The sequence below is a fragment of the Anser cygnoides genome, chromosome 5 (assembly GCF_040182565.1).
Source record: "Anser cygnoides isolate HZ-2024a breed goose chromosome 5, Taihu_goose_T2T_genome, whole genome shotgun sequence".
In the NCBI taxonomy this organism is placed as follows: Eukaryota; Metazoa; Chordata; class Aves; order Anseriformes; family Anatidae; genus Anser; species Anser cygnoides.
In genome coordinates, this window is record NC_089877.1 from 5,718,822 (window position 1) to 5,775,583 (window position 56,762).

Genomic DNA, 56,762 nt, shown 5'->3' on the forward strand with positions numbered 1-56,762 from the left:
TGGCACATTATTCAAAGGGACTTATTGCTTGCATTTGTTATTTACTTTGTTATTTCATGAGTAGAAAGATACCCATGCATCTGAAGGACAGAACTGAATATTGTTTTAATAAAAGTGATCTCTGAGTTCAGTGGAAGACTTTTCAGATAAGACAGCAGTAGTCAGCACCCAGCAAAAAGAAGCTAACATCATTAATACATGTTGCAACTCACCTAAACAACTTGAGATAGAGTTCATGTGCGTGTGGGAGGAGAAAAGTAGCGTGTGTTCACATACACGCCTCCTGGGAAACTTCAAGGAGGAGGACTACTCATCAGCACACCACACAGTTCTGGCCTCATTACAAAAGCTGTCTTCATGGATACTCCTCGCCCACCAGAGTAATCCTACCAAATCTATCTGGAGTTCTATGGGAACCAGGTTTATGCACCCAAGCATGTGTGTGCAGAACACATTACGAACACCACTTATCTTCCAAAGTGTCAGAGGAATCGCCTGGTCAGCAAAGTTTCTCAAGATCCACAGTCATTCCTCTGCAATGAAGCAGTGACACATCAGGTCATAAAGAAATACAGCACTCACCCTAATTAAAAGCATCACTTGAGCAAGTATTGAAGCTTTTGCAAACCTAGTATTAGCATTAAGAAAATGACTTATTTTCTAAATATAAATGTAATATTAAGAAGTAGTAGGCCTTTGCTTGAGAAACACACTGTAGAGTAGCTGAAGGATATGGAAGACCATACGGGTGAGAGCATGGCGCTTCAATGGAGTGCCAAAGGCTAATTCTGCCTATGACACAATACCTTATTTGACACAGTGCAGCAAGTATTTAAGTTCATGCTTGCGTGTGGTGAAAGTACAGCGTGGTCTAGTGACTCCCTCAAGCTTTCTAGTGGAAAATTTTTTTGCTACCTATTTTAACTAAATCCCAAACATTTCAAGGAAAAAAAAAAAAGTTAATATAAATACTACTTTCATTAGCGTAGTGCATAGCCCTTTGGAAGAGCAGGAATGCCTCACCCAAGTCAGGCATCACATCACAGTAGCATTAAGCCTGATCTTCATTTTGTATATAATATTTTGGTATTTGATGTTTTTCTCTGCTTTCATTTAAAGCAGAGCCTAAGAACAAAATTACCTTTGCTTTGTTCAACTAAAATCAATGGATGATTCCACCTGAAACATTTTGGCAACCCCCAAAGATACCTAGCTGAATCTTTGACCTGTGGGAAACTACTTATTAAAATACCAAACTAATGTAAAGGTAGGTCCTCCAGCTATTCGTTCGTACTCTGTTAGCAAGGTCGTCCGGTCCTTCCTAGTCTCACATAATTAGAAACAAATCTGTCTCTAACTTGGTCATTAGATTTTGAAGTAAAATGCCTGTCTCCTATCTGATATTAAAAGCTTTTTAAAATCTGCAAGGTTTAAGTGAGAAAAGTATTTTTTTCTTAAAAAAAATCCTTTCTGAGATTCAAAACCTGAATAAAGATTAATACGCTAGTCTTATAAAATGGCCCAGCCATGCAGTGAAGTATTATAAATGTAGTTCCTGACTACTATACTTGCTAAAGCAGCAAAGAACATGCAGTACTGATCATCACTGATCTCTCTTTGGTTAAGAGACTTTAATAGCTTCTTCAAAAGGCAGACAGAAGTGGACTTCTTTCAAGCCCCCCAAATACAGGAAACAACAGCTATCATCTTCCAAGGCTTTTAGAAAATTCTCTGGATGGCTTTGAGTATGTATACAGTGAATTCTTACAGCTCTCACTAAAAGGCCAAGATTTTCTTTTTTTCCTTTCCTAAAGTTATTGCTATCACAAATTCCAGATTTTGGAATAGTCAGACTAAAATCCTAGTCTCAACTGTATAACTTAAAAAAATATTTTAAATACCACAGATTCATAAACTCTGCAGTCACCACACAATTTTCAAAGGAAAATGGCAAGGTAGCCTGACAGCTGCAGAGGGCTTTTGCTGAAAGCATTTAAAGAATTCTTCTTTAATCTGATCTTAATGGAAATTAAGCTTTACTCACTTTCTCTTTGCACCGAAATTAACAGGGTTGATCTCACAGATAACTAAAACATTCCCTGAAAGTTTGGAATCAGTTACATGCAGTCTCAGAAGTTATTATCACCTTGGATTCATAGAAAAAAAAAAAACAAAAAAGAAAAAAAAAAAAAAGAACCATAGCAAAAAGCTGAAACTCTGTAACAGCATGTATTGTAATGCAGTTTGACAAGACTCCATCTCACACCTCCGTACAGGCGAATTGCAGCAAAGCCTAGAGTACAACCAGCCTCTGAAAAGCACAGCACATGGTAGGTAGCACGTGGGTAAGACCAGAGCACAGGTATCCAACTTCCCAACAGCTCTTCCAGAAACTCCCCCTGAGCCCTAAATGACTTCAGAAATCCTCATCACTTTTGAATCTCATTTGAAGCGTCCTGCTTTTAAGAAGTCAGTATCCTTTATGAGCATAATCACCAAACCCATTTTTCCACTGTGGTATTTCTTTTCTTCCCCTTCTTACACAAGCATGCAGTTATTTCACCACATAGCATTGCAGTCAGTGACCTGGGCCAAGTCATTAAGAATCAAAATGCACTTTTGTGACAATGAAAACTCTGCAACTCATTAGGAACCATTAATTCATTAATAGAGAACAAATGCTGTATTATGCTCTCAACGAAGTGCACACAGAATGGACTGCCACGCATGGCAACTTGAGAGTACTAATAGAGCATGACTAGCACCTTTGCAAATAAAGGACTTGAAAGACAAACACTGCGCCTGCCTAATGGCAAAAGGCAGACAGATGCAATGACAGAGGTGGAGCTTATATTGAAAGCTTTTTTTTTTATTTTATGAAACCCATGCTTAAGCTGTATGCCGCTGTGTAATCGTTAAGCACTAGGAATAAAAGCTTTAGGCTATTGCTATGAAAGAGGATTTACAAAAATCTGGTGCCAGTATCTCTACTGGCTTTGAAAACCCTCAAACAATTAAATGATCTGATGGTAGTTACTACTAACCCTTAGCGACACAGAAGTCAAAACATTTTGATGCACGGAAAACATCAATTCTTGCCTAGAATTTGAGTCCTGTGACGGACCCTATGACCACAGTCATTAATTTAAGTAGTTTTGCCTTAGGATGATACAATAAGGCCTGAAGGCTGTATTCAAGTATCTTAAAAAAAAATCCAACACCTTTGTCTGGTCACTTCAATTGGTAAAGTTCCTTAAAGCCTCAGAAAATACTATTAATCTCAAAAGGATATAAGCAGCAATATTTGTTTCTATCTCTGCAAGGAGAGGAATTTCACTCAATATATGGAACCCACGTCCTTTGCAGTAGCCTGGGGAAGGATGTCTCCTGGGGGGGATTGGTGGGGGCTGCACATGTCCCTTTGCACAAGGATTTTTGAGGAAAGGCTCAGACAAGCTGGAAAAGAACAGATGAAAAGGAATTGTTGCTAGCTAAGGCTTGTCATCCTCTGCTAATGAGACAACTGAACCTGAACAATTTCCTAGATGAAGCTCCATGCTTGCAGTACCAGGCTTGTTGAAAGAGTTTGGTAACACTGTTACAACAAGCACAGTTTGCTTAGGCAAACCAGTTTACATTGGCTTCAGCTTACCAGCCTGCAAAATGGACATGATCTAACTGCGGCTTTGTGAGACAAGGAACGATTGCAGAGTGCGTTCAGATATGCCGATGAAAGCTCTTACATTGCATTTGACATTTGCGTTGGTGGAACGTTTGAATATGGAAGCGCAATGCTGGGAAAGTTAGGCCAGAAGAAATAACAGAAAATGAAATAAACCCAGAAGAAGTGTTGCTGTCCTGATCTATTTTTCCAGGTCAGCCTGTCTCACAAACATTCCCAGCTGCACCTTTCACAACTGTAAACATTTCCAGCAGCTGCAGCAAGTCCCACAAAGGTACGTGGCATTAGCTATCTATTATTCCAACATAAACACCAGAAAGGTAAGCAGCTTGTAGCTAAGCAATTCTAGGAAGCACATAGGCATTGGGTCACAGTGCAGTTTTTGCACTTTTAAGCTGTATCAACCATTTCAGAATGAAAGCTTCTGGTTTTCTTTTCCAGAATGGTGCTTGCTCCTAACATTTCTTGCTTCTCAAGAAATAGACCATTCAGGTCAAGTACAACTTCCCATCCAAATCTGATAGTCAATAAAATTAACAGATATCAAAGCACGTGTCTGTACAGATTGTCTTTTGAAATAAAGCTCAGGCTATGCAACAAAATATTATGCTGGTCTGTCCATTGGCCTGCTCCAGGATAGCTAACTTCTTTAGAACAGTCTTGAATTATGATTTATTTCTATTCCTCTGCAGTAGGTAGAAGTCTGCATTTTCATTTTTTAAACACCCACCTTGGCAGAGACAAGCAAATTACACGCAGTACTCTTTCAGATATTTTTACCCAGTCTGATTTTTGTGACATTTCTTTGCTTTTGAGGTAAGGAAAGATATTTGCAGTGCAGTATTAAAAAAGTAGGAATTGACAAAGAATAAAGAACAGTGGCTGATAAAGTGCAACCTGTGACAGACAGTGTGAAACTACTTCTAAGCTACTTGTACGTTTAGCTAGGGTTTATACAAAGCATGCAAGGTCCCTCTGACACCTCTTGCAGAAATCCCTTTTTAAAGCTTCAAAGAAAGGAAGAGTTGGGATGGTTTCCTTTTCTGTAATAAAGTCAGCCCTTGCTACAGAGTATTTACACCTCTTGCTCATACTACTACTAAAGAGTAAGTGTTTCATCTCTGATGTAGACAAAGTGTTTCCTGATGGCCAGGGTCCAAACCAATGCAGGATGGAACAAGCCATAGCCTCCCATTACTGTAACATTCAAATTTCCTCAGCAAGTTTTTCAGAAACAAGATAATATAGGAGCCAACAAAGACACCAGTAACACTTTTTTGCTAAATACTGTTCCTTTTTTCCCGTGTGAGGAAACACACACCTCCATCTAACTCATTGTTTTGATGAGCACACCAATGTATTCTTTTGTTTTATTTTCAACTTCCAAAACTGTAAATACTGTGGACATCTGTAGGGCAGTGCTGACAAATATGCATGTTTCACTTCAGCATAGCCAGAAGTAGCATGGACAAAAGGGTGATTGCTTCACACTGTGGAATGTCTAGAAAGATCAGGGAAATGGTCTCCAGACCAGAAATGCTCTTGTGATGGTTTCATGAGAAGACTCAGTCTCCAGCACATTCCCCATGGAATGGTAGCAGGGAAAAAACAGGCTGTAGACGCACAGAGGATTCAGGGGAGTGACAGCCACTTCTCCACGAGCATGGCTACAGAGCACAAAAAGGAAAGGTGGTAAATTCTTGTTTAAATCTTCAACTTCCTGAAAAATATTCTTAAAATACACACCCACCTGCATGTTGGCTCACACTCATGCATGCTTACACTCACAAGTACGCACTCATACTGGCAACTCTACACTCGCACACACCTCCCTCGTGGCCATTTGCTCATGCACACTTAGTCCTGCTGTCACACACACTCCCATGTACTCACACACCTACTTACACAGCCGCAACTCCTTGCACTAACAAGTGTCGTGTCCCCCCCCCCCATTCAAGATTTTCTTACCAGAACTGGTAACTCTTCAGCTATGCATTTTGTATTTTTAACACTAAGTTTTGCTAATAGTGCTAGTTATTTTGTCTGTAATTAAATTCATTGGGAACTAAGCACTGCTAATTAAAAAGCCTAAAAGAAATTGAAGACCTTTGGCTTGTACAATTCACGATGCAAGGTAATAGCACTTTTCACCCATAAGAGCAGACCTGTACTTTGCACAACACACAGGAAAGTGAAAAGCGTGTGCTGAACTTTACTCTCGGATACATCAGATCCTACCACATCTCTCCCCACAAAGCAGTTAAGCTTATATTTTAACTCTGATTTGCAACCCAGCCCATAAGGTGGGATAATTTCATAGAACAGACAGTTTAGAACACGCTAAACCAGCAAAACAGAGATAGCAGTGTTCAGCACATACTGTTGAATCTGCCAGCTGATTGTTTATCTGATGGCCTTTTTGCTTGTATTATGAGGGGCAGTGAACGTGTCTTTTTACCTACAGCATGCCACTCATCGTGTTACGGGAACAGATCTGCATGCCATATTGAAGATGCGGGCATACAATGGATTTATATAACATTTATATTTACATAACAATCCTTTGCATTTTGTACTCTCGTTTTCCTAGCAATTCCATCATTTCTGATACTTAACGTTTTGGCCTCCACTGAGCACTGATATTTTCACAGAACTTTCTTATTATGCATCCACAATTGGAGGAATAGAAGAGAGTCTGAAGCCTGCTATTTGGGATGAAACATTAAGATTACCTTTTCCTCAAGGCAAATCAGTTTACATATTAATGTATTATTTGCTGCTTTTTCACCCAGCTGAGTATCGCGATAGCCTCTGCTGCTCTGGAAGTAAAGGTCAGCTTCCAATTTTATTACTAAGTAATTCCCTTTCACCAGCAAGCTTTCTCACATCATTTTCTACCCTTTTTGGGATCGCCTATGATAACATTGAAGCAGAGCAGTCTGATAAAAGTTCCTGGGAAACACTACCACTGACTGCACTCCACTGGCCACAAGTTTATTAAAAATAAGTAAATACAACAAGAAACTTAAACACCACAAGCATAAAGCCCTCTGTTTAGCCCTGACTTTTCCTGCAATAACAACAATAATTAAAAGCATGTAATTATGACAGGAAAAAAAGTAGATACGATTTTAAAGAACAGGAATTTTTTAAAACGACTACCACAATCTTATAAATATCTGGAAGAATGTCAGCTTTTTCCTGATTTTCAGGAGTTACTCATATTCATTATGACCAGAAAGGCATTATATAAACCTCAGGTGACTTGAAAAATACATAATAAAATGCTGATTTACCTGGGAAATAAAATAAAAACTGTATCATGAATAAAGAAGTAGATTTTCTTTTATAGAGACATTTATGGTACTTCTTGCCCAACATGAAACTGTTATGAGATGCATACACTGTACATGCTTTACCACAAACCCTTTCTTCTACTTTTTAGTTTTTCCCTTAATGGAAATCAGAAACCCATAGAGTGGTGTAAGCAACACACTTGTTCCTGCAACCACAGTACCCTACCACTTACTTCTTGTTTCTCTTGCAGTTTATGTCATTTCCAAGCCCCCCCCCCCCCATTTCAGCTGGGAGTTTTTACAAGCTAAGAGGTCTTACCTCCTTCTTAAGCAAGATATCATTCCTCATCTTTTTGCAACATTTCCATGTTGATGCAAGTCTAAAGTTATCCTCATGTGCTGCACCAGTATTCATTTGATTTTCCCTCCACCTTAAAGAGTGAAACTTGTTTTTTGAAACTAAGCTATCTTCCTCAACTCACTCTGTCTTTTCCTCCAGAATACATTATAGCTCTTGCCTCAGCTATAACTATAAATATTTAGGCAGCAAGATCACACCTGTTTCTCTGACCACATTCCCTTCTTTGTTTCTAGAATACCCTGCATTTTTACCAGATTTTGTTAAACATGCACGTAAAGCTTCCTCTACATAGAGAAAACTGTCTTTGTCAACGTAAAGCTAAAATTGTCAAAGAAGCCTTCCTTCCCCTATTTCTAACTGTAAGCCCTCAGTCACTGGCTTGCTTCTTTTGAAAAATATATTTTAAGTTTCAGAGAAACAGAGATATTCAAAAAAAAGTAGTCCTAGCTCTAAACAAATGCTTAAATGTTTTGCTGCACTGTAACCTATATATTCCTGTTTTCAGATTATTTGGCTGCTAAGTTTAAGCGTTGTTGAATTTAAAAGCTGCATCTGGTTAAGCATGTTTACCTCCATAAAACACATCCAATTGCAACAGAATCCTCTTTGATCAGATCAAAATTTATTATTTTTATTCTAAAGGACCCGTCTTATTAAAATTCAGTAAATAAAACTTTACATTACGAAAGCATTTCTTTATCCTCACACTTTTCAACCCTAAGTTCACAGTATTTTGTTTTTCTTTTCACTTAGAATACACAGAAACATTTTTAACCTTAGATAATCAGTCTAATAATTAATGTGTCATACAACAAAATCTACAGCAGAAGGCCAACTAGATACATGCCCAAGAGAGGACAGGCAGAAGATGACAGGATAGCTTTAGAGTTACAACTTGCATAGACAGAGGTTTCTTGTTCTGTGTCTGAACTGTTCAGCACCTAATAGAAAGAGGTCCCAGAGTTCCTACTACTGCAAAATAGATAGCAGTAATAAGGATAACTCTTCTTTATTCTACGTTTTTTTTGTCAGTGTGAGAAGATAAATTTCATTTCTACCTCTCTAAATTAACTAGTGTAATGAAATTTTCCTCAAGCAATGCAATAAATACATTCTTGTTATATGTAATGTAATTATAACTAACACCAGAACAGGTTGAAGAGGTGTCTAATAGCTAACCAGAACAATCCACCTGTTTTTTTGTTCCAGTTAATCACAGGACATGACCAGAAGCAGATCCACCAAGAGACCAAACTGCAGGCACTCCCAGTCACGAGACAGGCACACATCCCACCCCACGGCTGTGGTTGTGCTGCCAGATGTGTGAGGGGGCATTGGTGCAGCCCCAGAAAACCAGGGATACACCCTACAGTTAAACCCCTCCACCCTTGAGTTAAAGCAGGTTCCAGCCTGAAATGAAATAGCCACAGCGTGTGAAGAAAAATAAGCAGCATAACTAAGCTAAAGTACTTGTCAGCTTGTCAAACTGAATGTGAAAACTATCCTGAAATAGTCAAACCTATGATGGACGTCTTCTCCACTCCAAGCAGCAGGATTTACAACAACACGGGACCTGCAAGAAGAAAAAAAAAAATCTTGTTGTTTCTAGAACCTCAAAACCGTTCTGCTTTTTTCCCTACTGAGAGCTGAGATCTCAAGCTTCGTGCAGAATAGCTGCCGTGATGTAAGAACATGTTGTGATTTCATTCATGGAAACTTATTCATGAATCCACACCTTTGTCTTACAAGGCAACAGATTAGAAATAGTCCCTCTGCTCAGCCAGGAAGGGGTTCTTAAAAGCGATAGCAGTTTTCAGCTGTGAATTGCAACTTTTGGGCTAGCTCTATCCAAAGTTTTTGCTCTAGATTTCATTAGGCTTGTAGTAGCCAAAAATAATATACAATGCTACTGCAGTTCTGCAGTAGAAAGAGGTATCTTACAACAGTAAGTTCACCTCAGTTGTACAGGGATTAATATATCAGACCCATATATCAACTACTAGAGTAAGACAACTTCCATATCTGCTAACAACAAAAGATCTGGCACACTTTGAGGCAAATATTTCCCCCTGACTAGAAGACAGAATGAGCAATTACAAACAAAAACCCACAACCCTGTAATTGCACCCTTTTAGATTTGTGAAGTACCATTAACAGCCTGAAGGTTACTGAATTTTCACCTAGGAATCGTGCTGAACTCCTCCGTAAATCCATAAGTCCTCTACACCCATATTAGTCAGAAACTCATACCACAGCTTAAATGTAAGGAAGTAATTTTGTTGAGAGAAAGTCTAGCCTTGTTACAACAGGGGCCAACACCCAACAAAATACGTAACTGGGACAAAACAAGCATCCAGAAAGCCAGGATATGGCCATAACTGATAAACTAATTAAGCCAATAACTACATTTGGATACAGACTCTCCAACTGCTTACACATATAAATAAACCTGGGTAGTATTAATCACTGAGAACATGAACTATACTTGTTCAAACTTGGGAAAGATTCCAGGCACAGGTTTAACACAGAAAGAAAATGCATGGGCCATACGCCAGGCTAACAGAAACCTCATACAATTCCTTGGAAACCAATGCCTCCTCAAGCAGACATGAACCACAGCAGAGTCTCACCAGTGAATTAAATGCATTCTTACCTGACACTTTCATACGAAATCTACAGCCCAGATACTCCCCCTGCCTTCCTCCCCCCCATTCTAGACAAATTAGGCATTTAACCATGACACTTAAATTTACCATCACTATTTCATTTCCATTTCAGGTCTGTGGTTATGTCTATTAACTCGCTGCTGTTGAGAAACAGAGAAAATTACTTCAGCAGCCTCAGTTCAGTGGCTAGCAGGTACTTGTACACGTCACAGGAAACCACATGCTGTGCTAGTTAAACATGGCTTTCTCAATAACACCACTACCACGGTCAGAAAGGCATGGAGAACAGACATTCCCCCACCCCTTCATTTCTAGGTGTTTTTTCCCCAATTCAATTGAGAAGTTACACGGCTTTAATACGGCTTCTGTCACTACTGCTGCTTGTGGTGGACAGAATTGTGTGGGGAAAAAAAAAAATACTTAGCACCAACAGTTACTCAGGACAGCCTTGAAGTTACCATCTGACTCTGTGGCTGAAACAGAAACTAGTGCTAATAAGTTAGCCTTTCTACACACTTTTACTCTGAAGCAGTAAAACTTTCTGCTGTTAATGGCAAAAGTAGCATCTGTCATTGCACTTCCCAGAGCAGAGAGACAGAAGAGCAAGGCTCAGGATGCAGAATTTAGGACTCCTGCATCAGAGACATTTCACTACCTAATGCTCTACCAGTGGGAGTTGTAGTATCAATAACCTTCCACAAAATAATAAAAGAATAACACCAAAAAAGTATCAAGGGCATTCTGGTATACAGAAGCCCTCTTCAAATTCTCCCTATTTTTACTACCATACTGGAACAGCATAACAAAATGGTAGCCAAAGACAGTCCTACTCTGCCATACTATGTCCAGCACAAAGAACAGTGTTTCTCAATTCCAGATTAAATCAACTACTTCCCTTGCAATACTGAAATCCTAAGTGGTTTTCAAACCTTGCAGCTTCCTGAATGTTTAAACTGAAGTAACGGTTAAACATCCAAAGACTATTTCTTAAACCACCTAAAACAGCAATCAAACAGCTTCAGAAGATATGTAGCCAACCCCAGTGGGGCTCAGATCTAAACAGACCCTCAAATCCCCCCCACAAACCCAAAGGAATTAAATAAAAAGAGAAAAGGTTAAAAAGCAAAAGCCTGAAAAAGTAGAATCAATCTTAAATGCATTGACATCTTGTAAATTGTAACAGAAGAAGAAACTGAATAGACATAAAGCAGGAAATCATAACAGAACAAACTTAGTCATTGCATTAAAGTGAACAAATGTATTTTAATCTCATAGAATACACCAAGATGCATTTTCCTGCATTCGGACATGCCAGGGCATGTCCCATATTGATAAAGCCAATAGTGATAGGATTATTGGCTGGGCACCCTGGCCACAGATATTTTTACTATCATGTATTCTAAATCAGCCCTCAAAGAGCTTGGCATTGTGCCTGACAGGGGAAAACAACATCGTATGTCCTATATTACCATAAGCATCAAGGGCACGCTTCCACCCAGCTTCTTTTTTCTCTGATGCCAATAGTGGTTCCACCTGTCCCCCATGCTCCCCTTCTTCACTGTTCATAGTAGTCGGGAAAAAAAGCACGCCTTTTAAATACAAGAAAACAAACTGATCTATCTTGCAACCTTGCAACTTCTTATTCAAATGCCAAAGACAAAGTAGCGTGGCAGAACAGCATGAGGATGGCAGTTGGAAGATGGTGGTGTCAGCTTCTTTGGCTGGCACAGCTGCTGGGGATAAAGGGGCACAGAATGGCATCCTCCCCTGTCACAGACTACTTCTTTCTCACAATTATATTTCACAGAAAACAAAAGGGCAAACTGTGCCCTTGTAGCCGTGTTATAAAAACCTAGCTGTGCTGTAACACCCAGCCAAGCTGCAAAAGGTGAGGACGACTGCATTCCCAGCAGCTCCACGTCACTCAGGGAAACGTCAGCCAGGGCACCAGGACACACAACACAAACGCTCCCGACAGCATGCAGGTGATGACACTGGGCCTGTGCCACGCAGTCAGGGCACCGTGTCCCTGCCGACAACCAGGTGTATATATATATATATGTGTATATATATATATATATGTAAATGTCAAAGGTCTGGTCCCAGACAGCCAGCTCTCCTCCTGCAGCATTGAGGTATTCCCAGACAGAACACGGAGCAGCAAGCTTGCAGGTTCTTTCTGTACAGATTTTTGGCACGTTTTCAACTGGACTTTAAGTATCATTGTGTGCTTGTTTCAGTTGTGCCATCAAAAAGGCTGCTTGCATTTTTACAGTAAGTTGCTCGTGATTACTGAACCGCTCACATGAATTCATGCACAATCGATTCCAGGGCTTCCAGGTCCCAAACGAATGGTCTGCAAGCTAGTAAGGGAGGTTAACTAGCCACAAAACTGTTTCTGAAGTGGAAAACGTTGTGGGAAAACATCATTTCGTAGTATCGAGCAGTAAGTATTTCCTGGAGAGAGGGGGAAGGTGCGAGCAGTGCCAGCCCCGTTGCTTCAGTCGCTCTCTGTCACCACAGGTGTCGTTATTTACAGCTCACACCCCCCTTCCCTCCCACACGCATAACCCAGTGGCTATCAAGAACCACTTGGGAACTCCTTGAATCCCTAAACAGTTGATTTTTCCTCATTTCTATGAAAAGCTGTGAGAAGTTATTAAAAAGAAAAGGAAAGAGCAGCCAGCTCACACCCCAACCCGCGCTGCCTGAGGCGGCCATCACCGCCCGCCCCCCCTCCAACTGCGTTCCCGCCTCCCGCTGCCAGCCCCGCCTCGCGCCAGCCGCCACGTTCCTGCTCCCGCTCCCCGCCCCCCCCCCGGATTGGGCGTCCGGCGTTGCCCAATCGGAGCTCTCCGCGACGGCCGCGCCGGGGTCAGGCCCGGCCAATCGCCGCGCCCCGAGGGGCGGGACCTGTGCCCATGGCAACGGGAGCCGGGGCCGCCGGAGCGCCGTTGGGCCGCCACACCGCGCCGTGCCGTGCCGTGCCGTACCGTACCGTACCGGGCCTCGCCGCGCCCCGCAGCCCCTGAGGAGCCCCCCGGGACCCCCCCCCCGCGCACTGCAGAAGCAGCGGCCGCTGTGCCGCCGCCGGGCCCCGCGAGGTACCGGGGGGTTGGAGCGGGCGGGGGCCTTGGCGCGGTGCGGCTCCTGTCAGGGGCAGCGGCGGGTAACGGCCGCGCCTCCCGTCGGGCCGGGCCGGGCCAGGCCGGGGGCTCCTGGCGCCTGGCGGGGCCGCTGAGGGGCCCCCGGCCGCCCTCGGCTCCGCCGGGCCGCGTGAGGTGAAGGGCTCCTTCCCCCGGCCTCCTGAAACAGCCCCCGGTGCCTGAGGGGCGGGTGTGCCGCGGGGAAACGACGCCCCGCGTTCCCGAGGTCAGCATCGCGGCCCCCGGAGCGGGGCAGCGGTACCCCCGGGAGCCAGCTCGGCCTGGGGCTTGTTGGGGGGCTGTTGGGCTTCGCGGGGCCTCAGGGTGCTGCAGCTGGGAGCAGCGCGAGTCTCGTTCGCCTCTAACCAGGTTAATTGACATTAAAATGGGAGGTAACGCGAAGTTTCAAACTAACACTGGCCATCGGTCTGCTTAAAACTTCACGGTCTATTAGATGAGAAGGCATTTGGCATAGACGCCCGATGTAAACTTGCTCGTGGCTTGATGCTCTAATGCAGGTTGGCAGGTGATTATTTTGGCGTATTCAGAAAAGCCCACTGAGGAAATAGAAACTCAGCAACAACAAAAAAAGATTGTTTTTGAATAAGAGTCAGAAAAAGTTTCCGTAACTTGGCTGTGTAGCAATGGCATTGTTGCTGAACATAAGCTTGCGATGCACTTTAAGCGTATTTAAAAGTTTTATTTCAAAAGCTGCCCCCAAGCGATGTGTATATAACTTAAACTGTAATCATGAAAGGGAGCGCGGTAGTTCTCTGAGGTAACAAAAAATGTAAAATATTATAATATTGACTCAAATATCAGAGGTGTGAAAATATTGACCCGTACTTATAGTGATATACTAACTAAACAAACATGCTTTAAAAAAGAAAGATAAAATCCTTTACTGTTAACTTGAAAGCCCGTATCAGCGTTGCCTTGATTTGAACGCCTGTGCAACAGTGGTGCTTATCTAGTAAATTATTGTGCTCTCATCTATTCATTTGCTCAGTAAGCAGAAGAGATCTCTGTGAAGCTCCTGTAAGATGCGTACCAGACACAAGCCTTCCAGATGGGGTTATGCTTATCTGTAGCTAAAACCACTGCCAGGTACTTAAGCCAAATCAAAGTAAATTACAGGCAAAATTCACGTTAATTTCAACAGGAACAGTTCTTGTTCTTCTTCAGCATGCATGGTTTGGCAGTTGGAAGAATGAAAGAAATTGCATCTTATTAGAACAGTTGTACAGTTGTAAATATTTGTCTTCATCATAGATAATTCAGGCAATGTATAGTCTATTTTTGTGATTCCATTTCTCATGCTTTATGTTCTTTATAAAACGAGAGAGATGTCTTTGCACATTTCTGTTTCTAAAAGTGTAGAAATCAATGTGAAGTAGATTATGGAAATAAATCTCATTAGGCAACTACCATTAAGTGCCCAAATATTTTTTAATCTGGCTCCATTTTGTTAGATGTAAATTTGTTCTTGTTGGCTATATTGGGTTTCCTTACCAAAGGGGAAAAAAAGGCTATTGAGGTCCTGATGCAATCAAGGTTTACCTTAGCATGGTCATTTCTTGCTGTCTAGAGCAAAATGTGTACTAGTGGATCATCACATAGAATAACTGAAATAATTTTTGATTTGAGGTTAGAGTAAAAGCAAACTTTTACAAGCAATATTACTGTTGCAGATGGTAGCATGTTTGAAATGAGGTTGGTTTTTGTGCCAGCTCTAACAAAATTGCTGCTTGCACTTATCCAAAATGATTTTGTGAGATTCCAGGTTTGCTGTTGTATTTGTTCTATATGTGAAGTTGTAGTATAGGAAGCTGCATTTTGTAGTGTTTTTTTTTTAATATGCCTTTTAAGTTGATCAGAATTTTTATCAGATATGCACTGAATTCAATACAAGTTTATGCTTGCATGTTAGTTTCAGAAGTCTTTTTTTCTGAGACAACTTTACTGTAAAGAATTGATAAAATCAACCACGTTTTAAAAACAAGACTAATACTAAGTATTCTTCAGTTTGTAAGATAGCTTTATAGACACTGATATTTATTTTTCTGAAACAATGATGTTAGTTTCTTGGAGACGAGTATTATATAAATATGCATGTGTATTTGCGTGCACACAGGTTTTTAAATATATTGCCCCAAGAATTAAAAACAGTTGTCCTCTCAGGCTTTGCTTCTGACAGATCTAAGCATGTGTAGGAGCAGTCTGTATATGTTTTGCTTCTGTGCCATCCTTATTTCTGGAGAGAAAACTATAGTTACATTGAAAACAGTATGTGGTTCTTTCTCACTTGAACATTCATATTTTGTTACTACATAGGATCTCCCAGCATTTCAGTGACTCATTTAATAAAACAGCTGAACAGTATTTTTAGTATTTTTTTTTAAAAAAAAAAAAGGTTCTGTCAGGAAATGTTGTACTACACACAGCTGAGGCATGCTGTCTTTTCTGAGAAGCTGAAAAAAGAAGCTGTTCTATCAGCCAACTTCTAAATGTAAAAAGGATGAAGCAGGAAAACTCTGTTGAAAAGTGAGAAAAATAAATACAAGAGTCAAAATAAAAGAACTTAAGTAAGCATGGTGAGAAGGAAGGATTCCAATGTCTTTATGTACTTAAATGATATTGTTTAAATAATGTCATATTTATACACAACCTTAAAAAGCTTCTTGAAAAAACAAGGAGCGCGTCCTGGTGCAGAGAACCAAGTGGGATGTACTCTAACAGAAGATTAGGACAGGACGTCCAGATTGAAACCTGTGGGATACTGCTGATGATGGCTAGAAAAAAGGAGGAACGTCTGAATCATGGGATTAATGGACAACTTTGACAGAACAGAAGTACGTGAAGGATAGTGAAAGGAAAACTGTTGCTGCCTTGTGTGGGTGGGACTTTTACTGAAAGAGGAGTGATGGAAAACGATGATTACATACTAATTTTTAAAAGGATTAAATGCATTTAGGAAGAAAGGTATGCAGCTGGTTTTGTATTTTGAAAGGTAACTTGGAAAATTACTGCAGATTGTAGACACTTCACTTTTCATGTTACTTTCTGCGCATGTTTTCAAGGAGAAATCTAGATCTAGAGTTCCGATAACCTAACAAAAGGACATCTGCACCGCAGCCAGTTTTAGCTTAGCCTCTTGAGCTGAAAGGAACTTTTCCACTTGCTTCTGAAAACTGTTTCCACATTTTATCTGTGCTAATACCAGTTTAACTTACGGAAAGACATTGTGGAAAAAGATGCATTATCTGTAGATTCATTAGCTTTTATCTTTGGCTGAGGTATGGTAGCTTACAGTACCTGCACAGCAAGCTTCCCAGAAAGAACATGATAACGTTGATGTTTCAGGTATCTCCAAACAGAAAATGTGGCAGAAGAATAATCACTTTATGCCTATTTCAAACATTTAAAGTACATTTTTTATATGATTTTATGAGCTAATCACTATATACATTTTCAAATAATTTTTTAAAGAAATAGAAAAAATACATGGAATTAAACATTCTGTAAGCTGTGAAATTGTATGTGCAGGTATATCACTCAGAGGTGACAGCTAGCTCAAACTGCTAGGAGTGCTTTGTCTCGTTCAGATATCATATTTGTAATATAATAATATTCTAGTATTGAGTTTAGAATATTCTTAGAAACACGAGGATCAGTGGATTGGATCAATGGATTATTGTATCCATTTCTTGTGTTTTTTTTAAAGCAGCACTTCCTATGAAGATTGTTGACATTTCCAACAATACAACATTAAAATAGGAAGCCATAGTACAGCTGTGACTGTAGAGAATGTTGCAGTCGTCTTTTATGTATGCGCCGTTTCTCACAGGTTTATTTACTTCCACATCAGATACAGCAGGCGTGCAGCAAATTTTGTGAATAGGTAGGCTTATTCTGCAGATCTGAATTTAAGATTACATTACCCATCACGGTGTATACACTGGTGTGGCAAATGCAAACATGCAATGTAACATTTACAGCGCTTATCATCTGCTTCTTATCATCTGCTGGGTTTCTAGATGTGCAGACGCTGTACGCTGCTAGCACTGTATGTGTTTGCCTATCTCAGGCGTTGGACATTGCTTCTTAAAACCTATTTGTTGCTTTGCTAGGAAAGCAACGGAGACATCGGTACCAGAACTATGCTGTTTTCTGGGCAAGAGTTGTTAGGTGAATTAAAAGTAAATTTTGTAAAAAAGTAAATGTATTATAATCACCCGACAGCTGTGTAAAATAGGTGTGCTAATGCCAAGCTTTGCTGCCTGTGTTAATGTTGCTGGAAGTAGTAAGTAAAGCTTTAGAAGCTGCATTTTGTACTTATCTTCAAAAGCTCATAGCCATTTATGATCCAAATGTCTGATTCTTTTCCACTGGAGTTGATAGGAATTTCTGATTGAATTTAGTGGGAGCAAGATCAAGGTTGCTGGCAGACATCCTACTTCTTGTCTTTTCCAGTTGTATTCTTCTGTTCAGACAAGTACATTGGTGGCTCTTTTTCCTGCTGACTACCTCATTCTTTTAGCTCTCACTAAGAGTTGTTTTTTTTTTTTTTAAATGCTTCCTACTCAGAGAAGTTTTTACTTGGTTTTCCTCCCAAATATTGGCTTTGTTTATAAACTACAGTATTTGTCAGTTCTGGAGCACTACATTTATTGTTACTTCTCTCTATTTGTTACGAGTATAAATGTTTGTCTTTATCATTGTAGAACTTAGTTAATTTGGAAAGATGAGTTTTCTTGTTTGTGATGCAAGCAGACTAGAGTTTTGCTACCTTTTAATCTTGGTAGGCTACGTGTCTGTTACTAGAATCACTTAATTTCCAATGAAAATCGTAACAATAGCTCTGTCTATTTACCTTTAAGATAGTAACCATTGAATTATTAAAGTCAGCTGGTAGAATTTAAATTTCTCTTAAACTACGAAATAGCAGCAGGAAGAATAGCAGTAACGATAGGCTAAAGCGAGGCCCCCATGGCCGGGCAGGAACATCTTTGCTGTGCTTCATGTAGCACTGATGGCAGGGCCCAAATTGACATTGCTCCCCTTCTGCAGCACTGCGATTGGCTGTTGACTTGGTGGCTTCTGGTCCTTACAGAGGAAACCCCATCGTTGAGTCAGCATCAGTCATCTTTAGATCTACTCTAAAATGCCTGGAAAGGGATGGGCATCTTGGAATGGGTTTCTCAAAAGTCAGGAGCTGCTGAAGGTAGCTGATAACAGGCTGGGCCTCGGATGAACTGTTAATAACAAAGTACTTACTGGAACAAAAAACCAAACCCCATTTTTCTCTCATCCTGCCTCTCATCACTTCTCTCTAGTAGCTGAATTTGAGAATCATGCAGTTTTCTCCTACAGCTGACTTTGCAAGAGGCCTGGTTTCTCTTTTTCTAATACACATCAGAGTAGCGTGTTCAGTGAGTCAGTTTGGACTGTCACTGTGACTGTCTAAAGGTTGACTTGTCTTAGTCACCTGCTTTTATAGAGGTAAGTTTTGATATTTTTTTATAGTCTTGGAGTATGACATACCTAAATACAGTAACTCTGTCTTAACTAGGTAATTATTTTTTATTTTAATAAATGTATTGCCAATTTACTCATTAAAGCATAGGTGGTATAAACAAGTGGGTTCCTCAAAGTGCTACTGGAAATCCTGTGTTAGGCAAAGTAGTCTGTAAAGTCAGCTGTGATGATAGAGATGTTTTTGTTTACCTACTTTGCCTTCTCTGCTTTTAATTCTTTATGGTACATGTGGATTTTTATTTATTTATTTTTGCCTGTTGTATCAACATGGCGACAATACAAACATCCAGTGCACAACCTGAAACAAAATTGCTTGATGGGCAGTAGATAGCCTTTTTTTTCCAGAGCAGTGTATCACTTCAAATAGATGTCAGAAACAATTTGTGGTACCATCCAATCTCTCCAATTACGTATAACAGCATGAAATTACGAAGACTGGTATTTTCAAAGTAACCCAAATTGCCCGTGAGCACGAATCCCACTGAAAGCCAGCAGATCCAGTGGCATTCAGTCTGATTAGGGCTTTTGTTGCGTAAGCTCTGTGACTACTGTAGTTTAAGATGATACAGTTCCAGTTGCCCATCCTAAATCTCTGCTAGAGGTTACTGATCCCTCATACGAGGGTTGTCAGACCAACGTATTTGCTTATTCGTTAGTTTCAGTTCAGTTTGACCACGTTATATAGCAGTTTTCTTGAGCAGCAAGGGGAAGAATTCCTCAGAACTTAAGCGTGCTCCCCTCATCTTGAACTGGTGATCCCCATCTCTACAATTTACATGTCCCTAGAAAGCCCTAGGAACGACCTATGCCCAGTTAATCTGACTTTCTAGTGGGGATCTGACAAGCGCTGACATTGAATCCAATACACTCAATGGGGCAGCAACAATAGCTCCTGCCATCCCATCTGGTAGTGATCAGATGTTAGTTGTTTTTTTAAAATCGAAAGTAACAGGTATTTGCTATAACTGAACAGAATCCATTAACATTCTTTTTGCTGAGGATGTGATTAATAAAAGAGAGTTTCAGAGAATCCTTGTCATTCTCAAGCCTATAAAACAAAAGATGGATAAGTACGTGTATTTTTACCTTCAACTATTGCCTAGTCTCCAATAAAAGAGAGAATATCATCTCTGTATTTCCCTTTTCTTAATTTTTTTCTTTCATGTACTACTTTTTATGAATAAAGCATATCAACAATTAACACTCTATTTAATTCTTTGAGTTCCAGTGTTCCCTGAGAGCAGTAGAACACGAGGTGTTATAATAACTATACGTTATTATATATTATACTATATATATTATACTATATATAATAACTACAGGTTATTATAGGTGTCTATGTAGGAATGTCAAAGAATTCTAATCAGTACAGTATGATAACGTCACTTATGTTATTTTTGTGACTTGGTCTCGTTTCAGATGAAGAGGCGATCTCTCCTGCCCCAGCAATGTATTTTGCTGATGACGTGTCTCTTAGTGGCTTTGGAAGCTGTACCTATAGACATAGATAAGACAAAAGTCAAAGGAGAAGGCCATGTAGAAGGCGAGAAGATAGAAAATCCAGTAAGTATAATGAAATTAATCTAATTAAGTAGTCTGTACTAATAGTAATCTGGTCATAGCAGCCCTCTGTCCTGAAATTTAGATGTTTTATACTGGAGCTATATGCAGGAAAGAAATGAATATTAGCTGATATTTTCAGTCTACCATCTGCTGTAGTGGGGCTCCATTTAAATTTGTTCTCTTTTCTTAGTTATTTTCTGTGAGCTGCTAAAGGTGAGGTAGCAAAGTGAATGAATTCCCCAGTTTACAACAGGAAGCACTGCTTATTTTTCCACAGAGACTTCTTTCAAAGTGGTGGCTTAGGAAATTCCATTCAATGTTTCCAGTTCAGTGCTTCAAATAGAACAGGAAAATGTTTGATCAGGGGAATACAGTTAGCTTTTACAAGTATGAAGTTTTTTCAACAACAGACATACTGTGTTTGTAAGTGCTACAAGCATGTTGAATGAAAACACATTGGAGATCTTGTACTTGCTAAAATACTTTGTAATGTACTTGCAGATTTTTTTTTTTCAAGAAACAAATCTCCAGTATCAGCTTTTAATAGCTGAACAATAACGTTGTTCCATGAAAGCCAAATAAACTCTTGAAGCAGATTTTTTTTCCAAAATGGAATTATTGAGTCTAGCAGTTGTATTTCCACTGGATTGGCCTTATTGAGAGTGTTTCATTTGCACCACAGCATCGCAGGAAAACGCATAAAGAGAATATAGCATATGCCACAGGAACATGAACTGACCTAGTGTAAACTTTACCTAATAGGTTAAGTCCTGGTTGTAGCTCTGGTTCATCTGCCCTCAGCTGTGCAGTTTCAGTAATCTCATATTTCCGTTAAATGTTTCCCAGACATAATATCTGCTTATTTTTTTGAAAGATACGCTGATTAAAGCCAAGTAAAACTTCTGGTTGTTGCTTCTGGCAGACTGGGGGTGGCTGTCTTTGTAGAAAGATTTCTAGGAAATGCAGCAAATAGTCTCTACTTTCTTTTGCATCTGAGGGGAAAGAATAGGCACTATTCTGAACTGCTACTGAAATCATGTAACGAATTAATTGCACGGTTTAAAAAAACAAAACAACACTATGTTAACATGACAGATGCTTGCATATGACATGGATTCTTAAATACCTTCCTCCTCTTTGTTGTCAGTTACTGACAAATGAATCGTAAGAGTAAGTTGCTATAGGGCAATAATGCAGATCAGAAAAATGGAAGATATTTAAGACAGCGTAATCCCTGTGTTGCTGAGAATTGGATTTCAGTTTAATAATTGTATTTAAATGAAGTAAAATACGTGGTAGCGTATTCTTTTCTAAATGTAACATTCTTTTTTGAAGGATACAGGGCTTTATTATGATGAATATCTCAGGCAAGTAATAGATGTCTTGGAAACAGATAAGCATTTCAGGGAAAAACTCCAGACTGCTGACATAGAAGAAATAAAGGTAGGTACATAATGTTAAGTGAGTCTAATTAAATCCATAATCATGAACTGTGGAAGACAGATGTTGTAATCTTTCTTCATTTTTTCCTTCACACTCCTCTTAGTTTTTGTGAGCTTAAATTTCCTCTCATTTTTCATTTACCTAGGTATTCAACTCTTGCTAGAGCTTTCCCTTTAGTAAAGGGACAGCAGGTCTTCTATTCCTTCAAGAAGATCCCGTAGCATAAAACAAAATCTATACTTGAATGCATAGTTTCTGCTTTCTGACAATCCACTAAAAATCCAGTTTCAGACTCCATCCATGATCTATGTTCATGTACCTCAAAACAGCTGCAAGCCTAGCTCTCATTTGCTTTTTCCTGCTGAGCAGCTTGGAACATTAATTCAGACATAGGGATTTATGTGTCTTCTGAGATTAAGATAGTGTATCACTAATATGAAAACATAGAAGAGAATTACAAGAAAGTCTGATTTTGAAGTCTGGGGAAGCTGAGGAATTGTACTAGAGCTAAAGTCATTGTGTGTAAAGTCCAGAATAACAGGCTTCTGGCATTCTCCACTGCTGTCCTTTCTTCTGTGCCAATCCAAGTAGCACTCTCTCCAAAACCCCATTTCATTTTTGTCTTCTATGTTTCAGTTTCTGGCTCTAGGTAGTGGTTGTTCTACTTTCCCCTTTCTGAGCTAGCAATTCTGCAAGGGACAGGTAGGAAACAGTCTGAAGTGATAGACAGAGAGGACTGCTTTCTGCATTTCTTTTAATTTCTCATGGTGCCGTTGGCAGTACTTGACTCCTCTTTCTTCTGTGCTACATCTAGTGTAACTCTTGAAGGTTACTAACCATTTGCAGAGACTGATAAATATTCTTGCAGTACATGCTGTCATTGTGCTTGTATCTTCTCCCAAGTCTTTCAGCTGTCATCAAATGTATGGGGAACACAGCATTGTGTGTTTATCTCACAGCCCTTTTGAACCAATTTGAGAACATTTGATCAAGCAATTTGTCACTTCTGCAACTTCATGAGGTATTGCTGCTGCAAGGTCACACTTATGCTCTTTAGGGGAGCAAGATGTTTAGAAATTCTCTTCTCAGAAAGCTTCTGGGATTCTCTGTTTCTACAACTATAAGCTTAAAAAAATTGAATGTGCTCTTTGAAAAGAATTTGAGATTCTAATAGCATGGGCTACAGTATTGGCAAAGACTGACAGTAGTCTGCTGTCTTGTAGCTTGTCTCTAATGGGAATTGTAAAGGCTACTTTCTCCTAGTTTTTATAGATAACTTTTTTTTTTGACAGAGTGGAAAACTAAGTAGAGAACTTGATTTAGTAAGCCACCATGTGAGAACACGGCTGGATGAACTAAAACGACAAGAGGTGGCAAGATTAAGAATGTTAATTAAAGCTAAAATGGATTCTGTTCAAGGTAAGAATACAAAATTTAACTAGGTGAGTTAACAGATGGGGTTGCATTGGACAGGTGCCCAGAATGTAACAGCTATGCTTTCTTTGTTGGCAACGTACAACCGTAATCTGAAAGTAAGTGTCCTTTCTGACCAGGCCAAGGGACAGTAAATATACATCTTTATAGGAAACTGGAGAAAAAAGCCATCTATTTTATAAATATCCACTGCCAGAATCAAGTTTTTTCAGATACTTCTAATCCTTTCTCAATCTTTTTTTTTTGTTTTTGTAGCACATCAATTTATAGATTACTCACTGAGAACTAGCAACATATACTAACTAGGCTGTTTCAGAATACAAGACTGTTTCATGTTTTTGCAGGGTGGAAAATGATTTTTTTTTTATAGTCAGTTAACACTAAGTTTTCATTTTCTCTTTAAATCCCCTTTCCACCAATAAGAACTATATTACAGGTTTATAACAGACATTAAACATTTAAATTCAGAAGATGATTTTTCTTGTTTTTGAGGAAACTTTAAGGTTTTGGATGAAAGAAGAACATTTGGGGTGAAAAAATTATGATTTTTTTTACTTGCTAATGAAATTGCTTAAACATATGCAATGTCTCTAAAAGAATAAAGTATACAGATTTCTGAAGAATCTGGTGTATGTTTGTTTGGGAAATGGTGCTATCCCTTTTCATTTATTGCTGAAGAATTTTTAAAATATTTATTTAGAACTAAATCTAAGATTCTTGTTAGGTGTTACTTTTTGAAGATAATTAGTTGCCCTTAAATAAAGGTCATAATAATGGGTTGCATGATCTTGTATCCGAAACTGTTTTTCACAACAAAGCTTGAATAAATAGAACTTAATTTGCCTGGGCAGATTATTTTCTTGCTCATTAAAAACATTGTCACGTTGGAGGAAGGGATCCCACTAAATGGAATAGGTAATATATCAATTTAAAGTACTCCAAGAAAAAGGATCTGTCTTCTAGGCTAATTCCATTAAGTCAAATGTAGAGGTGGTAAATAGGCCGAAGAAGTATGTGTATACAAATTTGTGTGTATGGGGATGTCAGGAAAAAAATCAGATTAATTTGGGAAAGAAAGCATTTTTAGTATACTGCTACCTTTCCAATGAATTTTTTTTGGTGCAGCTGTAGTACAATTAATGAATAATGATACAGAGATTGGTGAGAGCTTCAAGATCACCTTTCTGTCCTTTGTTTTCTCTTCCTGGAAGTTCTAGTCCAGAGAGTGCAGTCCACCAGTAGCTAGACAGTGCAGACCAGACCTCCACAGGAGTCAGTGCATTGCCTCACGTACCTGTCAGACCCCGTGCGTTGTCATTCTCAGGTGGTCTTTTAGCTGCCGAGAGCTTGGTCTCGTACTCCTATTGCAAGCAAGCAGTCCAGCAACATCATGTTGACACGGTGAGCTAGTTGACAGCGGCTCATGATACCTAGTTGTATTGGTAATAACTATATACTTTGATTTATTTTTTAGTGATTTAATCAACTAAAAAGTTCTAGCCCTCTCTATTTCCATAAATCAAGAGTGACTAGCAGAGCATGCTTTAGAGAAGTAGTTGTTTTTTCCTACAGTAGATCAAGCATATAAATACATTCTGTTGCCGTGAGAGAGCTTACATTCAGAAAGAGTAAGAACAGATTATACCAGTTCAGAATATTCAGATGACTACTAGTGTGAAAGAACGGGAATGGGAAAATATTTCATGAAGTTTGTAGTGGGCCCTGCCAGCAACTGCTTCACATCACGTATAACTGTATGTTCAGATTATTTATAAAATACAGCTGTATCTGTATACATATGCAAAATCTTCTCCATATAATACCATGTAATATCTTAGCCTTCTATCTGTTAAAATACAAAAAACTACTTTCTTCTCAGATGGATCAGGTTAAAAAAAACACAAGACTTGAACGTATGTTCTGTCTATGTTGTGTCTTGATCCAGATGTATTTTAAAACACTTGCACCAAGATTCTACTGAACTGACCAGTACAGGACGCAAGAATGTTAGGGGTTGGGTGACTTTATCCAAGGTCAACTCTTAGATATTACAGTAATGTGGCAAGTAAATGCTGTCAAACAGAATGAGTTTTCTCCGTCTTTGTAAGGAATGAAGGAAAACAGGTTTGGGGGCTTTTTTTTTAGTTAAAAAAAAAGCTTAAAATTACACTTCCAAAAAGTGTTTCATAAACAGGCTAAGTTGCATATATTTCAGAAAAAATATGATCTCACCAGGGAGGAATGATGTTTGAAATATGCCCCAGCCAGTGTTTGCTGTTTTATGATAATACAAATACAGCACTGAGTGTGAGAGAAATAGTTTACCAAGGGATAACAAGTTCAAAATGATATTTTCCATTTTTTAAAAAACAAATATTCTTTACTAAGACATCTGGCTTGTCAACATTGTTGCCCAGATCAAAATATATGCTGCTTAAGATAGCATTATTATCTAGCTTTACCAGTTAGAAACCATGGTAGCAGCTAGAGAAGCCTGTCATTATAGAAGTGTATTTTGTTGTTAGTGCATTGTAGTATTTACATTATTGGGTATAGTCCCTCTCATAAGGAAGGAGAAAATGTTTGCAGCTTTTAGACACAGAACCTGACTCTCCACCATCTTGCACTTCTTCTTTTGCGCAAATTAAATTAGAATCTCTGCCTATCAGATTTAATATAATTTTAAATCATATATCTGGCCAACAATGTACATACAATAAGTCATTTGCAAAATGCGCAGGGCAATAGAAGAGTCAGAATTTTCCCAGTTCAGGAGAAAGATGCAAGTTGTTAGCTGTGATGCTGCATGTAACTTCAACTATCATTTATACAAAGAGAAGAATAGGATGTCTGTCTCTATGAAGCGCATATTGATTGCACATTTTCTTGCTGGAATTTTAGTGGTATGGTTCAGTGGAGGACTTGGTAGCGTTAGGTCAGAGGTTGGACTGGGTGATCTTGGAGGTCTCTTCCAACCTAGATGATTCTGTGAACACAAACCATTATGTTAAATTATTGTGTGGAAGGCAACACCTGACACACTAGAATGAATACAGTGCAAATTGCTGTCAAGTGTGCTGATCTCCTTCAGGTAAAGCTGCTTTGTAAGTGTTACTATAGTTTCCTTTGATAATGAAAAAATTATTCAGTCCTCAGGGAGCCTGAGGTACTCACAAGGCACAAGCTCCTGCGTGAATGTATTTAACTTCCTGATCTTCTTTGCTTTCAACCTTGTTTTAACATTTTACTTTTGTACTGTGTTCTTTCAGACACTGGCATAGACCATCAGGCTCTCCTTAAACAATTTGAGCACCTGAACCATCAGAATCCTGACACATTTGAGCCTAAAGACTTAGATATGCTGATCAAAGCAGTAAGTGCTAGATATCAACTACTCTGGGCTATTTTTTATTGGTATTATATGTTTTTTCATCTGGTAAAGGCAAACCCTTCTTTATCTACCACCTTTTTTTTTGGTAAAGGTGATTGATACGCAGTTTTTGGTTTCAGAGAAAAGCCAGTTGTCTCCATTGCACTCTTGAAAACTATTGTCAGTGTACATTACACTAAAAAGAACCTAAATTTTGGGGTGGCATCTTAACAGGATTTGCATTCACGTGCCTGTACAAACAACTTTGGGAATAAAACATGACATTCTGGGAGCAGTTGAATTAGCACAGTTTTGGTAGGGGCATATTTTTCTCAAGTGTATTTTCTGATTTCTATTTCTAAATGATATAGATGTCTCACGGAATGACATAGTCATCCCTAAATTAGCCATTTGAATTTGGGGATCTGTTATGCCAATGTCAAAGACTACAGGAGAACAGAATTTCAAATACCAATATTAAAAGTTGCATATACCGGGCGTGGAATTTGATGTCCAATTAGCAGATTCAGTATCAATAACAGGCACTTCTTTTTTTGCTGTCCATGTTTATTAAGGAGGTGCAGTTAAGCTAAGCATAGCATAGCTTTTTTCAACTGCTGGAAAAAATGTTTCCCAAGGGGAAAAAAAGACACACATGCTTTAGAGAACAATACGTGTCTAAGATGGAAACCAGCATTTTTATATTTTCGAAGTAAACTTGATTTTTTTAAAAAATGAGGTATATTTTAAACTTTCCACACTTTTTGTGGATTTCTTGTCCTTGGAGAACTTCATCTCAGTTTTCTGGAAAATGATTTTTATGTATGTATTTCTAAATATATTTCTTACCATTTCTGAGCATCACTTCTGGAGAAATCCTAGTTGGTTAGGAGAAGCATATGCTCCGCAGGACAGTTATTTCACTTATATCATTTTTCTTGTCTTCTCTCATCAGCTAAGATACTGACAGAGTGTAAAGAGTATTTGCAGGGGAGGTGTTCTTTGTTTTAGAATTGTTTTTGAAAAGGTACAGTGAATCTGAAAATTGAAATGTAAATAGTGGACAGACAATATCAGGTATGAACATAACTTTGAAAAGCACCGGAATACCACAACATCCTTTAATACCTTGACCTATCTGAAAATAGTGCAACTCTAAATCCCATACAAGTACTTGTCAGAAGTTCTCCCCTCACACCTTTCTCTCTATATAAATGGCTTTGTTGATTTAATCTGTAATAAACTACTGCATAGTAACTCCCGTTATTAATGGAGGCACTGTTTTCATTAAGCTCTAGGGTAAGCTACAAATGTTCTTATGCTGCAGTAAACAAGGACTTAATGATACTATTTGAAGTCGTGCTTAATTAGCACCTACTTAACTTAATTTATTATTAATTGATGAGAAAAGAGACCTTGGTGCCTTATGCAAAAGTTTTCTAAGCAGCTGAACCTTTGCTCCCTCTAAACGCTTCAAAGTAATAGAGGGAGCGAAGAGAGATGTTTATGTATCACTGTTGTGTGAAAGGGGACCACAGACTAGTCTACCTTGTGTTTAAAAGGGAAACAGCAATATTACCAGCCTTGTCCCTAGACCTGAACAAAGCAGGGTTTTTACATAATCATGTATAATGTGTTAATGTAATTATGTGGCATAATCATGTGTACGTATCTATATTTTTAGGCTACAAGTGACCTGGAGAATTATGATAAAACCCGCCATGAAGAATTTAAGAAATATGAGATGATGAAAGAACACGAGAGGAGAGAGTATTTAAAAACACTGGATGAAGAAAAGAGGCAGCGAGAAGAATCCAAATTTGAAGAGATGAAAAAAAAACATGGAGATCACCCTAAAGTTCACCATCCTGTAAGGCTACAGTCTGTCCTTACGTATTTGTAAGGAAACTTTCCTTTCCAGTAAGAAAAAACTAATAAAGGGAAGGGTATATCCTGTTTATTCTCAGGATTTGCTTCTTATTGATGTGGGAGCAGAATGTGGGAAGAGCGCTGAGAACATTAGAAAACACTATATATACTCGTCTTTTTCTCCTGTATAGGTAGTCTGTGTGCTGGCAGAATTATTACTTACAAAGAAGCTAAAATTTACAAGAAAGAGGCAAGAAGGGTATTCAAAACAGTAGGAATGCCTTCATGATATACTTGGCCTGCAAGGAACTAACTCAGTGCACCATTTTCTCTAGAAATGGCAAACCGATTGAACTCCCTTGAGCTGTTGTTTGCAGATAAGTCTGTGTGGCCATGGCTGATTATACAGGCATTCCTTTCCACAGAATAGGCGTTTTCTTGACACTCCCTCTTTCCCTGGGCCTTTTTGTCTAAAGGAAGTATGTGACCTGTGTAAAAAGAAACTGAAGTAAGTTCCATTGATTCTATTTGGAACATGACTAGTCGGGGAAAAAAAGGCCTTTCAGAGAAACTGTAATGCAAAATTAAGGCAGTAAAATTACACTTAATCATCTTTTGAATAGTTTTCTTTGTAACTAATCTACAGGGAAGCAAAGATCAACTGAAAGAGGTATGGGAAGAAGCAGATGGACTAGATCCTAATGAATTTGACCCCAAAACATTTTTCAAATTACATGGTAAGAGGTTTAGTTTAATTTAATTAGCAAATGTTGTCACTGTTATATTCTGCTGAAGACACTTATCCAGCATGTTTGTATTATGCTAAGAAGTCTTAAAGCTCAAGCAATTTGAAAGAGTCCAAAATGCATAGAGAAGACAGCTATGTTACTGTTTGAAAGTTTACTGTGGAGTCAAGTGGGGTCTAAACACTGAAAATGAAATTTTGTTGAAGTACTCAAAAGCAGAGAGCAAATAACCAGAAGTAGTTGCTCAGGGAATTCTGGGTATTCACAGGTCTCTCCATAACTATAACGTTGTTCACACACCATGCGCAAGGAATAAGTCTTCAGAGGTGTTTGGGAAAACCCTGCTTTCTCAACACCTCAGCAGATGAGTGCCAGACACCCCTTATCTTTGGAATGATCATAGAAGCGCCAAGCCTCTTAAGAAGTTTCAAGACTTCCTTAAAAACACAACTCCAAACTCTACCTTGATACTCCCTTGCTCTACGTTTCTGAGCAGTCTGCAATTAGAACAATGAAATAATAGGAGAGACAAGTATGCATCTCAATAGGCGTTTTGCTTTAAATATGATTATATAAATACGTAACCTTATTATGAAGCATTTAGCAATGTCAGAATATAAAGTATCCTTAAGCAGAACCCACCTGGCACTGGACTCAAGGGTTGAACAGTACAACGAATTTGACTAATGCCAATGATAAATTAATTGAAGGAATGTCCTAGCTTGAGTCTAACCTTTTATCTTGTTTTATTTATGTATTTATTATATTTAGATATTAAACATTATTCCTTCTCTCTAGGAAGGGATCTTGAAATGTAGATTTTTTAAAAATTTTGGTAACTATTTTATGCAAGTCTTACTAAAACAGCAGTAACCAAAATAATCTTTTGCCTTAAAGCTGAGTGTATCAAAAACTTCAGAGCAATTACACAAAAATATTGCATAATAGCACTTATTTGAAGTAGACATTCCCTTTCAATTTCAGATAGCAGTAACAATATAGCTATTCAGAGTAGAACATAGCATACAAGGTGGATTGTTGCCAAGTATTCTCTTCTTTCATCAAAAACGTTCATCAAAACTAACTTTACAGTGATCTTTTCTTAAGCACTGCACATTTTTATAAATTTATATATTATATATATATTTATATAAATTTTGCACAGCATTTTGTTGTTTTTTTGGAGAGTCCTACTGCTGGTTAACAATGTTTATCTACTGACTTATGTTATTCCTGGATCTGTTTACCAATGTAGTTGTTAAATTGGGACAAGTTGTTCTCAGCAATATTTTCTAGCAATTACACTGGTTGCAGTCCTGCTGTGACCTATTTCAGTTTGCTAATCTAACAACTAGGGAGAATGTGCCAGACTTATCTAACCAGTGGTTAACAAACAGTCAGGTAACCAAAACTGGCAATACAGTTCAACCAATGCCTGATAAAAACCTGAAGAGAAGAACTGACATACGAAAACAGCATCTTGTTAAATGTGGTTTTTAATCTATATGGGATGTGTATGGTGATACGTATTCAAATCCATGGAGAACTATTAGATGTATTACTTTCTGTACATAATCAGTTTGTATTTTCAACACTTATTTTAGATGTCAATAATGATGGCTTCCTGGATGAGCAAGAATTAGAAGCCCTGTTTACTAAAGAGGTAAAAAAAAAAAACAGCACAAAAACTTTACTTGTTTCAAAAAATGCTTGCAAGAATGTCTGTATTTTCCCCAAGTATATATGGGGGCTTTGGATGTTCATGTTGACATGTATGAACCCTACATGTTTCTACAGAATTGTAAAAACATGAGCAGGGAAAATAAAGTAGTTCAAAGAAAAAACTCAGACACCAGAGATGTATTGCTCATGTATTCCTCTGCTACAAGCTTGTTAATTATGAGATTTCATAATTAATCTGCAGAAAAGCTGTACCTGTACAGTTTGCAGTGCTGAACTGCACACCTGCTTTGGCTAGGTATAGCCTGGTAGAGGTTCTGAAGCTGAGTAGCTGTGTGCACTCAGTGCTAGTCATAAGCCTATAGAGAGAAAGAGGGTCACAAACTTAAATGCTTAGGCTGAAATTTTTGACAAAGAGTTGAAATGAATTAATTTGCCTCATCAGACGCATACATACAGTGAAGGACATGTTGCGCACTGCAGAACTGGCTACAGGGATTTCACAGTGTTTCTGTCTAGCTAGTTTGGAGCTGCGGGAACAATGAGTGAAAAAAGGTCCTTGGCTTAATTTTTTCAGTAGGTTCTGTCATGTTGTAGCAGGAAAAAAAACTCCACAACTTCCCATTCAGAGATCCATTATTATAGCTGCAACTAACTAGTTCAAGAGATTTTTTACAAATCAGGGAGTAAGTATACTATACACTGTATATACAAGCTGATAAATTCAAACTACTGTAAGTTGTAGAAGATGTGAAATTTGAAAATACAGATTTTTAACAGTACTTTGCCATAATCCCTTTCAATACTACTATATGGCAGTCTTTTTGACCGGTATGTCCCAGCATTTTACAATGTTGTAATTAAAAATAAGTAGGCTTACTTGTTGCCTAAATACTGTCATAAAAGAGGAGATTTATACCTATATAGACACTTGGAAAATGGTGAACTCACATTTTCAGCAGTGTCTCACTACTGTTCCATGCTCAGTGATTTGAATGAGTAGCTCTTTCTCCAAAATAATATTTGAAGAATTTGAATTTCAGCTAGAAAAAGTTTACGACCCAAAAAATGAAGAGGATGACATGGTCGAAATGGAAGAAGAGAGGCTGAGAATGAGAGAACACGTAATGAATGAGGTATGAACTAACATTTAATAGAGCTGCTGTTTTCCTGCTACGTTGAAGAAACAGAGTCCTCCTGATGTGACAGGTTGTCTAAGTACAGTGCAAGGACATGACACTATTGTTGCTAGGATTCACAAAACTACAGTTCTCAAGTCCTATGCCTAGATATTGATGTAAATGCTTGCAGATTAGATTTTTATTTAAGAAGTTCCAGAGGAGAAATTGTGCTGTAGCTTCCATCTTTTGCAGATAACCAGTAAATCAGAACAGAAATTTCTTGTGAATTTTCTCAAACAGCAAACACTCTAAATGTGCTCTTACACCTAGCAATAGGGTAAGATTTTGTGGGAAAAATAAGTAAAGCCATACCTTCTTTCACATGGCTGGCCTTTGTCCCTTCAGAAGAGGCCTGAGAACTAAAGGCATTACTTATAGCAGTGAATACCAGTGTTGGTTCTCTTTTTTTTTAATGCTCAGGAAACAGAGGAAAGGGAAAAGGATGTTTTGAACCACCGTTTTTTCCACTTGTATTTTTTCCTCTATTCAACTGTATTCCTTAAGGCTGAGGAATGGAGCAAGCCTGGACTCCTATTACTCGTGAAAGGAGGAATTTCCTCCCTTACCCTTAAACGTTTCTGACACTTTGTCATTGTTGTTTCCCTGTCCAACAGTGGAGATTACTCTGACTCAGAATCAAAAAATTATTACCAGAAAGCTACAAACCGTTTTTCTCAAAAAAAAAAAAAATCAGACATCCTGCTATTACTGCTGGGGCTACAACCACACATATTTCTAATCAATTTTGAAGTAAAGTAAGATTTTCTTACTTCCATTTTTATTAAACTACATGAGCATGTGAGAAGTTTTTAGAAGTTGTTGCAGGCATTCATTTGAAAATTGGACAGTTTAAAAATAAAATGGTTGTATTTGAAGGTATTTACATAATATTTACATAATGATTTTAAATGTCGTCTCCAGTAAAACTCATCCTTTAGGTTGAGTATGATTTTTTTCTTCTAATAGGTTGACATCAACAAGGACCGACTAGTGACTTTGGAAGAGTTCCTGCGAGCTACAGAGAAAAAAGAATTTTTGGAGCCAGATAGCTGGGAGGTAATGAGAATGTGTTCCAAGTGCAACATACTGCATTATTACCATCACTCTAACCAGGAAACCAAATGGCATGTCTATGACCTTTGCCTTTTTTCAGTCTTGTTTTGGTATGCGTGTGTGGTTAAATGCCTTAGCAAAATGTAACGTACAAAATTTAACACACTAATTTAACGCAGATGTAAACTTTGTGGTCCACAGACAAAGTCTTGCGCCACCTTGTGGAGTCTAAAAGATCTTTTTCCACTTGCTTTTTCAAACATAAAATGGACATTTAAAATACGAATCAGTTCTGAGGGAGGATTAGAGCTCAGCCGGAAGCAAGATGATTTTTTTTTCTCCTAACTCTAAATATGTCATAGAGTTTTGCTAGGAAAATAGCTGAGAAGTAGCAATTTTTACTGTTTGAGTAAGCATACTAACCCTTTGCGTTGTCATTTACTGACATCCAGTGAACTGTACAATTCAGCTAATAATTTCAGTGATAACAATCAAAATAGATATGCATTCCTGCCTAGGTATTCATGCTTGTTTGTATTCTCTTGCAGACACTAGATCAACAGCAGCTCTTCACTGAGGATGAGCTGAAGGAATTTGAAAGTCATATTTCTCAGCAGGAAGATGAACTTAGAAAGAAGGCAGAAGATCTTCAGAAACAGAAGGAAGAGCTACAGAGGCAACATGACCAGCTTCAGGCTCAGAAACAAGAGCTTCAGCAGGTACACTTAGTAGAACAGTATTTTTTTCCCCTTTTCTTTATCCTTGTACAGAAGCTGTAACAGGTAATGACAATCCCCAGCTCTGGAGCATCCTTTACATTGATTTCTCATATGAATCTCAGCTGAATTCTAAATAACTGGTATTGCAGCACATCATAGTCTATTATTTCAACTTACAGCAAACTGTAAAACTAAACTGTCACTTGCTCAGGCAGGAAGGAAAGGATGCTATCCAGAGGGACCTTGACAAGCTTGAGAGGTGGACCTGTGCAAGCATCATGAAGTTCAGCAAGGCCAGGTGCAAGGTCCTGCATCTGGGCTGGGGCAATCCCAAGCACAAGTGCAGGCTGGGCAGAGAATGGATTGAGAGCAGCCCTGAGGAGAAGGACCTGGGGGTGGTGGTTGAGGAGAAGCTCGACATGAGCCAGCAATGTGTGCTTGCAGACAAGGAAGCCAACCACATCCTGGGCTGCATCAAAAGCAACACGGGCAGCAGGGCAAGGGAGGGGATTCTCCCCCTCGACTCTGCTGTTGTGAGACCCCACCTACAGTACTGCACCCAGCTCTGAGGCCCCCAGCACAAGAAGGATATGGATGTATTAGAATAAGTGCAGTGGAGAGCCGCAAAGATAATCGAAGGGCTGGAGCACTTTTCCTATGAAGATAGGCTGAGGGAGTTGGGATTGTTCAGCTTGGAGAAGAGGTGGCTCCAGGGAGACCTCTGTAGCCTTCTAGTACCTAAAGGGGGCCTACAAGAAAGCAGGAAAGGGACTCTTTGTCAGGGCATGTAGTCATAGGACAAGGAAAAATGGTTTAAACTGAAAAAAAAGGGTAGATTTAGATGAGATACTGCGAAGAAATTCTTTACTATAAGGGTGGTGAGGCACTTGAACAGGTTACCCAGAGAAGCTGTGGATGCCCCATTACTGTGTTTAAGGCCAGGCTGGATGGCGCTTTGAGCAGCCTGGTCTGGGGGAAGGCATCCCTGCCCATGGCAGAGGGGTTGGAATTAGATGATCTTTAAAATCCCTTCCAGACCAAACCATACTGTGATTCTATGAAACAGTGCAAGTGTCTCACCTCAGTAGTTTGCCCATTAACCAAGATTTTACATAATGACTGCGCGTATTTCTTTCAAGTGTATTCACTTATGTCACATCAGAGAAAGTGATGTCACAGAGTGAAGTTTTTAAACTGTGTTTTTGTATTTTTCACCAGGTTGTAAAGCAGATGGAACAAAAGAAACTACAGCAAGGAAATCCACCTGCAGGACCAGCTGGAGAACTGAAGTTCCAGTCCCGTATGTATCTTTCTATGTAGATAGACAAAATTTAAGATCTCCAATATAAGAATCAGTAAGAAAATATATTTTCTGTTGAAACTCTTTGTGTACTGTAGTTTTAATGATCTGCATAGGGAGATTCATTAAACTGTCTTTAGGGGGAAACTGCTTTACAGCAGTTTTAATTAACAGCATCAAATGGACAGAGGAAGGATTGCAGTTCATGGGAGTGTTTTGCCTGTTAGCCTGAAAATAACATTATCTAGGATAACTAAGATTTGAGTGTGCAGAGGAGAATATGGACATGAAAGTGACCAGGTCTGTCTGATATCCCCTAGCTGCATTACCAGTGCAGAAATAGGTGTGTTAAAGGTAGTTTGCCTTGTGTATGCTACTCAAATGAAGTATATTACAGCATGCAAGAATGTGAAGTTACAGCAATTTAAGTTTCGCTGATTGTTGTACATCCCTGCTGTTGATCTTGGATGTCTACACAAGGACTGATGTTGATGCAGCTATCATTTCATGGCTATCTGTAGTTAGGCAGCTAGATGAAAGCTGCTTGCTATTCTGCTAGCTCCTGAAATTTGAGATTGTAATCCAGAATTGCAATCCCAGGCTAAGCCTGCAGGGAAAAAAAAAAATCAAAACATTTAAATGCTTTCAATCTGTCTGTCTTCTGTGGTCAACTTATCTGCAGTTGGGCACAATATGACATGACAAGTTTTAGATAGCATGAGCAACCAATTACTTTAACACCTATAGAGGATGATAAGGTCATAATAAATCATTGCATACTATCATGGATGACTAAAGGAAGTGGTCAGGTATATTTTAACACTTCTTATCCTCTGCTTTCATATGCATCCTAACCTTTTCCTCCCCCTCGAGAAAGGTTGAAAATAACACCTTTTTTTTGGCTTCCACGTTCATATGTTAACATTGTAAGTACAGCTCAAGAATTTAACAATCATCTCAAACGTAAGGCTTTAGGCTATATCCAGACAGCCTTTTGAATACTGGAAGGTCTTAACTGGTCCTGCAGGGCCAACAGTGAGATTTAAAACCTTAAATGCTATATTCAGTGATTACAGCTCACTTGGCTGAATACCCTGAAATTCTACCCCTAAGTTATTCAGTTTTGTGAGCAGAGCAAGAAATAACCAAATTTGAGTACCAATTTCATTTTATCTTGATTTGCTTCAAAGCTGCCTGTGGCCAACTTCAATTTATGACCCTTAGTTATGAGAGCCTCTCCTCCCCTCCCCTCCCTTTCATTAACTTTTCACTGTGTAATAGCAGATGCCCAGGGACTTGCTGTAGCGATACATCTTATAAAAATGGCAGCATTGTAACAGATACTGTTCTTAATACCTGTATTATTTTATGTAAAAACTTTTTGCAAAGACATTTAGTTAGGTATCCTCAGCTTTCATTGCATTAGCCAGAACTCATTCACTGCATTAAGTAAATCCAAACTATGAAAATTACCCTTATTCCAAGGTAGACAAAAGGAGAAAATTGTAAGGATTGTCAATGCCATGATGGGTAAAATATAGGAACAAGTCATTTATATTTTTCCCAAGCTTCCAATGTTGGAAATAAAGGTTTCATAAATACGTAATATTTTAGAAATAACAAATTAATCTCCCAAAAGCCAATGTGTTTTGCAAATAAAAGCACTTTACAGAAAATAGAAACAACTAGCTATTTAAGAGTAAACTCTGAATATTGTAATTTTGCAGTCTATTGTGTAATCTCAATCTGATTTTGTTGTGACATACAAAATTCTAGCTTTCATTTAGAAACAGAATTAAAAGGTTTTATTTGATTGTTACAATATTAGAAAAACTTTCTTTGATACTTTCAACATATGGGGCCAGTTTAATTGAAAAGTTGTAAGTAGTTTTATTCTTGTTTTACAGCTGGGGAGCACAAAGTTGGAGATGCACCAAAACATCCTGCAGGAGATGATCAGCCTTTACCCCCAGGACATGTTCAAGAACCAGCTGCTAGAACTGACCAAGTTCACCCTTAACCACTTGTGCCTCAACTTTATAGCATCTTTATTATTTTGGGGGAGGGTAAAAGGCAGGGAGGGAGGGAGGGGAAAAAATAATCAGTGAAACAAACTCCGTTTTCTTCCCCAGATTATAAAAGTCATTAGGAATGTTAGAGATTAAATGTCAATCAGACTTGAATCATAAATTAAACTAATTTTCTTTCCAATCCATCAGTGAGAAAGGCAACAATGGGATCCTTTAGAGGATACAGTGGAGGAGGTAATTAAGGAAACTAATTTTAAAGGTTTTTGTGGCCAAGAGAGCCATTGCATTCTTATTTTAGAAAGAATGAGATGTCTGCCATTGTGTGTTTAGGCATAAATCAGGATCTTTTCAGAGAAGAAACAGGAACTGGCCTGAATATCAAGCTAGGTCTTGTTTTATTTAGAAACTCCTTCCAGAAATGCTGAGAAGCAAAGTAGGGAGAAACAGAGACCATAGGTGAAGGTCTACCATTTCCAGTACTACCAACTACTTTCTTGAGACCAAATAAAAGTCAAACTCCTTACGCCTAACCTTTAGAAAATTTGCACTTTCTAAAATCCAACCACCACAAAAATGCATGGAATACTGAATTTTTCATGTTTACAGAAGCCTGAAAATTTCACTGTAAGCCTTCAAAACAAATACTCAACTTTGGGTGTATTGGTCTGAACCGTCCTTGTTAAGATTAATTCTGTGTAGCAGTTGTATACCGAACTGGCTCTCGGGACAGTGCTTTTGTCCCTGTTTCTTTCATCAGGTGCCAGCTGATCTCAAAATTTTGCATGCTATTAAATAAGTTTATGTTGATGGAAATATTGTGCAAAGCAGAACAAGACTCACTGTCTTCTTCTGTACAGATTATCCTACCTCCTGTGATAATACCAGATTTTTTCAGAATGCACCATGTGCTTCAAAAAGCTCTTCTCAGACATGAATTTTTGACTTGCTAAGAGTCTCACTATTAACGCTTATTAGTCTTTAAGAGTTAGTTTATGAAATGTCCAGAAACAAGGGTGCTACTAGATTGTATGATTTTGGTAATGAACCAGGATAGCTCCCTCACATTGTAAGCCAGAATTTTTCAAAAACCACCAACAAAACAAAAACACATTACACCAGTACAAAACCACTGCAAAAATTGATTTACCTGGGGGTTTTACTATAATGTTGAAAAGCTATGTGATTGTCCTTGCTTGTCATCTATTGAGACTACCCTAAGGTGTAAACCGTTTGTTTTTTTTAACATGGATTGTTTTGATTGTATAATGCTGGCTTTGAACTGATGTACACACACCTTAGCAAGCATCCTTTGAATTCCCTTCCTGTTAACAGCAAGTGTCAGTCAAAGAGATCACTTGGGTTTTGAGCAAAGAAGCAGAGGCCAAGCCTGTATTATGAAAGTTATGAAGAGATGTTCCTTTCAGAATAAGACTCAAAATGTTTTAAGCAAACTCAAAAGCGATGGGCAGCAATTACTAACATTTTGTATTGGCATTTGAGAAGTTTCTCACTAAGAGTTGTAACTGATAGAGGCTAGTCATATTCCCTACGCATTTAATACTTCCATCAGGATTGAGCACATTCTTGTTTTTCACACAATGTAATAGAACTCACTGCTGGAATACATTAGGTTTCTTTATCTGTTTCATCTTAATTGTCATGTCACATTTCCTTTATTTATACCACTCAAGCAATTAGACTATCTTTTTTGCTGTTGCTCTATTTGCAAGTAGTTCACATTTTAATTTAGCTTAAAAAACAAAAACACCATCTCCACTGTTTGTTACTTCCATGTAATTCTAGCATCAGTTTAATTATGTCTTTGCCAGAAGACTGAAATACCTTTCAACAACTTTATCTGTTTGCTAAGAGGCCCAGATGTAGTTACAGCTACAACCAGAATAACAGCGCTTCTCAGGGCAGAGTCCTGGCTTTGGGGTTGTAGCCTGACAGTTAGGAGCAGAGCAAGGAAGGAAAACAAAGGGTGAGTTATTCAAACGTCATGGAAAAGATGAAGGGAATTTTTTCTTCCTGTCCCACGTGGAAGTTTACAAAGGAAGAATGATACAGCCACAGATGTTTGTAGAGAATCAGGGACTAAAAACTTTGATCTGAAAACATTTCTACCGTACAAGTTATTCCTTCATGTTACAACTGCCTCATAAGCAAACGCTGCTATATATGATGCAGTATATCCTCTCAAGTGCTTGCCACAGCTCAGGCTTTGATTTCAGCATAGTATCTGTTACATTTCCATTGTAAAAACCTGACTCTCCCTGATACAGGAGAAGAGCATTATATCCCCCTTACCCTGTTTACTTTGAAACATCCAGAGAGCTTTGTCAAGAACCATTGTAACATGGATGCTGAACTCATCTGCTTGCTGCAGTGTTGTGAGTGTCGGTGGTGATTGAAGCAGCTGCTTAGGAGAAGCCAGAGCTTTCATTTGTCATTCCATGAGTTAGTGAGAGTTTCTAGTTTTACATTTCAACTAACCACAGAGGTGCATTCGGCATAAAGCAATGCATACCTTTCCTTCAACTGCTATCTGATACCTAAATGTTCAGAAATGTTCTTGTCAGTGTTAATTTTAGTAGTAGGCGTGCATTTTAACAATATGCTGTAGTCTTTTTGCTCATTTTTTTTGAAGTAGAAGCAGTCCATTTTTTAAATTTTAGAATTGATTGGATTCATCTCTAACAGTAATCAAAGTTCTAGTCCAACTATTTGCCCTAAATTATGTGAAAGTCAACACCTTAGTCCTCAATAACACTTAAGTTACTTAACTCCTAACTGAATAGACTTTAATTTTGCTGCCTAGATGTTTTTGAGATGAGAGCCCAAATTACAGCTTCGTGCTTGTTTGCCCAGTTCAAAATTTTGTATGCATTGTTACCTCTTCCACAGGTCTGCATAGAGAGCGAGAACTGAGTAGACATTCTCTCATAAGATGGTCCATCAGGTCTGCTCTATCAGCAGCCAAGCTTGACCTGATACTGCCTATCTAGTCCTCCTTTGTGAAGGAAGGACATCATTCTTCAGGCCCAAGCTAAAACATGTCTCTGGCTGAGCACATTACAGTCAAACTAATTTTGTGGATTCATTCTGAAATACAGTTTAACTAAGAGTTATCTCACTGTAAGGAACATCTGCCATAGAGGTTATGCAGTGTGTTAAAGTCATACCTACACATGAAATGTTTAACTGATTTGATGCTTTTTAAATGTCTTGTTTTCAATGATGATTTCTTCTTTTAATTAGGTTCTCTCTTTTTCATAAGAGACTAAAATGTTGTATTATTCACTTAAAGCATGTTTCTGCCATGGTACTGATTTCTCAGGAGCTATTAAAAGTTAAAAAATTCTTCACTTACAGCGAAGACAGGAAATAGAAAGCTATAATCACAGAAACAAGGGACTGGAATACCTTGGGCACCAGTGCTTTGACCTGTACTCTACCTTTCATTTAGGAGGTGATTACAAGAAAATTGAACGTAACTTTGTACGGGCACCAGTTCCAAGACAAAGATGCAAAGAGTTGGTTTTGTACTTGGCTGGGATTTCACTAGGAGGATGAAGGGGTAAGATTTAGTCAGTGGTGTACAAATTCATATTTTTCAGTGCAATATATGTAGAAAAAAGCCCCACTCAATACTTTGTATTGATTAGTTTTTAACTGGATTAAACTGAAACTCAGCGCAGTGACAGACGTCTAGTGTTTTATTTTAAAAGGGTGAGAAATGGGCATCTGCTGCTGGGCAGGCAGCGGCCAGGCCAGGGAGCACTCCTCTCTGCCTCCTCCTATGTGTCGGCTGTGGTAAGAGGGTCTGGGGGCCAGGGAGGGGCTGTGCCAGCCCCATGCCCGCTTGGGGGAGTCTGTCAGTGCAGGACTTGAGACAGTCCCAGAGCTGTTCCCAAGGGAAAACAGGTGGTGGTTCAAGGTGCTGACATCGTGCTTGGTTTCTCTTTCCTGTTACAGGGTTTGCATAGGGGGTGAGCATATCCAGCCAGGCAGCTGTGGCTGGGCAGGCTTTGGTCTGTGGGCAATAGTAAAAAGTCTTTTGGTGGCTTAGATCTTGCCTGTATGATCAGCTTGCCTTTCCTGCTTGTCCTGCATTTTTTCCTTTCTGGAAAGATGTAAAAAAGATTTTATAAGATAAGTACCTTTTGTTCTTACGGGTACCAGCTGTGTCACTGCAATGTCTATTCACTCACTGATTATGTATTTAAATGCTTAATTTTCTGTATTCATAAATATTGAAAACCAACAAATGAAACTGTAACATCATGAGAAACTCTAGCTATTAACACCACACACATCTCTGACTTGTTCTAGAGAAATCCTAGAGAAGTTGAAATGTTTAGGAGCAGATTTTGTTGTAGATCTTTTTCTTTGCTTTCACATTTTGCCTTCAAAGCCAGCTGTCAGCCATTTCGGGATGTCAGAATGGCTGTGGCAATGTGTATTTTGGGGAGATGCCTGGGACATGATGCTACATGCAACCATATGAAACTTAAATTTTGTAAATTTATTTTGAATAATAAAAAAAATGCACGGTGGCATTCTGCAAGGAAGTAGAGCTCTGAGCTAAGGCGTGTCCTTTTGTAATACGTGAAAAAGTAGGTAGCAGATACCAGGAGCTGTCATTAAGGTTGGCCCTAGAGGTACATTTGTTTGCACCCTCAATATCTGCTACTTACTGAAATTAAGAGGTGGTTGTATCATAACAGTTAAGTTAGTCCCATCTGAAAATCGAGTAAGTAACCAAAGTATGATGAGGGTTTTCTAAAAATGAACTTTCTCTTGGTACAAATAGGAAATGAGGAACTAGCTTGAGTTCCATAATTTATGCATCCGCAGGTAGCAAGTACCAAAACAATTTACAGTTTCCCCCATGTTCTAAATGTCTTAAAAGTGATACCTGTCAGAACCCCTTTGTGTTCAATAGTAACTTTTTGAAATTATACTATCTGATGTTGTCTTAAACAGCCTGCATAGTTGCCTGTATGGTAAAGTAAAAACAATAATGAAGGAAAGTATTTTTTTCCCTCCGCAAAGATACTCAGTTTTCTAAAGCTAGTACACTTTTCAGTGACAAATATGGAGACGGAGCAGCACTACAGTGCTGACCTCTCCACTCTTTGCCCTTTCTCCATCATTTCAAGAGGCTGTCAGTCTGAATGCCTACACAGTGACTGCTGTTCAGCCTGTTTCAAACAGCTTCTGTTCATTCAGATGTGCACTCCTTTAACACAATAGCTCACATGAGTTATCTTCTAGGAATCCGCCTACGGAGCCATTTCTGTGTTATAGGAAGTGACAGTGTATATAAGATTTTCCCCTCTAATACCTTGTTTCACACCTTCCCCTTAGCCTGTAACCGTTGTCAATAGAGCATTAAGAAGAGGACTTCAGTTTCTATGCTCCATACTGCCGATGACACTGGCAAAAGTAGGATGGAGATAAAGGCAGCCCTCCACCCTGTGCATCATACCAGGCAACCCTGCGGCATGAATTCAGAGCCCATCTAGTAGGAGAGGATGAATTATTCGGCCATAGCATAGAAGTCTATGCAAACTTGTGTGTACGGATATTTCCACAGTCACAAAAAGACACTAGATACTTTAGTAGCAATGAGTGAAGCTCCTGAGCCTGCGTCTATACTAGAGACTGCACAGACCTTGCGAGTGCATTTAGTACCAGGGAGAAGTGCCACAACATCTGTTACAAAGCAGAATGCTTTCTCACATGACCAGCGCTTACAGTTGCATACCATTTCTTCACTAGAGGGAGTCTAACACAAGGATTACGGAGCGCTCCTAAAAACAAGTTGAAAAGCAGACTGGTGGCATAATAAAATAGGATGTTGAGAACTGAATGATCCCTCAAGAGCCAAATAAAAGCTGCCGTGTTTCTAAAGGGCTTTTTGTTTCTCCCTTTTCTAAGGATGCGTTTCTTACAATATGCTATTTCCTTTATGAAGAGACCCTGAAAACGCAAGTGAGCAGTAAGATAATGATGTTCTTCCTGAAAACAGACATCTCCATACTGTGCTTGATCTCCAAGTGCAGTACATCACAGCTGGATGTCAACAATATGAGAGTCACTTAGTATTTTAGACACCCCAAGACAGCAGCCAGGAAAAGATACTGTTTACATTTACAGCTGAAAACCAGAGTCCTTCCAGAGTAGGAGCCTACACATCAAACAGTGCAATAAGAACAAAAACACTCAATGCTGCACTATTTCTGCCAAAAATACAGCTGGACTAAACAGATTCCAAGTCATTGTCACTCCTGATGCTGCTTAAGGAACAGCTTCTTTGGAGGTAGTTGGTAAGTTATTGTTTTTTGTTTGTTTGTTTTCCTTTTTTTTTTTTTTTTTTTTCCATTTTGGCTTCTGTTTTTCCCTTCAGGAACTCTGAACTTAAGAATTGTATATATCAGAGCCAGCTTAGGGAAGCTAGTTCATTCAGGCTCTGAAGCTCCCATGGAAGAACAGTTACCTATGGACAGCAAAGCAAACCAGTAAAATCATGATGTTAAATATAAGAACTGGGATAAAAGGGGAGGCTGTTGTGATCAAAACCTGCCTTATGTTTATGATCAGTTTTTCTGTTTCTCTAGTTTAATCGTCTGTCGTTAGTGTTGTGCTACTTAGTACAACTAAGACTACAGCTCATTTTCAACTACAATAGTTTTACATTTATTTAAGTGCACTCCATGCATTTTTTTCAGCAAGGAAGAAGGAAAATCTGCTGTAAATGTTCACTTATTCATATTGACTGAGCATTACAAAATTATCAAGAACTTAATTGCATATGCTATTTACAGTCTTAATATGTATTTTTGCTATGTTCCCACATATAAGAAAATGTTAAATGTAAAAACTCCAATGTCATCATTGCATGGATCCTAGATTCAGCTAGCATATGCACACATGTACAGACCACTAATGCAAAAAAAACAACTGTCCGTGAAGAGGAACAGGCTCACTGACTCTTATTTCCATGCAACTCGGCCATAACAAGGAAGCCACAATAGAGAGCAGCAAGGTGACCTTGACATGCAAAGTCAGAAAATACTAGCCACGTTCACCTGACTTCAGGTGGATTAAGGTTTCCAGGTTTCCAAGGACAATCAGGTTACTATTGTGACAAGAGAAAATATCTCCCAGGAGGCCTTTCAGCAAGTTAAGGGTTCAGCTGTCTTTGTAAAACAACAGCAGTGTTTATTAGATGTGGTGTGATCACTGACCGATAGTGTACTGCTGGGTGCTACTTTGGCAGTCATGGGTGTTCCCACTCCCCAGTGCTGCTCCCCGCATCTTATGCTCATTCACGTACGCTCAACTCAGCTGTTAGGAAGCCGAAGCATTTAAGTGCATGTATGTTGGCCTGGATGTCCTTCCCCAGAGCGTTGATGTTCCAGACAAGCTGGAGAGCAGGAGCCACACCAGTACTTGTGGGGGGCACGGCTTAATGGCGAACATACTGCCAGAACATACTTCCTTTCTTCTGCCCACAGCTAAAGAAATTGTAGAAAGCAAGGGCTGACATACAGCCATCTGTTTCTTAAGGAATATAGCACTTTTTTTTAAAAAAAAAAAAAATAGTTGAAGTGAGAAAAATTATGCTGAGCAAGTAGAGAACTTTTAGGAAGATTTTGTCTTGACTTGTAACACCTTCGTTTCCTCACTGATAAGCCATGTTGTCTTCACAACATTTGTGGACACTTAATATTTCTGTTGATTTAGACCTCTCTTCAGTATAAGGCCTTTTTTTTTTTTTTTGCTGCAAACAAATTTATAAGAAGAGCTCGGTGTCCTTTAATTATTTGCATGCTTTTGCTCCCCTTTGCTTACAAGTTGTGGTTTTGTTTGGTACTTTGGTGGCTGCAGTGAGGTTATGTGACACTGCGCACCCATGTTGGCTGTTCTCAGGCTGGATCCCACAGCTGTCTGACACTGCCCGCACAGCACCTGCCTCCCTGAGACCCAGGGATCACCCGTGGGTATCGTATCCCTTTGGTCTCAGCTGCCTCGTACATGCCTCGATGTAGCTCATCTTTCAGTCTAGCTCTGTCCTGAACGTTTCAGATGTCTCTTTTGTCCTTTTGAGGACAAAACCAGGGTTGCACTGATTGTGCACTGAACATTTTAAACAAAAAACTGCAACATATCAGTTATGAAATAGGAGAAGAACAGGGCTGGGATCAGATGCACTGCGTTCAGGTACTGCCACAGAAGGACTAGCTGGTAGGATGCAGCTTTACCCAAAGTGGCACACCTGATAGGCTCACGTCACCAGCAGACCTTCAAAACAGTAACTCCTAGCTGCTTGATATGATCTCTTCTTTATTAACAAAGAAACACTGACATGGCATCTAAGTCACCCTTTCACAAGTAAATTAACGCAGAAGAAACTTCAGAGTTTCCAAGCCCCTCCCAGCAGCATGCATACTGCAGGGTGCAGGTAGCTCCTGTGGAGAGGGACAACAATGAGCCTTCATTTCCTTTTGCTGTTCATTGTAATTTCATGTGTGTCTAGAAACGTGCGTCTTTTTTTTTTTTCCATCCTCAATCCCCTTACAGTTACTCCAGAAATAGTAGCATTCAAAGGAAGTGTAGAAATGAAGCATTTGGAAGAAGCTGTTTTGAATTACCAGATTTTGGGCTTTCATCCTAAACAAGTAACAGTCATTTTATGAAAAGTTATCCCCAAGAGAGAAAGGCGCAAATTTTCTTTTCAAGTAACATACAATGTAATGCTGAAAGAAGCAGCAGCAGTTCTGCTAGAAGATCAGAAGGATCCACGGGTGCTTCAGTTTCAGGTACACGTGGAAGAGGAGAACAGCGCTTTCATGGTTCCACACACTGTTCACGTTTCTCCAGAAGTACGTGAGCTCAACAGGGCAGAGCTTTCCACCGAAGTCATTCACGACACTCTTCAGTCACATCTTGAGCCAGCGATGCCACTGACTGCCATAGGTAAGCAAACTGCTTTGCCATGCAGTGAGGGGATGGTATAATTTCTGGAAGACAGTAGCTGTCTGGATTTACAAATTGGTAGGACTACAGCTCGTGTTAAAACAAGAATTTTTTTTTTCCCCTCCCCTAAAGTCCACTTTAGGACTCCCAAATTTTTATCCTGCCGTGAGAAGGGTGGGTGTTTCCTCATCCCGGAGTTGTGACAATCCTTTGTTCTACCTCAGACATCCTCACATGAACACACAACTATACCTGTGTGATCACACAGGATAGCTCTTTGTAACACTATGTATTTTTCTACATAATCATCATAGCACCCACACTCAGTTCTCTAACAGCTGGTCATTTTCCTCAGAGGCCCTCAGAAACTAAGAGGACGCAAAACATTTTGGTAGATGCTATTTAAGACATTTGGAAACCACTTCCCCAGAGAGGGCACGTTCTCTTTCCAGAAGGTGGCTATGTCCTGGCCATCCAACTTTACATCCATAGAAGTGCAGAGAGTTTTAAGATGGCTGATGCTAAGGAAGAGCAAAAGTGCTGCTCCTGGTGAAACTTCACAGGCTTTGTCACAAGCTATCTTAATTAAGCATTAAAAAAATAAGTCATCCCACCCAGGTCTGATTCACATTTTCTCCCAATTTGAAACACCTACACAGCTCTGCACTTGCAAGCCAATGCATGCAAAAATAAATAAATAAATAAAATCCAGATGCATGTTTAAATCTAGCTGGAGGTCCAGACTGAGTTGGTGAACTAGAGCTAGCTTGGGAATTTCAAGTGTCTGCAGTATCTGTATTTCCCCTTGAAATCAGGGAGACAGATCCCTTCAGCAGACTTGAAAGGTTTTAAGAATTTTCAAGAAACTCTTACAAAATATGGAAAAGGTATAGTTATTGGAGTTTATGAAGTACTTTCTTGAGGAGATATTTTGAATAGTATGACACTGATGCTTTACCAGAAAGTAGATTGTTTGCAGGGAAAGTGCTCATACTCCATAATTCACCACCTTTTAAGTTGTGCTGGTGTAGCTGTTTGGGGGACTGTGAGAAAGACTAGCAGACAAACTTCATATGTCAGATTAATTTCCAAGGAAAATATAACATGTAATTACATATTTTGTTACAGAAGCCCTATAGCTGTTTAGTTACTAAATTACATGTACATTTTCTTATACGGAGGACTAGAAATTAGTATTTAAGCTGTCTACAAAACATCACGTCTCATGCTTCTTGTATTCCTCAGTGAGACTGCAACGTGCTTCCTGTATAAATACTCCAATATGTAAACACCAAGGCTGTGAAGAGCTTGATAAATGAGTTTGACCTCCTTTTCACATTCTTATCTGCTTATCTAGCATTAGCAAACACTATATCTGGTTCTTTTGATTATGTAGGTTTCCTAAAAGCCACAGATACTGTTCTTAGTCTGAGTGAGCCAGAGTACGAAAAACACCTGTCTTTGTGAAGTGATTCAAACCCAGCGGTTACTGGAGGAGGATATAATCAAGGATGATGTCAGCCAGGAGCTACTGGGCGACTCAGATGACTGTTTCCACTTTAAATCTGTGCTTCAGATAACTCCTACAGCTTTTATGTTTGGCAAAAACATTTGCTTTCAAAGTCACGTACAAGTAACGTATAAAACCCTGGAAAAACCATCACAGAAAAAAAAAAAAGATATTGCTAAGACTTCCAGGTATGTATAATACATCTTTGGGTCCTTTCCCTGTAAAGGAATTATATTTAACTTGAAGGGAAGTAATTTTGGTTCAGGTGTAAAGAATCATCTGGGACAGGAGAGTATAACTAATGAGTCACAGTGCAAGCATGATTCAGGACCTCAGCTGTAGCTATTGAATTAGTCCATACAGAGCCCAAGCAGATATATTCTCTTGGTGTGTTATTTTGCCACTGAGACTTCATAGAAGTTCCAGTGAACAGCTATAAACAATGGTTGAATTTAAGCTTGGATTTTTTATTTCCGTGAATTGTTTTATTTCAAAGTGGTTTATCTCCCACTATTAAATTTGGGTAAAGTGGCTGGCTAAAAAGCAAACAAACAAAAACACATAAAAGAGCCAAAAATTGATGTTCTGTTATCTTTAAATCAGCCATTCCACCACCAGTTGGCTTTCTGTGAGATACCTCATCTCATAGAAACAATTTCAGTTTCCCCTCTCGAGTCCAAGATCTAATTTCACATTTACCCTGCTCTAATATTCTAGTATTAAGAAAGTAATATTGATTTTAGATTTTATACTTGAGAAGCGTTAGCATCATACCCTTGTCTTGGGGTTACTTCTCAACTAGTTTGACACCAAACTATAGAGCTCTCTCTACTCTGACTTTATAGCAAGATAAGTAACAGAATATTTTAGTTGGTGGAGGTGATGGTGAACGGGCTGGAAACAGCCTGCCCGAGACCAGTGTTTATGTTGATAGAGGATTCATACTTTTGGTCTTACTCCTGCTGCTGAGGTGCTGGAGTGACACACCCACCCACCAACCCACCCCTTAACTGAGAGCAAGATTTCTCAGTTTTAGTATGTGCAGTATCTTAATGAGGTATTGAGGACTCGAAGAGCAGCAGGCAAATCCTTTTTCTTTTGCAATTCTTTCTTTTGTAAAGAACCACTCTTGGTTTTGTGTCCCAGGAATATTCTATTCCAGCAGCTTTCTAAAAGAAGCCTCTCTCTCTCACTTTAGCAGTCTCCCGTTGTCTCAGAGATGAGAAAAAAATCCGATACAAAGCACCATTAATACGACTGTCTTGAAGTTTCCATATCAAATTTTGTACCCAACAATATTGGAGTTGTATGATATAAAGCCTGGACAGAGCTAACCGAGGCCAACCAAGTCAAAAAATTACACCAGAGAAAGTGGATTGTATTTTTTTAATGAGTAAACTATAGCTCCCTCCAAAGGCATACAGCTGTTATATTAGGATGAGAGGTTATTCATCCAGCAACATAATACCATAAAGAAAGCTCAAGTTTGCAGGTAAACCGTTTTATTATTTGCTATCTTTCAAAGGTTAGTTTAAATCTAGATTCTAGTTTGCAAATACTTAAACGTCTTTTAAAGCACTTGGATAAGGGGATGAGACACTCCCCAGAGTTATTAAAGGTATTGGAGTCTTACTTAAAAGAGATTACATTTTAAAAGTATTTCTATAATGTCATAATAATGTGAAAATCGTTGAACTTTCCATTTCACAGTTATGTACCGACTGATCTAGAGCCACTCCTTAAACTTTAAGGAATGAACTGACAGAGCTTTTCCCTTATAACTCATGAAGGATCAAATCAAACCTCTCAATTAATGCCTATCAGTATTGGTTCTACTTAAGCCCTTTCAGAAAATGAAAGGATTGCAAGTGCCAGCACATCGTTTTAATCAGACGTTCTCTGAACTGCATCCAGATTTTTAAAGTCAGTAAAAAGACATCTGTTGAATTTAACATACTTTAGCATAGCTTCTCTGTGAATCTATGTGAAAACCAGTGATCACTGAAAACTGGGGAATGCGAACATACTATTCAATATTTTGTGGACTGGTGGTAATTTGGCACTACTTTTTAAAGCACGATTGGGGATATTTCTATGAATACATTAACTCCCTTTATGATAGGTCAGTAAAAGACTATTGCTACTGTAAATCATTACAATTCTTCCTGCTTTGTAGGAGCACTTAAAAGGTTCTTAACAAGCTACTAATAAACTATCTCTGACTGCGGATCAGGGCCACACTGAACACATAAAGAACAAGTATTAGCTTTAAAATGGAACAAAGTTTAAAAAGGCCATTTCAATAACATCAATCCAGAGCATGATTTTCTTCTCACAAGGCAAACATTACCAGAGACAGAGACAAGACAGCATATTCCTTTTTTCTTGATTGCCTTTCCCCCCCCCCCCAAGTTCTCTTATTCCCCTCCTTTCCCCCTTTCTTAAAAAAAAAAAAATCATAAATTCTGGTCCTTCTAGCCAAGAAGCATCTACCACTTCAAAGATACCATATGTCATTACATATCCAAAGGCTGGTGAGTATATTACACTGCAGTGCTGTGTATCTGGCAGGAACAGAAATGGCATGGGTTTTGTTAGCTGGTTTAAAGGGCCATTCCCAATTCAGAAAGAAGTAACAAACAAGGACTATGAGGACAGATCTAGTTTCATCTCCTGTGCAATTTTCACAGCAAAAAAGCAGAGCAAGAGATATAGTCTCAAATATGATGTTTCTACTGATGATCAAGCTTTTGATGAAACCTGTATATAAACTTGATTATCTCCACTTAGTATAGGAAGCAGACTCCCTCCAGCGAAGACAGACCTGCACATAACAGTAGGAAGACCTGCGATACCACAGAAATATCTTGAATGGTAATATTGTCCAAGTTCTGACTGCAGGTCACAGGCCTATAGCACGCCATGAAACTTATTTTTCCCCCCCTTAAACTATTCAAGAACACAGCAGAAGTGACATACTTTGCAGGTCCATACAGTAACGAACAAAATAAGTAGAAAAATCACAGAGGAATAAGAACTTATCAGGAATATAAAAAAAAAAACAAAACAAAACAGAAAAACCACACAACAAGAACATGCCTTACAAGCTGCATGATCATGTTCACACAGATTTGTACATATATATAAATTCATATTGAATACATCAATTAAAGGATGCATTGCAGGTAAATCTTGAATGTAAAGATTTCAGCTATGGATGTCCAGACAACACTTGATAGAAAAGAATCAGGAGAAAATAATGGCTACTTCCTACAGAGGCATTTATGAAGACAGAAATTGCCTTTAGAAAAACATCTGTTTACTGCCTGGAATTCTACGTAAATGCTCAGCAAACACGAGCTATCCCCATACTTGGTGAAGCCAACCATCAGTTCTTTCAAGTCAAGCCACCCTTGTGTGTTCAGCAAGTAGTATGCCTGCAGAGTATTTGCCATTCTATGAAAACGTCACTGGAACTAGTTGCGGAGGACAATTTCTTTATTTCCTTAGGGTCTAAGTTTATCAGGACTTTATGTAAAGGAAGCTCTTCTTAGAGCACACCGCTCTAACAAAACCCACACCTTTCACACACCAGCCTTCCTACTTGTCTTACAGGTCTTTTTTCCACCCATCACAGAATCATCTAGGTTGGAAGAGACCTCCAAGATCACCAAGTCCAACCTCTGACCTAACACTAGCAAGTCCTCCACTAAACCATAGCACTAAGCTCTAAATCAAAAAGCATTAACCTATCAGCACTGTCTCCCCTCAAGTTTTAAAGCTAAAATAGAGCTACCAACAGTTGCAAAGAACATCAGGGGAAAAAGCAAGATGTTGAAAAAACCGTTCCCATTACCCACCCTCCCTGGGAGACAGCAGGAGCTCAACAAACAGATCTCAGACCAAGTCATAAGCATTCAAGTACCTCAACAAATAGACTTATACAAGCTGCATAACATCCATATTTGCTCACATTAGAAAAGAGGAAATAAAACAAGATTTTTTTTTTTACTTACAAGACACAGCAAGAAGTTCTCAGGAACTGCTAGATGGGAAGAAGACTTTTAACACAAAACCTGGGGAACAGCACAGCTGTTGCAGTAAAAACACCATCAAGGCCAGTTTGGGCCAGCTGCATAATCCCACCAATTTAATAGTGCTCAACACCAAGAAGGAAATCCTGGTGCTGATGAACCCCCTGACAAACTCTCTTGGATTTAAAGGCTCAGGATGTAACAGGGGAGTCTGATTTGAGACTTCCTCAAGTCAAGGACTCCTGCTGCCACCACGGGTAGTCAGTGGCACTCTCTATGCCTCAGCTCTGCTCAGCAATAACTGATTACTATAACAACAACAACATTTATGCACTGTGCCAAACCTCTCTTTGACGGAGTAAACAACTACAAAACAATAAGCAGGTGTTTGCCACTTAAAATGGCAAATGCATGAGGGATGGCCAAGGAAAGCAATAGGGAGGAAAAGGGTGACCTACACCCCACGCCATCGCATGACATCAGGAGCAGTGGGACAGGACGGGATGTTTGATGCCTCCTGCCAGGGCTGGCCCCAGCTCTGAGGGGAGGAAAGTGGAGATCTCCTGCTGTAGGGCCACCATTTTGAGGCCTCCGGCTTCACTCCAGTTCATATGGGGTGCATATGGGGCTGCTGGCTTAAGGCTGCTACAGTAGAGGAGCCGATTAGAAAACCCCTCATGGAGTTGCAATCTGCATTTAAACTCAGTAAGTCAGGGCTGCAGGGGTTTTGGTATTTTGAAGAAAACTTTTAAATTGAGTCATTCCCCTTTGCTGATTGTTTAAAGTTACATTATGTATCAAAATAGCGGCGTAAGTCAGAAAAACATGCAGCATATCGTCCCCCATGTGCACCCAGCAGGGCTGTGAGCAGGATGGAGGCAGCGGTATCTTCAGCCTCTCAAGAATGTCTTCTGCTCTTTTAATAGTTCTTCTTGGGGGGGGGGGGGGTGGAGGTTTGTATCACGTATCTTTCTCCTGTTGCTGAATCAAAAATAGTACACTGAGTCATTTGTTACAGGCAGCTAGAAAGTCACCAGCCACGCCGAGCACACGTCCCACCAACTGCTCCGGTCCAGCTTACCCAAGGCCTCCTTACACAAGGGTCTTCTCACCTCTACAGCAGCTTTGGTTGAGTGAGGTCTGCAGTGCTGGCTAAATCCACCTTGCTGCTGCAGCACGTGCTTTTAGCAGGTCAGCAGATTAAATCCTTTGATTCAAGAATCCATTGAAATAGGTGGGAGTTTTTCTATTGCCTTCCAGGAGCTTTGGGTCAGGGCTATTGAGTTTGAGATACCAGCTTGGAATGTGGCAGCTGGCCCTGGATGAATGCAGGGCAACACAGAAACATGAACTACAAAGAGCATCGATCCTTCCCCTTTTAGTGGCAACACCAGTATGACTCTGAGTGCGGGAAGAGGGAAAGGTGTGTGCCAACAGTAACCAGGAAGCCTAAAATGCAGCATTTCTGAATCTTCTTCTCTTCTCCCTCAACCCAAACCTGAAGGGCTAAACCACTTTCCCTTCCACAGGGACCTGCAAAATGAACAGGAAATAATCTACGGTAGTTAATTAATATCCAGTTCCTAGGAATAGGTATTTCCGTGCTTTGTACCAGAAATTGCTATGAAAGTTGCAGGCTTGTCAATTTCACAGACTTTTTGTGTGTGTGTGTTTCTAATACCTTTTTTTTTTTCTCTAAGCACTGTTGTGCTTTATCCCACATCAAAAACAATCAGTGCCAGCTGGCCTGCAAGAATTATCAAGTCGGGGTGACTGACATAAAGAGTGGAAGAGAAAGGAAAACATGAGGAAACAAACTGAACCGTCAGATGACTATTAATTATTCATTAGTTTGATATTATTAACTATTAATAAGTAACTAACCACAAGAATCAGTCACCAGAAAGCCCTCCTGACACTGCTTCCAGAAGGGCTCTGGTGTGGCTGGTACCTTGCCCGACGCACAGCAATATTTACCCACCAGCTTGAGCAACGCTGATCATGCCCGGCCTGCACTCTTGCCTTACAGGGCAGCCTGAGTTTTGACATTGACCCTGTTGCCAATCTATCCTGGTATGGAAGCCCTGGTCTTGTTAAATACTTTTATGTGAGTCTCCCACATCTACTTTTTAGGTCTCTGCTGTCTCATCTCAGCATCTTCACACCTTTGCTGGTATGAAGGACTTCAAATGAAAATAGTTTATTACTTCTTGACGTTGTCTTCCCACCATGTCACTGGTGGATTTCAAATGCGTTTACTTTGTGTCCCTGACCCTCCTTTGCCTCAATATGCAGCCTGTTGAGTTTGCTTCTGGTTTTTATCTGTTTTACAGCGAGGCTTTCCTGCTGAAATACACTGCCGTAATACTATATTTATCATATGCCTCGGGGGATAAAGAGACCAAATCAGCCCTTGTTATCCTCTGATTACCTACACTTACGTCGCTTGATTTCATTAGGAAATGCAACATGAAACTGATAAGCTCAGTGGCTATGTTTTCACCAGAAGTCACTACAAGTATTTTAAAACTATGGCAAATAACGTAAGTGTTCTTCGGCCTCTATCTCTCATTAATAAGCTCTGTGATCCTTTTGTCCATCGAAACACCCTAACAACCTCCAATCTGAATGCACCAAACAGTGTGAACTGTGAGTATAAACTGGTAACGGTCTCCAGACTGCAGAGCACATGAAAAGCAATTTCCATGGATACAGTTGGCTTCACCAAACCCTAAATAAGGGACCAGCGGGTCACTACAAAACTTACAGCTTCCCAGTTCCTCTCTCCATGTCCTCCCCCAGTCAGCACAAGCCCCAAGCATGTAATTTGCAGGCTCCCTCTCACTGGTTGCTGTGCAGAATAAATGTGGGCAGGGAGCAGCGGCAGGAATTGCAGCATGCTTGCCCGAGCTGCTCAGCAGGACCCCAGGATGCCACCCATCAAAAAACAGCTGGAGTCTGGGAGAGCAAGTTCAAAAGCACTCACTTTGAACCTCACCTACAGAAAATGAAGCATTCACTCATGGCTAAGAATGAGGATTTTTCTACATCAAAAGATAGCACGTTCTTCAGAACACTTCCTACAGAGCATGTGGGTGGTCAGCATAAATACAACTTTAAGAAAATTTTCAGATATTTATATTCCCAAATACTTTGTAAATGGCAAAACGAAAGGGTACAAATAAGTACCATTCCCTTTTCTTCTTTGTTCTGCCCCTGAAATACTTTTGAATATTGAAATGATGAAGGAACAGAAGAATTTAAAATGACAAGAATCCTGAGATTCAAAGTCACCAACAAACTGACTGAAATAATTAGCTACAGTGACTTTAACAGAACAAATCCTGCCTTCCTCATAATATTGTGGTGCCTTTTTATTGCAAGACTTCAGAAAATTAGGCAGATTCTTGTAAAAGAAGTAGCTTAAAAGGTAGTCCTGAAACCAGCCCAACGAATACAGGCTGTTTCCTTCCATCTTTCCCCTTTCCATCTCACAGTGAACAAAAACTGTCTACCTCTCTGTAGCACAGATCTCCCTCAGGGAAAAGGAGGCTTGCATCAGTTCCTGAAAATAGTCGTATGGTAGTGCTGCTGAAATTGCTTCACATTTAGGTCAAATCTCGAAAAGAGCTTTAAAACACTATCAGATCTGAAGAGGTTTTAGGTGACAACACTGAATGTATCTCACACTCTGATAGAAGGCACTAATGAGATTAAGGAGAAGCCGATGATTTTAAGTCCGTGGAAAGCTAACTCTAAAATTTTATCTATGGTTATTGTAAGAACAGAACAGTAGCATTGTGACAGCTGATAAATAACAATGAACTTTCAAAGGAACAAAGGTGTCTAGGAGAAGCAATTAGCTCTACTTTAAGTGCTCCTTGGGTGGGTGATGGAGCAGAGGCAGAAAAAGGGAAAGCTGGAAAATAACGTGTCAATTGTACTCAGAGAAGAAATTTAATAGTCAAAGGCATTGCATAATTCCTTATTTTTTTTAAAAAATGATTTTTTACTATTACAAATGTAAAACCATTTTCCTTGCTAACGCTAGTTTCAGTGTCCTTTTGCTGTGAAACACAAAGCACATTTTAAGAGCTGTACACAGAATAGTACGTTGGAAACCAAATAGACATTTCTTCACTTAACTGGCAGCCCGATAATGCTGACACAGGCCTTCATAAAACTGAAATAGATAAATATTGACAATGTAACTACTATTTTATCATTTTAAAACAATCTGTGATTTTACCCCAATATTCATTTTATTATAGATGCCTGTAAATACTCTATAGTCAGAAAGGATTTTTGTGACTTTTTTGAATGTTTGTCATATTTTTACACTGATGAGGCATTAAAAAAGTGTCCATATTATTGCTCCTACAAACCAGGAGTGTGTTGTGAACTGCATAACACACAAGAATTTGATACTAGGAACTACTTAAATAAATGCAGTTCAGTGGTGATTTGGTGACCATCTCTCTGCGCAACTTGTGTAACCAGGTGTTAGATCAGTTCTGTAAAGCTTATTTAGGTTTTATTTGGACATTACCTTTTTTTACCTGAGTGGCAGCTTGCTCTGTTAATAGCATACTGTAGTTAAGGCTGCTGCTGTCCCGTAATAACACAGAAATAAAATTGCTGCTGTTATGAACGTCCCCAGATAGAGGATTTCACATAATCACAGAATCACAGAATCATCTAGGTTGGAAGAGACCTCCAAGACCACCTAGTCCAACCCCTGACCTTACACTAACAAGTCCTCCACTAAACCATATCACCAAGCTCTAAATCTAAACGTCTTTTAAAGACCTCCAGGGATGGTGACTCAACCACTTCCCTGGGCAGCCCATTCCAATGCCTAACAACCCTTTCGGTAAAGAAGTTGTTCCTAATACCCAACCTAAATTTTTTGCTGGAGTCTGTTAAGGGCAATCGCTCCTATTGCCCTAGTGGAACTGACACGGTGAACATGGCTCCTTTACCTTTGCCAGTGATCACCTGCTCTTGAATTCAACTAAAAACCACGGCAGGCACCAGCCGTGTAGAGAGGTCAGGATGTTAAATGAGGAAACCATTTCCTCAGCAGTAGTTTTTTGTGACACAACATCCCTGAAGTGACCACGTTGTCTTACACATCCCTCCTGTCCCTAAGC

The 56,762-nt window shown here is 39.3% G+C and overlaps 1 protein-coding gene and 2 long non-coding RNA genes across 3 annotated transcripts; 2 read left to right on the forward strand and 1 right to left on the reverse strand.

The window, feature by feature from the left end:
* Positions 1-403: 403 nt before the first annotated feature.
* Positions 404-12,730, reverse strand: LOC136790859 (uncharacterized). Its single transcript, XR_010831630.1, has 3 exons — positions 11,475-12,730; positions 8,859-8,912; positions 404-533 (listed from the first exon to the last, which is right to left on the reverse strand). It is a non-coding gene; the product is annotated as an uncharacterized lncRNA (long non-coding RNA).
* A 220-nt stretch (positions 12,731-12,950) lies between these two features.
* Positions 12,951-40,783, forward strand: NUCB2 (nucleobindin 2). Its single transcript, XM_048070202.2, has 13 exons — positions 12,951-13,109; positions 20,109-20,252; positions 21,588-21,695; positions 22,988-23,114; positions 26,399-26,502; positions 28,184-28,369; positions 29,015-29,105; positions 30,719-30,777; positions 31,838-31,930; positions 32,942-33,031; positions 33,577-33,747; positions 34,966-35,047; positions 36,955-40,783. Exons 2-13 carry the CDS (start codon positions 20,109-20,111, stop codon positions 37,065-37,067), a joined length of 1,368 nt encoding a protein of 455 aa, XP_047926159.1. The 5' UTR covers positions 12,951-13,109; the 3' UTR covers positions 37,068-40,783.
* A 4,088-nt stretch (positions 40,784-44,871) lies between these two features.
* LOC125183499 (uncharacterized) lies at positions 44,872-50,525 on the forward strand. The gene is made up of 3 exons (XR_007165634.2): positions 44,872-46,065; positions 47,462-47,763; positions 48,774-50,525. It is a non-coding gene; the product is annotated as an uncharacterized lncRNA (long non-coding RNA).
* The last annotated feature ends 6,237 nt before the right edge of the window (positions 50,526-56,762 follow it).

Coding starts and splice junctions, on each gene's coding strand:
- NUCB2 (XM_048070202.2), top strand. CDS start 20,109: ATGAAGAGGCGATCTCTCCTGCCCCAGCAATGTATTTTGCTGATGACG. Junction 33,032..33,576: donor TGGAGCCAGATAGCTGGGAG/GTAATGAGAATG, acceptor ATTCTCTTGCAG/ACACTAGATCAACAGCAGCT. Junction 33,748..34,965: donor AGAAACAAGAGCTTCAGCAG/GTACACTTAGTA, acceptor ATTTTTCACCAG/GTTGTAAAGCAGATGGAACA.